This window comes from Sceloporus occidentalis, unplaced genomic scaffold, assembly GCF_023333645.1.
Source record: "Sceloporus occidentalis isolate IW3139 unplaced genomic scaffold, rSceOcc1.0.p SCAF_83, whole genome shotgun sequence".
Lineage (NCBI taxonomy): Eukaryota > Metazoa > Chordata > Lepidosauria > Squamata > Phrynosomatidae > Sceloporus > Sceloporus occidentalis.
In genome coordinates, this window is record NW_028317063.1 from 267,389 (window position 1) to 339,477 (window position 72,089).

A 72,089-nucleotide genomic window follows, 5' to 3' on the forward strand; every position below is an offset into this window, starting at 1 on the left:
TCAAGCGGAGCAATGGCCCGGACGCGGTTTTCTCTTCTCCTGATAGGCGCTTAGCATGTTATTTTGTTGATTCATGAAACAAAACGAGAAGGAAAGAATGAAAGGAAAAAAGTAAAATAAAGAAAGAAAAGAGGAAAGAAATAAAGGACGAAAGAAACAAGGAGTGAGAGGGAAGGAAGGAAAGGAAGAAAGAAAGAGATGAGAGAGGAAAGGAAGGAAGAAAGAAAGAAAGAAAGAAAGAGGGAGGGAAGGAAAGGAAAGAAAGAAAAAGAAACAATGAAGGAAAAGAAAGAAAGAAAGTATCTTGCTGAACCCAGGTTTTTCATTGACCTCATGAGGGTACCAGAAGCTTCAGATACCTCTTTCTGGATTTAAATCCACAACTGATCATATAGAAGCAGCATATCTCATGTGATAATTGTATATTCATTCATTCATTCATTCACCTTCATGTCCGCTCAGAAAGGAAGACTTTGAACTGAATAGAAAAAGGATCTTCTGGTTCTAGAACTCGGTTCCAAAATGCAGATCTTTTGAAGTCCTGAACTGCTGCGGGCCGTATTTGCCAGCCACGGGATCAATGGGAGATTGTGTTAACATACTCTGTATTAATATACACCCCCCAGGTCACTCCTGTCCATGTGGGATCACATTACAAAGGTAACCCGCGGGGACGTCAATGATCTACAAGTGGTGATTACCTCCCCGTGTCCGCAGGCGCTGTCTGTCCTCACGCCGGGAAATTCACTTCTTTTTTGTTTTTTAGCTTGGGTTCTACCACGTGGTTTTTGGGCAAGTAAATAGGAACTGATCCTTTTTACAAAACAAGTACAAAGTACACTGAAGGATACAGCTAACCTCTGCAAAGTATCCGGTGATGTCACATTAAAGAAACACTCCAGCTTTATTGTATTTCATTTTCCACGGACACCCGCTTGCTAATCAGGGCACGCAATTTTTTAATTAATGTGGTTTTTGAGAATTCTGTTGCATTAAGCCCCTCCCCCAGCTGCCTCTACTGAAAACAGGAAGTGTACTTAAGCACAATTAAATCAGTTGGGGCAGCGTCAGCCAATCGCAGTGTTCGGATGGCATATATATATACGATTGGTTGCTGCCAATGGAAGACTCTCTACCTAAGCAGGCCCGGACTGGGCTTTTGACACACTGGCCAAATGGCCCCTGGGCCGCTGGCCGAGAGTACCGCATGCTCGCTAGAGTGTCATATCCAGCCATGGGCCACTCTTACATCATCTGGTTTTAACTGCCGGGGCCACCTCTCCTGCATTGAGGTAGCCTTTGGGATTTCTTAAACGTGGCTTCCTTCACCTATTGATCAATACATTATCCAGGGGCTACCTTATATGTAACCGTATTGCCCTGTAGGGTAACTGGTCACATTCCGCCTGCCACGCTTCCCCGTTAGGACAAGACCAGTTCTATCACACTTATTGTGCGTCTGTCATCAGAAAGATATTATATGTTAACGGCCGTGACAAATACAAGTAACATGCGGGCTCGTGAATCAGCTCTATTATTCCTAACAATGCCATTCTTCTTCTAAAGGAACGCACTCACAATGTGTAATTAAGGGGAAAAACAAAAAGTTAGCGGGAGCCGCCCTCTGATTCTGCTACAAAACACGATTTCTGTCAAATTTATATATAGTTTTAAGTGTTATAAAGGATTTAAGACGCAGTTATCAATAATGTATTATTTATAGATACGGCTAATGACCCTGGGTGATCCATTTGGCCATTCTGAAGGTTGCCGGTAGAAATCGGCATTAATCATTTATCGACAGCCGTGGCCGTATTAGTAAAGTTAAAGTTTGGTCTCCAAAAAATCGCCAATTTTATATTAACAGAAAATTAGAAGCCTTTCCAAATCGTTGGAATTTACTAAGCTGATACGAGATCAGTGTCTACCCATAAACACAAATGTCATTGGGTTCCATCTCGTTGGCTTCGAGCGGGCAATCAATGGCAAGAATCGTCAGTCGATAGAGTAGAAGAGCAGCTGCAGCTGCAGGGCTGCAGCTTCAGGGCTGCAGCTTCTGCCGTAGGTTAGTGCTTTTTTTTTTTTTTTAGGTATTTAAAGTACTTTAATAAATAAAGAGTCACTCAGATGTGTCGATGCTTCCGATTGGTTCTGTTCTGCCGTCACTATGTATCCATATGTATCAGATGCAGTTTTTTTACAAACCGTCCAATGTTCTCAAATTGATGTAAAACGAAGTTGTGCGCGTCTTTGCTTTGGTATTTATGGGGTTAAACGTCCTGAAACGAACAGATGCTGTTGCAAGGGCTCTGTCCTTGCGTGGAAATCCTGCCCTGAGGTCAGAGGGATTGTGTCAGCGCCATCCTGCGCGGCTGCAGAGACCGCGGCGCGGGGAAGGAAAGATACGTTGGGCAACCTAAAAAAAAAATGGAAAGGGAAGGGAGGATCGGGGCATAAAAGGCAAAATGACAGCAGGGTTACGAGTAACGAAATGTGAAAAAAGATAAAAGATATCTATGCTAGAGTGTCATATCACCCAACTCTCCCTTCTTTGCCATAGCAGTCCCTCTTTGAGACCAAAGCCCCAATCCCTGCTTTAGAAGCTCAGGTTGTGCGGATGTCATACAATAAAAACTTGACAATAAAGTGCGTTTTAACAGCAAGAATTGCCCTAAATAACCACATTTCTATATAGTTATCAAGAGGTGATGAAAGTTCCATAAAGGTCCTGCCCCCCCGGGTGCTCTCTTATGCCCCCCGAATAGATTTGTTTGCCCCCCTGGCTGTTTGTGTGGTCGGAAGGGATGAGATTTCCATATATATCTCCCGTTTAATCTCATTACCCCGATGGAATAAAAGCGAGTGTCTGACAGCAGGACACGGGGGGCTCCGGATTATCACATTTGGTCTAATTGGATTCTCTGGTGAATGTGGCGAAGCGTCTGGCGACCCCCCCCCCCCCCCCCCCCGTGCGCATGGGTCCTGTGCGGAGATAATGACTTTATCCAGCTTTTTACGGTGCAGGCTGACCGTCCGTCACAAGACAGCTGAACGGTCTGGACAATAACCTGATTATTCCAGCCACGCTTCGCCGCTGTCTCAGGCCCAACGCGTTTGTTCAGCGCGAAGAACATCAAGATTCTAAAACAGAACCCTCCGGACTGTTTCAGGGGCAACATGTGTTACATCTCTTTGGAACGGAAGTGGGGGGGCTCTGTTAATGGGGTCCGTGATCCCCCCGCTACCTCCCAGATCATTAGTAGAAGGAAGCAGATCCTTTGACCTCCTTACCGGTTCTCTGTGACCTCTGAGTCCAGCAACCCACTGGGATGCCCTGACCAGCGGGGCACCAGTGCTCAGGTGTTACCCCCGCTGATGATGTCACCCGGTGCCGTCCGCACCCTGCCTAGTGATGCCATTGCGCATTCAGGCTCAGATACAGTGTAGCTGATGACATCATAGTGCGATTTAATGTTGCACTGTGAGATGGGCAGAATGAAGGTCTCCGGTGACCATGCTTTGGGCGCCGAGGTCTCTTCCTTGGGGATTCCTAATAGTTTGCTGCTAATAGGACATGATGCATTAGTCAGATGGTGGGGAGAGGTTCTACCCCACAGTAACAGGAGAGCGGTGCGAGAGACAATGGGGGCAGGTGCAGCCGAGCCGTACAGAGAGGCTTCTACAGATACTCTGATTTTATTAGGTGGCACATTAACCTCTGAATCCCCAGAGCCCTCCAGCCACATGTCTCCTAAGCCTGACTTCGACAAACGGATTATTTGTCTTACTATCTGCTGTCGGTATTTACAAACCTGAGGTCGAGGAATATTAACGCTGCCCATCGCCTAGAAATAATTCCAGATCCAAGATGTCTGAACGAGGGGCGTCTTACGGGTTATGTGTAACGACGAGCTAAAAAATTAAGACCTAGGAGATTTTGGGTATTCAGGAAACCTATCTAGATTGTAAGCTCCTTTGATCAGGGCCCTCCTCACCTGTTGCTTCTGTAAGTCAAATTGTTACAGCGCTACGGAATTTGATGGCGCTATATAAAACAATAAATCATCATAATAATAATAATAATAATATATAACTCCCTAAATATTAACACTCTGCGTTTTCGCTTCTAACAGATGAATTAGCAATTATCACGAGCCGCAAAGTTTCCAGCCGTCGTCACCAAGTACTGACCGGAGGCTAATTACAAGGTAGCCATGCGGCCCCTAACGGAGCGGTAAGAGTTAATGTTGCCATTTATCTGCTTGATGGTCGGTATAGTTGCCATAAGTTGATTTATCTATAGGTTCAGGACGCACCGGCCACATCTGCTTCTCTTAATAGCCAGGCGGTCCGTATCGCCTCTATTACAGCATGCGCGGTTTCAGAGATCAGAGGACGGGGATCCTGGAGACGGCAGATCCAGATTCCGCTAATCTCATTTCTCATTCTCACAAACATGGGAGCTTCAAAGCGAGTCCTGGGAGAGGAGACAAGACTCAGAAACACACTTAAACACTCGCTTCTAGCGCACCATCCCCCCCCCCAGCCTTTGTCAGCAGTTATGACATCACTCTCACTCATCATTAGGTAATTCTATCTCTCTGTGCAAATTTAATGAAGACTCTTTATTCTGGACGTCTAATAACAGCAGCTTCCGAGACAATAACAAACTCTCCCGTGCTTATAATCACTGCCCGAGACACTATCACTTTGGCTGGCTTAGAGTGATGGGTAATACACCCTAACCCCCTCTAGATTGTAAGCTCCTTTGAGCCTCCTCACCGGTTGTTTCTGTAACTCAAATTGTTATGTTATATACTACTTGTTTGTCTACACATTGTACATCGCTATGGAATATGATGGCGCTCTAGCAAACAATAAAGAACAATAATGAGAAACGTAGAGGAGTTGTGATGCACTTTTTTCTCATGATGTCATAGCTGTTTCAGAAGGGTCCTTGTTATCTTTTGTCTCTTTAAGTGCAAATTGTTTCCCATTGTACAGCTCTGTGGAATATGCTGGCGCTATATAAATCAATCAATAAAAATAACACCCGGATAATACGGTATATCGAGTATTCATGTCCCCGCGATGTTTGCCTTGGCCAGTAGCCCAACGCAGTGAAACGGTCTATACTTAAAATAACATTTTTAATGGCATGGCGTACCTCAGAAATAAATCATGCAGAGCGAGATATATATATATATATATACACCGGTATATGCTGTATATATATTAATTTGATGAGTGGCAGCATTGAATGGACGTGTCCTATATTTAAATCTGTATAATGGTTTAGATTGTAAGCTCACGAGCAGGCCCCTTGGACGCCCACCATTCTTGCTATGAAAGTATCATATATTAGCGCTTAATAAATAAAGCATAACAATAATAATAATTATTCATATATATATCTGCATACAGAAGTATTTGAACCCATGCTGAGTAAATGCTGCTGAAGAAAGCACAGAGTTGAGAATCCCAATGATATTGGGTCTACTCCCATCAGTCTCAGACAATCACCCCATGCAAAAAGAACCCCATAATTCTCTAGATTGTAAGCTCCTTTGAGCAGGGTCCGCTTTACCTGCTGTTTCTGTAAGCCAAATTGCTATGTCCTGTTTACCCATTGTACAGCGCTATGGACTATGATGACGCTATATAAATGAATAAAAAATAATACTATTATTATTATTATGTTGTTGTATTAAATAATAATAATAATAATTCCTTTGCGTACTTCTTGTTGCCTGAGCGTGATGGGAGTTTCTCTTTGTAATGTTACCAGGTTTAATGTTTGTTTGCCATTAGTAACAGTGATGGCATCCGTGGGATGGCTGCAGGTAGTGCTGGGATTACTCAGAGTTACAATGTATCAGCCGCCCGTCAGCTCGTGGCTCTGAGATGCTGCTGTCTGGAGGAGGAGCTGCTTCCTGCAGGCTTAGCCTCACTCTGGGAGGAGCAGTCCGGGAGCAGCTGAGTTCAGTTAAAATGTTGGTCAGCGCAGGATCATTGAGTCAGATGGAGATGTGAGTCTGGGGCAGGAGGACCTGAGCTTGAGGACTATGCTGATGCTGGACGCCGAGGACTGGCGCAGGTCTGGCTTATGGTTAGGAACCCCCTTAACCTTTGTATAAGAGAGAACAAAGAAAGATTGAGATCAGGAAGCGTTGGCTGTCTGCTCTCCTCCATGCTGCTTACCAGCCCAGCATCAGGAGAGATGGAGGCTCATTAACCCTTTACAGCGAAGGGCTCCAGACTTGTGTGTCTGACACAAGTCAGAAGGTCCTACCCAAGATCGGTAAGGACTACCAACCAAGCGTTGGATTTGTTGGATTTCTTTGACCTCTGGCACATCTTTTTTGCCACCCCTGACCTTATGCAATAAGGGTAGGGTGTAACCGGTAATTGGAAGAATTGATCACCCGGGGAGAATTGTTGCTAGCCGATTCTTCAAGACCGTTTCTGATATAGGATAATAGGTCGTCTTCTTGGGAGCCCTGGATTTCGCGTGAGGTGACCGAGTCATGGATGAATATTTTACGGAGGTAAGAGCAAAAATAACTTTGGTTTCATCAGACCCCGTGTGGCTATTGGGTGATGGGGAGGAGAGTGGTCTTCAGAGCACATGTTCTGCAGCACTTTGTATGATTGATTGGCGCGATCCATTAATTGATTCCTCAATATACTCCGCCATTTGTCTGAGAAACTATAAATATGCTATTTAATGGGGTAGCCACGTTTCCCGATTTGATGGCCGTGACGTAGGGACAGAAGGGCGATGTACAGCAGCTAGAAGCGCACCCAGAGGTCATGCTAATAACAAGGATTTGTAGATGGGTATCCATCACTTGCCCAAACTGACCACTTCGGTCTCATGTTGTACTGACACTCGGCTTACCCCTGTCTGAGGGTTATGGGAGTGCAGGTCAATAGGAGGTAACTGCCTTAATGAGACCTAATTGAATTTTCTCGAATTGGTCCCCCCCCAGTCCATTTTCAGAGTAATAAGCCAGCAGCTACCCTGGAGGTCGCAGGGTCAACGTTCTTGGGCAAAAGAGGTCTTGATGTTTTTTTCGGGTGTGACTGCACACTCGGTGTCCTCCTGCGGTTATTGGCCCGCGTTTATCGCAGAGGTGAATTAGTAATTTAGCAGCAATGGGAATATGTTAAGAAAAATGCTGACTCTGCCATCGCGGCTTCCTTACAGGGGCGGCTTATCCACCCTCCGCCCCGGGTGCGGGATAACCGAGTAACCTCATCATTTGGAACGAGGCTGTTCTGCTGGAACTTCCTCTCCTCTGCAAACTGGGATGACCCCAGGCTTGCGGCACGACCCAAGCGTTGGTGGGGTACGCTGTGACCTGGGGGTACGAGAACACATTGTACGTGTTGTGGCCACGATCCGTTCCTGTGCTATTGGCCCTCTTTATATAAAGCCACCAGAATAACACTTAATGCCAGACTCTATTGTTCTACGTGGCCGCTTCGGGGAAAGAGCTGACACTTGGCGAAATGAATGGTTACTCATACACCGGCGGATCAGAGACGTGATGTGAAGTCTCTGGAACTTAAGACCCATTTTAAACGGGCGTATGGTCTTGGCCAACATGGAGAAGGGACCTCCATCAGCCTCACCTGAAGGTGACAGAGACTCACAAAAGGTTCTGTCTGGATGATGCAGAAGATTCCATAAGGTCTTTGCTGTCCTCCTGCAGTGCAGCATTGTCTGTCCTGTCTATTAATTGCCAGGGCTAGGAAGAAGTCCTTTTATCTCCTTTCTTCGCCTGCTCTTGTCTCCTTTCCTCCCCCCCACTGACCGTGAAGAATAATGCTTTGTTCATCCTGTTATGTTCACCGGTCTCCTTTCTTGACATCCGACGTTATTCTCTTTCGATGGGGAAACAATTGAAATGTTCTCTCCTGGAGGCAATCATTCTGTTTCCCCGCGTGGCAGACGTGGCCGGCAGCGCAGGAAATCGAGTTTAACTTTAATCTTCGCCGGTTACTTTTGGGTTCCATCCTTTATTTTTGTCCATTAATGATCACGTCTGTTATCTTAGACCAACATCACGTAACACGACGGCCATAGAGCTTCCCGTACATCGCTGGGAAAGAACGTTTCTTTGATGAGTAGACAAAAGGAGCATAAAAGAGGAGTCTGAGCTGATTGCAGCAACTTTGGGGGGGAAATCTACTTTTTTAATCAGTGAAACTGCCTTGATTTGGTTCATTCCCTGAAACCCCTGTGCTAAGGGCAGCTTTAACCTCTCGAGTCCGAGAGAGGCTCTCACAGCCTACGGGTCATTGATCTTTTAAAGGTCGATACATGTTGCATGTCGTGGTATGTTTTATGGGATTAGCGAGTAAAACCCACCGAGTAAAAGGTTACTTAGAATTGTAGGGATTTGTTGAAATAAAACTAATCAAAACTTTAAATTATTTTCTGCCGGGAAATCCTTTACATTGGATGTTAAGATTTAATTCAAGGGCACCCAAGGAGCTGTCTAGATGGCTCCACGCTTGTGCGCCCTGTTTTTGGATCTAATGGTTGTGTCGTTGGGGTTACTTTGTGTCGCGTTATGGGCCAAATAAACCCAAAATGTTAATTTTTGTCAACTATAGCGCCCAAGTGTCCCAATTTAAAAGGGAAAGTCCCTTCTCTACGAGTGCGGAATGTTTGCCGCGTATCAGTTTTCTACAGCCATAAATTTCTTGTTCACCAAGAAGCTTTGCTTGCCCCCTAAATCCTGCCCCCCCCCAAACTATAGGGGCCCATGTCCATCAGCCATGGAGCCATCTTGGAATGCTTCTAGGTGTGTAAGGACGGAGAACAAGATTCTCTGGGATTATTCTTCATGCGTTACTTGGAAAGCAAGTTGCCTCTCGAAGGGTAATAAGGGCTTCCAGTATTCTATCCCTAATTTATAGAAATGCCCCATCCCCCGACTTATGAGCGGTAAAGACTCCCCGCGCATCTTCATCGCGTGCTTCGTGGATGGTGGCCTTCATCTGTGAAGCCGGAAGATGCAACAAATGTGTGGGAAACGCGCCGGGGATCCGAATGCAGAGTCTGAAGGCTGCTCTCATCACTACAACCGCCGGCGGGACGTTCTTGATGACCGGACCTTTCCGCTGTAACTATGGTGATAAGACCACTTTTAAAAATTGCCCCAGAACCCTTTTATACATACCCCCCGTTGTCTGGTCTTCCATAACCCCCTTAGATCCGACCTATTTCCTGTAAGTTTAAGGGCACGATGAACTAAACTCTTGTATCTTTGGGGGGGGGGTCCGGGGGTCTAACGATATACGAGGAACGGAGCTTCTCTATTTCTGACCGGCCATCTTTCTTTATTCGTATTTCACGTGATGACGAACGATGAGATCCCTCGCTGGACAAATATTTGGCCGCATTCCGGAAGCGACCAGATGTCCTTCCTGGTTTTTATTGGTAGCGACTCAACATTCTCGCTATACGTTACTTACGTACGTTCTAAATGAACTAATACTGGTTGTCGTGGAAACCTTGACTTGGTATTTATAGTGAGTCACCTGAATTCAAGCAGGTGACCGTCTTGGATTCAGGAGCCGTATGCAGATCCCCTGTATACTTAAATTCCCTCACTGTATTACCCTTTACCACCTCTGCTGGGAGGCTGTTCCACTTATCTACCACCCTTTCGATAAAGTAAGACTTCCTTACAATGTTTCCATCTGTTTTTAGCAGTGAGTTTGGGTCATTTGTTCCCATTTATAACTTAACATGCTAACTGTGCTTAATGAAGGACTTCTCGTTTGTTTATAGCGCCAGCAGATTCCGTAGCGCTGTCAGAATGGGGGAGGGGGGGTTATCAATCTGACAATAAGATGAACGCATGCTAAGCATACTGGTCAAGAAGCTTACAATCTTATTACTTTTTAATTAAAAGCTTACACTGGTCGGGTACACAAAGCTGTGCGTCGGCATACCTACCGAGTGTCCCATGTTTTTGGTGGCCAGGGGTAGTTTTTTGGTTTTGCAGGTGGTGGGGATCCTGGGCTGGGAGCAAGTTATTATTTATTATTTTCAGATGCTTTAAGGGGTTAAATAGCCGTTCGCTTTACAGGGGAAGTTGCCCGTTAGCCTTACGTTGGCAATCGTGCCCCGCCGCTCCCTCTCCATACAATCTATTTCTGGAACCAATGATTATGCATCCAGGCTGAACACGCTCACACTCACACTCACACTGGCCGAGAAATGGTTAATGAGATTACATTGCATTTGCCCCTGGAGAATACATCTCTCTTTGCAGTTCTGATTCCCCCAGGAAATTGCCCCCCCCTTCTTTTTTTTTTTTTTTTTTCTGCTCCCATCCCCCGGGCTCTCTGTTCCATTAGCTGAGTTCTGCTTCATATCGACTTCATATATAATTCATTCCGTGTTTAGATTCGGGAAACAGCATCTGGAGCGCTGTATCTGCCCCTGCCCCCCCCCCCCCGTATACGTACCTGCGGATCGCTGTATTCCCCCCCCCCCCCCCCGTGGCCCTTTCACTGGCTTTTTGGTTTCCAGTTGGTGTCCTTAATTGTCTTGGTTGGAGAGGAAAGGGTTATTTTGTATCAGACCTGCGGCTTTTGGTGGCAAATCTAGCATAAAAATGCCCTCTCAAAGCATTGGGGGGGGGTCATGTTGCCCCTTAAAATTGGGTCCATCTTGCACCCCCCCCCCCACCCACCCAGGACCTTCCAGCGTGGGGGGCAGTCAGCTCGTGTGTATGTATAATATATAATATAAATACGCTGCTATTCTTGTCCGGCTTCCTCGTTCTGTACCCAACGATCTGTACCAACTACAACAAAAGATTGCAATAACTGCCCCTCCTTGGCGCACGTTATTGCCCCCCCTGTCCATCCCACCCTCGTATTACGTCAGCTCTATTGTCTCCGTGTGAATGGCTTTTATTTGAGGTTATTCGTTCTGCCTCCTTTCCAGGAAGCCTCATCCTCCTCGTAAACTCCCATCACTCCGCGCCGCATGTTTCCTTCGCCTGCTGCCGATCTGGAATGCGGAGACGGGCACAGCAGGGGTAGTTGCTGAGTCAGTGGAAGGAAATGGGGGGGGGGGGGGTGATTATTGCCTAGAAAGACATGACTGGGGTCGGATCTCGGGGGAGGCGGTGCGTGTGGTCGGGCTCTACCCCTTTGTAAGGGCAGATTTTTCATGTCTCAGGAAGTGGTCAACAAGCTTTACATCTTTATCGTGGCCAAATCAGGACTGTCCTGAGCAATGTGGGACAGTAGGGAGTAATATTTTGTATATGTGATTATTTTATATCATGCCCCCCAAAACATTTCAGGGGTCCAACTTGGGGCGCTTGTGTTGGGGGGGGGGGGTGTTTGCCCAGGAATTAGTGGCCCCGTGGAGGCTACAAGAACTGGCCGGTCATTCGGGGAGGAATAAATCTTACCATCAGCGCTGGAGCTTTCCTGTCCTTGGGAGAAAAGATCAAGCGGGATGATGAGCGAGACCCCTGCGTCACATCAAAGGAGTTACGGGGGGGGGGGGTAGACGAGGCTGTTACAGGGGCGGGGGGCTGGTTCTGTGCTCTCCCCCCTCTCCAACAAAGCCTGAGAAGAACCCGGGCGTTCGGCTGAAAGATGTGAAGCTCTTGGGGTCGTCGCCCCGTTTGTTTAGGCGGACTCTGTCCCTTTTCCCATCTTTTAATGAACCCGCATAATGGGGGTTAACCTGTTTAGAGAGTGACTGCATAGCAGCTGCATGACGTGCCGTTAAAGGGTTAACGACTCTCGGGGTCGTCTCGTTAAGGATGTTCCCGGGATGTAAAGATCTGGCAACGAAATCGGGATTGTGGTCAACAAGCTCTACATCTTTATTGTGGCAAAATCAGGATTTGTAGTATAGATTGTAAGCTTTTGAGCCGAGTCCTCTTTACCCAACGGGAGCCGGAGACGCCAAGAAGCAGCTGAAGGACGCTGAGCGTCAGACTCGTTAATAATAAAAATAATGCTAACAATGCAGTAATATTTTATTTGTTTTTATTAGCATTAGTAGTATTTGTATTTTCTATTTTTCGTAGCATTCTTTTATTTATTAATAGCACCAACAATTCCCGCAGCGCTTCTTACAGTCCCTACATTCATAGAGCGTGACTAAGCTAGAGCTGACAGATTGAGACGATCCTTTGATAAAACACGCAACCCACCCCCCCCCCCCCCGTTCACTTCTTTCTGGCCCTGCTTGTAACCCTGTCTGTAGCATATCTTATAACCCCCTGCTGTTTGTGAGATGGGGTTATTTGTTCTGGTCCCCGTCCCCCCGGACCCCCTGCTGTCATGTCGTGTCATAGGGCGGTAACGAGCGCACCTTCAGTGCCGTCGGTCCCATTTACCAGGGCCCCGGAGGCTTAGATGACGATTGAGGGTAATTGGGGATTTTGTTTCCTTGCTCCGGCTGGGAGTGATGGGAATTGGTAAGAGTGAAAGTGCAGCCGACTAGCTCAGAGTGATAGGGGTGTTTGAGGACGCATAACGACTCAGAAAGAGAGATTTCTCTGCGAGAGCCGGGAGACGCCGTCACGCTTCTAAAGAGATTCCCAGAACTTCCGGGACCTCTGCGGTTGGCCCCGTGTGGGCCCCGAGCAGATCTGTCACACGGTACACGTGTGTGTTCAGGCCCCCGTCACCGTGTGACTGCTTTTGACCCGTAACCCGAATCTGTCTTCGGTTCTTAGGTGTGGAGGGGACGGGTGTCCGTTCTTTGGGGTGAAATAACGAGGAGCTGACAGTCCATTCACACATCTGACGGGCAGCCTTTACGTTTTGGCACCCGGGCCCCGCCGCCCGGGGTGACTTATTATGTTTTTGAGAATGTGGCGTGTATTGGGGGACTCTATTCACACCGCTCCGTGATGTCTGGGGCCCGAATTGGCCGCGTGCGCGCGTCCCGACGTGGGGGAGCGCTGGGGTGGAAACGATTAAATACATAAAGGGATTCAACAAACTACAAGGGGGGGGGGGTAAATTTCAAAGGCGAGGAAATGCTAGAGGACGTAGTCACATGTTATGGGCTTTGATGTACCCGGAGGGTGACGGAGGAGAGGAACAACCCCCCGAGGAGCTACACCATGGGGGTCTCAAACGCGTGGACTGTGCGTACGGCTCCTGAATCCCAAACCAGGAACTCATGAAGGTTTCAGGCTTTTTACAGAAAAATCGGGCAGACTGGACGGCCGAATGGCTCTTACCTGCCCTGAAATTCTTTGTTCTCGATTTAATTCGTGATTAATCACCATTTTTGTGTCTTTTTTTTTTTTTTTTTCTTTCTCTCTCTAGGGGAGCCGTGTGTGGATTGTAAGGAAAGGCGGTCTGCTTCCCGGAACCGTCACGTCCTGCAGCGATGTGGATGTTGTGTTCACGAGCGACTATGGACAGGTGAGTACTGGAGCAGGACTCTAATAGGTCAACCTGATACATACTTGTTGGTTATATTAATGAGCGTAAGCTCCTTTGACCAGTGCCCTCCTCTACTGTCAAGTTGTCTTACATACTACTTATGTCCTGTCTACCCATTGTACATCTCTACGGAATATGATGGCGCTATAGAAAGCAGTAAATAATAATAGCTTTAAATATGTAACCAGCGATACTTCTATTAATTAAAGTGACCGTGTGCTGCGAGACGGGGAGCTGATTGATCTAGCCAACCGCTCCCCCCCCCCCCTCCCCCGGTGCGGAGGTCACCCCAGTGCTAGGCGAGCCAGTGTTGCCCCTACTGGTGACACGGCCTGGACCTCCGGCTTGACAGATGGCATTCCGAGGCTAATGTATACCGAGCCAGCTGTATACAGATGTCTGCCGTGTTATTTTAAGGGATTCTTGGCATTCCGCGCGATGACCCGCCGCCCCGTCCCGTGTTAAGGCGGCACAGACTCCCACAGTGGGACTTTCAGCTTGTGGCCCCCGTCTCGGGATGCGTCTCTGCCCTGGGGTCTGCGGAAGATACAGGATTGCTCAATGATCCACGCGGTAACCACAGACTGAGATCATACATGGAGGAAACGCATACCTGAGGCGCTTTACATATTAACCCTTTAATAGCCCATCGTGAAGATTCTACGCAGTGACTCCCGAATGGCTCTAATCCCGGTCCTCATGGAAACCTTGACTTGCCGTTATTTAAAGATTGACTTATTTGAGTCACCTGTATTCAAGCAGGGACATCAACCATACTGGTAGCAAAAGACTTATACGTGATTGTCCAAGACTGTGTCACCCTGAGAAACATTAAATCCAGGAGAACCATTAAATATTATACAAAAATGCATAGACCCCAAATGAACGATTCTGACATCGGGTAATAAGCGTGACCTTTTACATTTTAATAGTTTTTTTCTAAACGGTGCCATCTGTTCCGCTTTGATTTGTTCAAAAAATTAGAAAAAATGTTTGTTTTAATATCAGACCAAATTAGTGGGACTTTGATTATGATTTTCGAATGTTCCCCGAACTCCCCTCGTTTCCACGGACTGTTGTATAGCACGGTTGTGATTGGACAATTGTGTTTTTTTTGTTCTAAAATATACATTGTTGTGTAGGATCTACCTGCCTATTGGAACCACAACCATGTATGTTTTAAGAACAAAAGTCTTAATTGTCTGTTCCTTGTTACTATCGGTAGAATGTTGGATCCTCGAAATGGGCTCTGAACCTCCGAATGTTGTCGTTCTTAATCGCCCCCATACCTGTTTTTTTGAGTGTTAGGGGACATCTCTTTTTGGGGTTACCCACCTTTTCAATGTCTCTTCTTTGTTGCAATCTTTTTTTTTTTTTTTATTTGTTATTATTTTTACAAAAAATATCCCGTCTTTTTGATGAAAATATGCAAAAATTTAACCCTTTTTCTTTTTTTTTTTTTTTTTGGGGGGTAAAAAAAACCAGAAGCTTGACCATAAATGAGTCGCTGAGTGATGTCGGCAGCTGACGTCCGGCAGACGTTGTAAATATATGTGTGTTTAGTCTTTATGTTCCAGTTTACTCTAAATAAAAACATCCTCAGGGAGCGGAATTTAATGGAATCTGTATGTAGAGTCGGTAAATTATTGGGCAAGCGTTTCCGTTTTTTAAGCCGTATTATTTATGGTCTTAAAAAGTTACATTTACTGAGTAATCAAGTTTAACTCTCCCACCCCGATTATTTTTAGAGGAAATGCATTTTTGTGGTTTGGTCGGGTTCGTGACATTAAGCGATGAAATAATGTAAATTTCTACAAAAAAAAAAGAGATTTCTATCTGGTTTGGGTGATAAAAAGCAGAGCCCGGCTTCCAGCCGAGGGAATTTAAACAAAACGACTTTACTATCTGGGGTTTAAATGGAAGTTCGGGATCTTTAGGAGGAAGGATTAACCGCTGTGTACACGCTACACGTCTGTGTAATGTCACACGGGGATTCCATGACACGAACACGCTTCTGACATGACGTAACGTGTAGCCGGCAGATCCTTATTCTTACGGCTGGATATGTAGAAATGACCAGAAAATGTTACGTTTCGTAGCTTGAGGTGACGATTCTGAACGTGTAAAAATAATTCCATAGTAAGAATTAATAATAATATCATAAACTTATTTCTAGAAGACTTAAGAAAACCGGTCGCTAAAACAAGGACTAAGGGCTTTGAGGACTAAGGGCTTTGAGGACTAAGGGCTTTGAGAGCCGTTCATGTTTTTCCCCCAAGTGCGTAATATTATTATTGTTAATAATAATAATATTGTTTGTTTTTTATTTTATAAGGCTGTCTTGTACAGCGGGCGATTCCTTTCAAGGGATCCGTGTATAAAGTGGCTATCGAGGCAAAAGGTGATCAGCGTTGACCTCTCTTGCATGCGCCTACCCAGAATCCCTTGCGCAATTTCTTACGACGTTCCTGCTTTGTAGAATTTGGTATTTTAGGGACTTTGTGGTACTTCTCCAAAATTTCCAGAAAAAAGGAACGAAGTCCTCTAATGTATTAACCATAGAAACCTCAGTAGGTTTGTTGTCTGTGTCTGACGGCTAAATACATCATTCATTTATTGTGTTCGTAAAGGCGGTGAAAGCTCGTTTAGGAACCCGAAAGTTAAATAAGCAATTATGAAAAAAGAAAGGAGAACAAAAGACTGAATAGATGAGAAACTTTCAGGCAAGGATAGAATTATTAAGTGAAACAAATGACTTCTGATACTTTGTTGCAATATTTTCCCACCGTAAGCAAACCTGCGCGTTCTTACGACAGACTGCGTCGCGGCCGGTGATCTAGAACAATCATCGGTGCTCACCTTGGCCAATAACCGATAAATCAAGTAGGTTTGAAACGCATGGATGGTTTACGAAACGCGGTTTCTTTTATCAACCATGTTTTATTTAAAATGCAAATTAAAATAGTACTTCTTACTATTATCGACAAATGGACCACGAGCGATGAAAATCGTCTATCGACGGGAATGGTGAACGCGGCAAGATTTATAGAAGTCACTGATTCCTGTATTAAAATATCTGCAATAAAGCCTTAAGTGATGGTTTGGCGAATATTGTAATCTTATTTTCTCATTGTCTATAAGTGGTCACCGTGTGTTCTGTGGCCTTCGAAAAATCTCTTTAATGTCTGCTTCTCATCGGATTTTTTATTTCTTTTTGTGGACCGCCTTGAAGGTGGTCTACGAGGCGTCCGCGAACGACCCAAGGCCTATAATGCGATTCTCTTCTGTCTTCAGGAGTTCGCTCACCCTCGCTCTTCCCTCTCCCGGGAGAATGTCCTCCCGATGCACCGGAGCAGCAGAGATGGCGTGGAGGACATGTCCCTGCTCTCCGACCTGCACGAGGCCGCCATAATGCTCAACCTGCACGTGCGATACCGGAAGGACCTGATCTATGTGAGTAACCGCTTGTTTCCTGCCGATACCGTGTGTGTGTGTGTGTGTGTGTGTGTGTGTGTGTATATATATAATAAACACGCGCACGCACTCCGTTAAGCCATTTAGAGAGTATTGTAAGCAGACGTAGAACAACGTAATCTTCCTGTAATAGGTTTTGTGCAGCTTTTGTTCTGAATTACGCTTCCTTGCGATACAGTAGCATATATTTGGGGGTATTAACACCCCCCACCTCCCAGCATCTTGGCAATGGTGACCCTTTGCTTTGACTGCAGCTTAAGCACGCTGGCTCTTGCGGTATAACAAGAAGGTGCAAAAGATCTCTGTGTGTTATTCCTAGTCTTGTATATATTCGTATGGCACAACAGAATACCCAATAGCTATACATGAGATACACAACTGTTCAAAAGTTTGGGGTCACTGAGCTGTTTTCATGGAAACGAAGTAAACTTCTGGCTGTAACAAATGATGAATTAGTTTTAAACTTGGATCAGCGAACACAACGTGCCATTGGAACACAAGAGAGATGGGAGTGATAAAGGGCCATTGGAACACAGGAGTGATGGGAGTGATAAAGGGCCATTGGAACACAGGAGTGATGGGAGTGATAAAGGGCCATTGGAACACAAGAGAGATGGGAGTGATAAAGGGCCATTGGAACACAGGAGTGATGGGAGTGATAAAGGGCCATTGGAACACAGGAGTGATGGGAGTGATAAAGGGCCATTGGAACACAAGAGAGATGGGAGTGATAAAGGGCCATTGGAACACAGGAGTGATGGGAGTGATAAAGGGCCATTGGAACACAGGAGTGATGGGAGTGATAAAGGGCCTCTGTACGCCTATGAAGAGATTCCATTAAAATCATCCCTTTCCAGCTACAATAGTCATTTACAACATTAACCCCGTCTGCGCTGGATTTCTAAGTGACCCCAAACTTTTGAACGGTGCTGTATGTGTTCTTCCTTGTTCACCAATCCATTAAAACGTTTATAATTTATAGAAGTTTCAATTCAGTTTAAAAGTAACAATTCTTTATCACAGCAACTTTACTTGTTACTTTTACGGGACTTTTCTTCCAGACAAACATAGGCTCCATCTTGGCGTCTGTTAACCCCTATAAGCCCATAGCGGGTTTGTACGACGAGGAAGCCGTGGATCTTTATAGCCGGCACCACTTGGGGGAGCTGCCGCCACATATATTCGCCATCGCCAATGAATGTTACCGCTGCCTATGGAAGAGACACGACAGCCAGTGTGTCCTCATTAGGTGAGACTCTATAACGCTGTCGCCCATGGGCATCCGTTTGTGGGACTACAACTCCCATCAACCTCATGCAGAGAGGTTTTTCCAACGATGGCTGAAGACCCACGCTTTTTAGCCCTATGTGTATGGCGTTAATGTGGTGTAAATGTAACCGTGCAGCCCCTGGACTATTAATTTACCTTTTTGTATTATGTTGTTAAAGGAAGTCTGAAAGGTTCACAATAAAGACTCCGCTTCCTGTGACTTCCGTGCGAATAATAAATCCCCAGGTGGCAGCGCAGCAACTCCACATATAAAACACGTGGCTTCTCTATCTTTACTTCATAAAAGATTCAACGCTTCTAGTTAGAATGCCTGTCACGAGGCGCCGGAGGTAGCCTATTAATGTGTTGCTCCCCTGGCTGGCATTGAAAGGGTTAACTACATACCGATTACCTGCGTTCGAATCTAAACATTTAAATATACACTACGGTTCAAAAGTTTGGGGTCACTAAGAAAAGCTGGCATTTTTGTCCCTTAAAACATGAAATGGATCAGAAATCCAGCGCAGACGGGGTTAATGCTGGAAGCGGCTGATTTTTAATGGAATCTCTTCATAGGCGTACAGAGGCCCTTTATCACTCCCATCACTCCTGCATTTCAATGGCCCTTTATCACTCCCATCACTCCTGGGTTCCAATGGCCCTTTATCACTCCCATCACTCCTGTGTTCCAATTTCTTTTTGTAATTATGTAACAGCCAGAAATTCCTTGTTTTCCATGAAAGCAGATGAGTGACCCCAAACTTTCGGACATATGTGTATTGTCTAGCGTTACTCTTGACGCACATGTAGCTCCTACTGCTTTGGGGGAAATGGGGCGTAAAAGGGCATTTTACTGTTTGTTTGTTTACAGCGGTGAAAGCGGAGCTGGAAAAACAGAAAGCACCAAACTGCTGCTTCAATTCCTGTCGTCGATGAGCCAGACCTCCTCAGAAGGTGGCGGCAAGGAGACCCACGTGGAGGAAGCCATCATGGAGAGCAGGTGAGGGATACGTAATATCTCCGCGGAACGTCCGCGCCTTCGCAGCACTCTTGCATTATCCGCGCACGCCCTGACGTTTCCCGGTTCCTGGGTGACCTTTTTGATTGAATTCTTATTCATGTTTTCTCCCCGCAGCCCGATCCTTGAAGCTTTTGGAAACGCCAAGACCGTGTATAACAATAACTCCAGCCGCTTCGGGAAATTTATCCAACTTCACTTTTCCCAGCAGGGACATATACAGGGAGGCCGAGTGGTGGATTGTATCCTTATCACCAAAACCACACCGGGATCTAGAACGTTAAGATTATTGTAGCTAACGATCTTTGTATTCATTTGTTTAAGAAAATTGTTGTGCAGATCATTTGTCCGTTCATTTAAGTCAACTTGGCCATAAATCTCATTGACCCAGCAATTGGACTACTTGGTGACCTAAGTCGGGGTTCCGGTTAAAATGTAAAATACAATAAAAAAGTATATCTATAGTGTTCTGCCTACAATGTTTCTACTGTCTGTAAGAAAAAGGACTTCATTAGCATATGGGGGACTTCATTAGCATATGGGGGACTTCATTAGCATTGCCTTAATATCTTTAAAGATATTGCACTGATCGGAAAACCAAAAAGCCGTCCAGCGTTCACACACCTGATGAAAGGACCTCTGAGGTCTTCAAAGCTCGAGTGACTTTTCATCTTGCTTTACGAACGTCGAAGGTTCCGCTCGGGGACCGACGCGGCTGCGCACGTTTGTGTTTAAAACCTAAAGCACCAGCCATGGGTCGCTTTGTTAAATGAATTTAATCCTGCCGACGCGTTGCGAAGGTGACGCTTCCCCTTTGAATTTGAGGAAGCTCTCGATATTTGTCCACAAACTAGGAACTAAATAAACTGAACGTACAGACGGATACTCCTCACCTCTGATAATCCGGAAACGCAAAGAGGAAGGGAAATTACTTAATGCATCTGTTACATATATTTTGTGTTTCAGATCACCTTTAAATAGACTGTAAGTTGCAGGAAATTTCTTTTTTTTTTTTTTTAAAAATAAAGGTTTTTCCTTAACTCGGTGACTCTCAGATTTGTTGGAAAAGGTGAGTTATCGTGTTGGGTCTTCCTTGGGGGGGGGGGACTTCTTGTAATATGCAGTTTATACCCATGAATAGGAACTTAATGTGTAAGATTCATCTTTATGTATCTTATTTTTTAATCGTTGGATTAACTAGATCACCCGTAACTTGTTCAGCATGCGCAGACTCTTCCTCACACCTCCCTTTTGTGTTCTAGACTCGCGTCACTCGTCAGAGCCCCGGGGAGAGGAATTATCACATATTCTACGCTCTGCTTTCCGGATCCAGCCAGGAAGACCGGGGTAAGGCGTTATTTTCTGCTGTCGTTTGGGGTAGACTACAACGGTTTCCAGCGTTGGATAACATATATATATATATATATATATATATATATATATATATATATATATATATATATATACTTTGGTAAATCCTAAAAATCTGATGGCTGGAGTTATGCCCTTTCTGGGTCCCATTGCCATCACCGGCCGGGGGGGGGCGTGTGCGGAACGCGCCGGGTGACGCCATCAGCGCAGAACTTGCTTTCCTCCTTCTGGGACTCTGTCCCAAAATCGGAGATTTACGCTCTCGCGGCGGCAGTGGGACCGGTCAGAGCGGACACGATGCAATGACGTCCGCGCGCTCTGTGTGGTCTGGCACCGGACGTGGTCCGCGGGGGTGAAGCCGTGAGTTACCGCGCTGGCGGACACCGACCCCAGTCATAGCACTTACAATGATTACAATGTTACGCTTGAGGAAGGCAAGCCTCGGAGCTTCTCGTGGATCAGATGTTACACCAAACCCGGGGAGTTTTAATACCAAGACTTCATGATTTCTTTATTTTTCTTCTAGAATCCCTTTGTCTTTCCGATACTCACGGATACCGGTATCTCAGCACCTCGGGCTGCGTGACCGCGGACGGACTCAACGACAAGGACATGTATCAGAAGGTCATGGTGAGTCCTGCCCCGATCTTTACCTCCGGCTGGTCGCTCTGTCTCTGATTCATTGCGGTACATTCTTTAACATGTTCACCCCTGGTAATGAAATGGATTTAGCCAAATTGGCCCAGGGGTGACGGAGTCGTCGGTTGAAGTCGATGCCAATGATTGGGCCAACTCAGAAAAACATGTTGAGTCGCATAAGCCTTCGGGACTTCAAAGGCTCCAAAAACCTTGTGACCCTACATCTTTTTATATGCTGGCCCAGGAAGACTTACTTTCAACTAAATTATTAATATTATTATTATTATTATATAGCGACCTCATATTCCGCAGCGCTGTACAATGGGTAAACGGGACATACCGAGTAATTAGTAGTTAACGAAATAGTTTGCGTAGTAGTTAAGTAGGGGTTCTGATGTCATTCTCTGCCTTTTTGCCCGCAGACCGCGCTCCACGTGATGGATTTTAACGAGGAGGAGATCCGGGAAGTGTGGAAACTTCTCTCTGGGATCCTGCAGCTGGGAAATCTTGAGTTTATGACGGCCGGCGGGGCGCAGATCACAACTAAAGCAGGTAACCCCGAACTCGGAAATCTTCAACAGAGCTCCCAGCTGGACTACGCCGCCCGGCACTGAAAGTGTTCACAGATATTAACTCTTTAAAGGTCGGAGGCATTACTCTCCCAACCTCCTCTGAGATGTCCTCAGGCTGCAGACTTCCCATAAATGCAAAGCATTAATTGCACCAGTCGTATGTTATTGCGCAACCACTGCCCCCTGCTGGTCTTCGGAGCAAACTACACCTTAATGTCATTCTTTTTTTGCTTTGAATCGTATTTATTATTTTCCATAAAACATATAACATAAACAACATAAACATACATAATGAGTCTTAGGCATACAGTCATAAATATAGCATTCAGCAAAACATACTGTCTGTTTTAATCATATTAATGATGTCATTCTATCGGGACTATTTCCCCACCTATAAGCAGCAGATTCTTCCATGTTTTAAGTAACTTATTATAAAATATCAGAAAAAAGATCAAAAGAGGGGATACAGCCTGATTTAAAAAAAAAAAAGGATCTTTAAGAATGCGTATAATTGTATAAAATATGTGTTGGTTTGTTGCTACACAATGGGATTTATTGTATCTGGTTTACGAGGTATATTCAGAGTGCATCCCTCGCTGGTAAAAGTTCTTTTTTTTTTTTAATTTTTTTTTTTTTTAAGACCCCCCCACAATCCAGTAGCACGAGTAATTTTCTTTCTTGAAATGATTTTAAATGTAACTGTTCCTTTTAACACACAAATTTGTATCATCCTATAAATGGTTATATAGCGTTACTATAAACACAAGTACGCTATTTGTTTGACCTCATGATTAATATAAAGTTTCTCTTTAAGATGTTGACATTTTATTTTAGTTTTTGTTTTATTTTGTTGGAGTAGGGAAATCAATTTCTCATTGACAAAAGTATTGGATGATCTAATTGCTGTAAAGTCTGAGTTTTTCCCAGTACTCGCGCTTCTCTCCAGTCTCGGTTTACATGTCTTTCTTCTTAAGTTCTCGGTGATGCCGCCGACCTATTGGGCTTGGATTCCTTCCAGCTTTCTGAGGTCCTGACCCAACGATCGATGATCCTACGAGGGGAAGAGATTAGTTCCCCTCTGACTGTGGAGCAGGTGAGGAAGCTTGGAAATTGGGCCATTAATGGTCACTTATTTAGTTTAAGATCAATTAATTGTTTCTAAGGCTACTGTAAAGTGCGAGGTCTGCATGATACAATGTATCGGGAAGAGATCGAATCCCTTGATCAATGTGGCGTTAGAGCGAATAAATGACAGAATTACTCTAATTAAAGGGGGCGTCCAAGGAAAAACCCCCAGCGCTGTACAGGGCCGGCCGAAGACTTAACGCCGCCTGGGGCGAAGTTTAAAATGCCGCCCCCCGCCGACGCCGGGGAGGGGCGGCATTATCTACCCCCCCCGGTACTTACCCTTAAACAGTCCTGCGGCGAGTCTCCCTGTGCTGCCACGGTGCCGGCTTGTAATGCTGAGCGCCGGAAATTCACGTCACTTCCGGCGCTCTGCATTACAAGCTGGCACCGAGACCGAACAGGTAAACTCGCCGCAGAGGAGAGAGAGAGGGGCGCCGAGCGGGTAAGCGAAAATCACTCGGTGCCCCTCTCTCTCTCCTCCGCTTCAAAAAAAACAAAAAAAACCCGCCCCTTCTGAAGTGCCGCCTGGGGCAATTGCCCCAGTCGGCCCATTGTAGGGCCGGCCCTGGCGCTGTATACCGTGATGTAGGTCAGCATTGACAAAAACCTGGTTCTCCCCCCCCCCCCCATAAACTCCCTTTTATGTATAGACCTGGAGGCTGTCGTTGTTGTCAGTCGCGTGATCTTTTCCGCGCTCAAACGCAACGCTGAGCTGAGCCGTTTGTGGCCGTATTTCAATCCCATGTATTTTCTGTACCAGGCTACAGACTCCAGAGACTCGCTTGCCATGGCTCTGTACGCCCAGTGCTTCTCCTGGCTCCTGGGGAAGATAAATTCTCGAATCAAAGGGAAAGACAACTTTAAGTCTGTTGGCATTCTGGATATTTTTGGCTTTGAGAACTTTCAGGTATTGTACATTCTGGCTTTTGTGTACCGGGGGGGGGGGGGGCGGCTTAAAAACCGATTATTGTTGGTGGGATCTTCATCGGAAGACCCCCAAAATGTTCTGATATTTTTTCTGTTGCTGCATTTAGGTGAATCGGTTTGAACAGTTTAACATTAACTATGCCAATGAGAAACTGCAGGAGTATTTCAACAAACACATATTTTCCTTGGAGCAGCTGGAATACAACAGGTGAGTGTTGGGGAGGAAGAACAAGCAAGCGGAACTGTCTGATTGTAGACGAGGCGGGTGATCTGGATGTCCAAAAAGGTCCAACTGATCTGCGATGTTTTATTACATCCACCTGCCATGAAGGATAAATGTACAGAATTGTTTCAATGACTTTGACAAAAGTAGGCCATACCTGGGAACATCCAGGCTCCGGCTACCGAGAGCCTTTCCTTTTTCGGCATATGTGTAGGTGGTCTTGTTGACGTTGGCCGGTGGTCCCATAGAAGCTACTGGTGCCCCGGAGTCTCCGGGTAAAACCCAGAGAGATCCCAGGTATGGCTATATTTTTGTCATGGTGCTCAGTCCTTCCACTCCTGAACTTCACTAAGAAACAAAACTAATCAAAAGTAAATAAAACTATACATTTGCCACCCATGTGCTATTACAGCAGTCCCATGTGATGTCATAATATATCTTTCTCATTCAGGGAGGGAATTCAATGGGAAGCTATTGACTGGATGGACAACGCAGAGTGCCTGGACCTTGTAGAGAAGGTAAAGTGTTTTGTTTTTTTGCTGATTTTTCAGGATGGATGGTTGAGTCGGGGTGAAGTTATATATATATAATATATTGATCTTCTGTTTCTACGTCCGTCTGTAGAAATTGGGGCTGTTGGCTCTGATCAACGAAGAAAGCCGTTTTCCAAAAGGCACAGACTTTACATTGCTTGAGAAGCTCCATGCCCAGCACGCCGTGAGTAACGTTATTTGATTAATATAGCTGTTTTTTAATGGAATCGCCCCATGGGTGTACAGAGGCCCCTTATCACTCCCATCACTCCTGTGTTCCAATGGCCCTTTATCACTCCCATCACTCCTGTGTTCCAATGGCCCTTTATCACTCCCATCACTCCTGTGTTCCAATGACACGTTGTGTTCGTTGATCCAAGTTTAAGTTTAAAAGGCTAATTGATCGTCAGAAACCCCTTGTTTTCCATAAAAACAGCTCAGTGACCCCAAACTTTTGAACCATAGTGTGTGTGTTTGGTAAGACACAGTTTAGGGTATACTACAGGCAGAACCATCTTAACTTTAGAGAAAACTGAATTTCCTAATTATTTTTTTATTTTTTTTTGTATCTGTGCTCCAGAATAACCCACATTATGTGAAGCCTCGCGTGACCGAGAACCAATTTGGAATCAAGCATTATGCCGGAGAGGTGAGTCCCGGATACACAGAACCCCCACCCTGTATCTTCTATAGCAGATGTTTTGTTCTCAGCCGCTGTGTTGAAATGAGCTCATGAGCTGGGCTACGACATATGTATTATTATCGGGGGACTCTAGATAATATAGTAATGGAAGACGGCTTATTAAGACAAGCTCACTGGCAGTTTAAAGAGACCGTTTCAGCCTCCGAGGACTGCGATGCTCATCATGCAGCGCCGCAATGATGCGTTATGTGAATATCCTTCGGCAGCTGGAAGACCGGCAGGCAGTAATTCTTGATTATAGGATTGTGTGACTTTCATTTGCTGAAATATTTGAGAGCGTTAAGCTTTTTACACGGTGACATTGGGATTTCTTTTTCGTGGCATGTGAGGTTTTGTGTAAGGAAGGAGTTTATTTCGGTTGCTACCGATAATATTCTGACTCTGGATCTCTATTTTCATTCTAGGTCACATATGATATACGGGGGTTTCTGGAAAAGAATCGAGACACATTCAGGGATGACATTCTCAACATGTTACGAGATAGCAGGTAATGCGGTTCTGTTACATTATAACAGTTTTGTGTTCTTTGGTCCCCAGCCGTGGTACGAGTTACCCCTCGTTTCTTCTATTTACCCTCGATTTGCAAAATTCCACCTAGCTTATTCTTATTTTTCTTCTTAATATTCTTTATTATTATTTATTTTCTAGACATTTTTGTTTTACAAACTCCCAAGCCGTAGCCAAAAAACAAATCTGAATATTTTGCTGCTGAAAGGTTGTTGTCCTTTTTACATTTAAGTGTTTTCGAGTTTAAAATGGCCTGACGTCAGGACTCCATAGGAGGACCTCGCGTGAGGTCGGCTACAAAGTATCCTGCAACCCAAAACCTTCTGATAACGTTACTGTGTAATGTGCGAATGTCACATCAAGCATTTAATCAATTTAACGTAAAATCTCCGTGTTTCAGGCTGGATTTTATCTACGATCTGTTTGAAAAAGTTTGCAGCAGAAGCAGCGAGGAAACTCTGAAAATGGGAACCCAACGAAAGAAGCCAACTGTCAGCTCCCAGTTCAGGGTACGTGTGACGTAAAAGAACCCCCCCCCCCCCCTCCAGCATTAACGACCTGTAAGACCCCCATATTCAAAGTTTAAAACTTTTCTTTATTGTTCTGAAATTATATCGAGCCCATCTCTCAGGTCCTTCAGGATTAAATGTGTAACCCGTTGGGTAGTTGATGTATTTTTTGGGTCAGTTCTGGGCCAAATAGGATGTTCCTACTTACTGCACCACAATGGCTCCTGGTACTTACTGCCCTAAGTGCCTAAATGTAAAGTCTCGCCAGACCGTTGCCTAATAATGCTCTTTTTCTTCTTTTTTTTTTTTGTCTAGGAGTCTCTGCACTCCCTCATGGCCATGCTCAGCACTTCCAACCCTTTCTTCATCCGCTGCATAAAACCCAACACCGACAAGGTGAGTACGAGCCGATGAGATGTCATCCTCTGCCCCCCCGGTCAGGAATCGTGTAAAGAAATAGAGACTGAGATTTTTATCTACATTTAGTACCAAAAACAACAACCCCCCCCCCCCAAAAGCGATACTAAAAATCTAGAACGCCTTTATTTTCTATAATTTCCGAGGTTCTCGAAATCTTTGTCCGTCCTTCACGTATCGCGTCTGAAGCCAGGTGCTGGAGTAAACGTAACCCTTTCATTCATCGACTATTTCTCTTTAAGCTCCCGAACACGTTTAGCCCGGACGTGGTTTTAAACCAGCTGCGATATTCGGGGATGCTGGAGACGGTGAAGATTCGCAGAGCGGGGTTCCCGGTACGCAGGCAGTACCAGGATTTTATGAGCAGGTGAGGTCCGCGGCGTGCCCCGTGTTTACATGGTTGGCGCGCGATCATACGTGTGAACTCCGCTGGGAACTCAAGAAACGAACATACGGGACAAACGCCCAACGTCTGAGTTCCGAACGGCTCACGGAATCCGCCTTTCCTGACTTCGGCTTCTCTGAACCTTTTAGTGAATATCCCGATGCGTGGGGCTGCTCTCAGATCTTAGTGAATAGACTCCCCGATACATAATAGCGAGCTGCATAATCCCCATAAATGATTCCCTAACCTTTTTTTCATAACAAAGTACAGTTTTCATTATTATTGACCGCGACGTGTTTGCAGGTATAAGATGCTTCTAAGGAGTATTAAAGGTGAAGGCGACCCTCGGGCGACGTGCGCTGCGTTCCTGCAGTCTTACGATGGCGGTAAGAAGGAGTGGCAGCTCGGAAAGACCAAGGTGAGGACGTAATCCTTCCTTACTATAATAACACCTTAGTATTTGTCGCTTTCATGCCCAGTTGGTGTTGTACAAGTGTTTAGTGTCAAACGTTCTGAGGGGCCCTGCAGCGATTGCTCCGCGGCCCCGGCATTCGGACGGGTCCACACCTCGTATCTGCCCCGCAAAGCAATCACCCTCCCTCACCGACGCTGCCTGGCAAGGAGTGATGTCATTTCCGGCACGTAGTACAGCGAGGGTGTGTGTGTGTGTGTGTGTATTGGTGAATATGTGGGTATATGTGTGTGTGTATTGGTGAATATGTGTGTGTGTATGTATGTGTGTGTGTGTATTGGTGAATATGTGTGTGTATTGGTGAATATGTGTGTATGTATTGGGGGGGGTCACAATAGAAGTTAGAAAGTGGATGAAAAATGTAAAAGGCAGGCAAGGAGAAAAAAAGTGAGGAAAAGATGTCAGCAAAGTAGGGGGGGGGGGGAAGGCAAAAAAAAGCTCAAGAATCCCGAGGGACGTTCTTTCTGTTGCTGGCTTCTTGGTAATGTTAGACCTCCGCGAGCGTGGCGCACTCCGCACGTCGGTATCTCTCGGTGGGCGAGATGGAGTGGTGGAATTCCATGGGTCACACGTGAGGAACGCGAGCGCCCGGCTTGGTGACATCAGATGGATATGGAGTGTGACGGGGAACAGAGCCGAGTCCCGCGGGTCTTCCCCCTCGCCGCCGGGGAATAATAGAGAAAGCACCCATGCTGTGTGTCACGGGGCTCGTGGATGGTGTCAAAAGCTAAGTGCCTCGGGGCAGAGACAGAGAAACAAAGTCCCTTTTGTTTTGTTCAAAGTTAGAGCCCCCCCCCCTCCGCTTTGTGAAAGGCTTCTCTGTAAGAACGGGCGCCGTTATCGCAGTTCATATTGATTTTAACGTGGATTGCGCTGTCGGCTCGTCAATTTACTAATTCCCATCGCTGTTAGACACAAGTCTGAGCGCCGTCCGATCTAATAACCTGAATCTAAAGCCAAAAACTGCACACCGCTCTCTTCTGTAATGGGTGCTGCGATCGCAGATCTGTCACGCCAGCGCTAATCTGCTCATTTCCCCCCCTCTTTCCTTTTCTCTTTATTCCCTTTATTTTTCTTTCTCTTTTTTCCTCCTTTTGCTTTTTTCCCCTTTTTCTCCCCCCCCCCTCTTTTTCCAGTGGCGGGCTGGGCCAGGGGGCAGGGGAGCAATTGCCCCCCAGGCCGCCCGAAATATAATCTAAACGGCCGCTGGGTGCTGATGCCGCTGGCCGGCGCTACTCTAATACTTTTTTTTAAAAAATGTAATATGGCAAGCCGGATCGGCTATTAAATAAAAAAATAGTATTAAAGCAGCGCCGGCCGGCGGCATCAGCACCCAGCAGCCGTGTGCGATGGCCGCCAAGTGATGGGAGCAGCGTGAGGGGTGAAAGCTCCGCCCCCTCGCACTCACCTTTCACCCCTCACGCTGCTCCCATCACTATGCGGCCATCAGATTGTTGGAAATCGAATCTAAACGGCCGCTGGGTGCTGATGCTGCCGGCCGGCGCTACTTTAATACTTTATTTATTTTTAATATGGCAAGCCGATCCGGCATATAAAATAAATTAAAAAAAGGATTAAAGTAGCTCCGGCCGGCGGCATCAGCACCCAGCGGCCGCTTAGATCAGTTTTCCAGCAGTCTGATGGCCGCATAGTGATGGGAGCAGCGTGAGGGGTGAAAGGTGAGTGCGAGGGGGCGGAGCCACTTCACTTTACTTGCCCCCCAGGCCTTAGGCTGCCAGCCCTCCCCTGTCTTTTTCCATTTTTCTTTGGTCTTCCTCTTGCCACCATTAGAGAGGAACTGGAATAGAATCTTTGAGATGGACGCTTAACAGCGTTAGTTAATATTTGGCGTCTCACCCCCAGCTGGTGAATTGTCCAGGCATAAATTTGTTAAATTAAGCATCATATATATTTACCCCCAAAAGAGCAAAACACTCCTACAGTGTACACTTCATTGAATATTGTCTACTCGCGCATTCTAAGAGTGTTCTGGCATCGTTCTTGCTGTCTAATAATACTCCGCTGCAGCCCTCGCTCGCCCAGCGCCTCCGGCGACACTGTAACTTGGCTGCGTGCGCTTTCTCTCCCGCTGATTGTTTGTAAACGGAAGGAACAGCTTCTGGAAGGAAGCCGGGGGGAGTCGGGGGATTCTTTATGTTTCTTTAGGAAATAAAACCGTTGCGTTCATTCTTACTGCCCAGGACGGCGAGCGGCAAGGGGGTAATGAGGGTGACGGGCAGAGCCCTCTGCGGGGTCTTTCTGTTCTTCCCCGTTTTGGTGTCCGTTTTTCTGTCCCGTCTGCCCATCCTCTTGGGTTCTTTTTATGTCGTGTTTGTAATTTTTATGTTTGTTGTTTTGTTTGTCCGTGGCTCCTCCGTAGAAGCCCCTGCATTAGATTCATGCAGGGGTTAAATTTATTTTGATATCTCCTTATTTTAGTGTTTAATAAGATATATATTTACTTTCTGTTTTCTCTCTGTGAATATTCTCTACCCCGTCTGTCCTCTCTTAGCATATTCTGTATCTGTTGTCCCGCGCACTCTGATTGTTGTTACATTGTATCTCGTGTGTTCGTTCTGAATTATGAAGGGCCGGTCTGGTGAGTTTACCCCGTGGGAAGGGCTAGCCCTGTATAATGCATAATGAAATCTGTATATTCTCCCCCCAGTTTCTGCAGTCTCTCGGGTTCCTCTCTGCTCTTGGCTCTCTCATTCTGGCTCTGACCGGTCTCTCTGTCCCTGCATTGTCTCTTTCTCTTGTGAGTGTCGGTGGTGTCTCGCTTCAGACTCCTCTGTGTGGGTCTCTCCCCCACGCCTCCTCTCCCCACTCTCCTCCCCGCGCCGAGCTCTCGGCTCTCTACGGCCGGGAGGCTGGTACTAGAGGGAGCGACAGATGCTCGATGCGTTCAAACATAACTACATTGTGCTTGTCCCGCAGTCAAGAAAGGGGCTCTGTCTGTCTCGTGCGCGGCGTGCCACCTGTCGCCGGGCTATCGCCACCTCCGTGAACGGACTTTATTCCTCGCCCGCAGGTGTTCCTCAAAGAAGCTTTGGAGCAGAAGCTCGAAAAAAGCCGTGACCAAGAACTCAAGAGAGCGGCTTTGGTGATCCAGGCGCACGTCCAAGGATACATCGCAAGGTAACCCTGATTTCTTACTCTGATGTTACATTTAATACATGTGGACTACAACTCCCATCATGTATAACCAGCAGCGGGCATGAGTACTGGCGTGAGTGTCTGCTCATCCCAGAATGCTCAGTCACAGTATGGCTGGTTGAGCGTAATGGGAATTATCTGCAAAGCAGCTTGTATGGCTTGGGGTTCTGTGTACAACTCTCACCCTATTCAGCTATGCATGATGGGAGTTGCAATTTACAGTAATCTGAGGACTAGAATAAACCTAATTATTGTTCTCGATTGGGTTTTTTGTTCTTGGAACACTATAACAAATTCTCTTGACACTCAAATAGAAGAGCACTGTTTAGCCGACATGGGCCTTAACGCCCCAAAGTGAAGAAGTGGTCTCCGTTAGGGGCAGCCGATAAAGACTGAGTTGTCGAGGGACGGAGCCGCATTGTTGCCCCGATCCTGACCGTAGTGGAGCGAGTCCCTGAATCCGGGAGGAGGATGTGCGAGAACAGAGACAGGAAAGCACTGTTTTTAATGTGTTATAGCATACAATAGTTTAACCCTATCCACGCTGGGGGGGGGGGTGTTTGGCACGCTGGTTAATTATCATTTAGCTCCAGATTATCTGCACCTGTTGCCGTCTGGTCTCTGGACTTCCCAGCAGATGCAGCCGGCGTTCGCCCTCGGACGGTCACAATGCGGGTTACTGTATGGGCCGCTCCTGTGACGGCAGCTGCCTTCCTGCTGGAAAACCTGCAACTCCTATCACACCCAACCAGTCATGGGATTTAGTACAGTGGACCCTAAAGTTACACGTTAACCCTTGAGTGGGCTGCAGATATGGTGGGCTAAGGGAGTTGCAGGTGGGTCCCATAGCTATACCCTTCTTCTAGATCTCATTTACCATCTCTGGCCCTTTAATGCCCTCCTCCTCTATATCCCTCGTGTCGCGCTTCTCTTCTAAACCTCCCGATACTTGCCTTTGATGGCGGCAGGTAATTTATCCCCTGTGGTGCTTTCTTGCGAGGCCGTCCCGAGACTGACGGCGGATAAAAACCTTCACCTGAGTTTAATTCCCTGTTAATTATAATCCAATATTCTGAGTCCCGAAATTCATTTTCCTTGCTAAAGCCATGTGATGGGGGTGTTTGGGTGGGGGGGGTCTATTTGGAAGGCATATGATGGGGGGTGTTTGGAGGGGATGTTTATTTGGAAGGGACGTGATGGGGGGGGGGGGTACGTCCAGCTACATTTTCTATTCTTAGTAGTGCTCTATATTTAGGTTGAGAGCGCAGGATGCCGGAGTAGTTTGAGGTATCGAGGAAGGAAAGATGTGCTTTTGTGTGCGGGGAGGAGCGTTGAGTATAAGAGAGTGCGAGAGTGCTGCGGGCACGCCGCCATTAGAATGCGCTGCTCTGTTGTAGGAACAAACTAGAATGTGCCGGGTACAGAAACAAACTAAATACAGCACCCATGTTACAACGTAGCTAAACTCAATAGAAGAGATTTTACTATTAGAATGCTGGAGTACAGAGTTAATTCTAGAGTAAGGATTGCGTTAGAATGCGGCAATGTGACTTCGTATGAAGCAAAATGCCCCGAACTGCCCTGGAAAAAAAATGGGCTCGCTGACAAATCCAGCTGAAGGCTGATACTAACACCGTACGTTCTTCTCTATAGGAAGCGCTATAAGCAGGTCTGCGGGTGGATAGTCACAATCCAGAAAAACTATAGAGCGCATTACTGGAGATCCGCGTTCCTTCGCCTCCGTAAATCCGCCGTCCACTTCCAGAAGCACTGGCGTGGCAGAGCCGCGCGGCTCCTTTTCCAGCAAATGCTGGAGGAAGAGCGGAAACGCCGGGAAGAGGAAGAGCGGAGAAGGAAAGAGGAGGAGGAGAGGAGAAGGCAGGAGCTGGAAGAACAGAGGAGGATTGAGGAGGAAAGAAAAAGACAAGAAGAAGCAGAGAGGAGGTAAAGAAAGATCAGATATATCTAGGGCTAGAATATAAAACCAATAATAATAATAATATAGAACTGCACGTATATACTAGAACAAGGATTACGTCTTAAAATATTTATCTACGTTTTCACAGCTATTTGTCTCCCCTTTGTCCTAGGGAACAAGAGAGACTGGAGGCCGAGCTTCGGGCTGCTCAGGTTAGTTTCCCAACTTCAATGAGAGTAATTTTGTATCACTCCGGATATTGTAGAATCGCAGCTTCCAATGGCTTGCGGATCATCGTAGGGATACTTTCTGCAGGTGGTGTACTGACCCCCTGAACCACAAAGACCTCGGAGCTGACAATTATATTTCAGTGTCTGAGACGCAAAGAGATAATGCAACTTGAGCAGGGTCAGAAGGGGTCGTTATATTTTCCTTGACAGACTTTGCATACATTAAAAGTTCTATAAGCAACCTAAAGAGGAACAGTTATTGGGAGTTTACTTTGAATGTTTTGTTTTAACTTAGGAGGAGCAAGAGAAAGCTAGGAACTTGGAAAACCTTCTTCAAGAAGAAGAGAGACGCCAAATGGAGGAGATCCTGCGGCTGGAGAAGGAGATTGAGAAGCTGAATCAACAACAAAAATTGGATGGTATCTCCATCACTTGCGTGGACACGCGCAACGCGGTGACCCGGCAGCGGGAGGAACAAATCCACAAGCTGGAGAAGGAAGCATCCCGGGTGGCTCAGGAATTCCTTGAGTTGCTGGACTTCGGGAATTTGGATGAAAGTACCCAAAGCTTGGAGAATGGAATTGACGGGACGCTCAACATGGGGGGCAGCGTGGTGGCGCCTTTGGCAGAAGATGAGGTGGATGAAGGGTTTCATGCAGACGATGAAGCCTTTCCACCTCCTCCTCCAATGTTGCTGGACGATGCTGACGTAATATCCAGCGAGAGTTCCGAGGAACAGACCTACGCAAAAATTCAACCAGAACTTCCTGATGAGCAGAGTAGGACCAGTGCGCCCGATTCCCCGGGTGAAGACGTTTACAGTGCTCTATCTCAGAAGTCGGAAAGCATATATCACTGCGTGTCGGATACGCTGAGCAACAGCGACGAGGCGCAGGAACCCATTTACAGCTACCCTCCCGACGTGGAGTCCGACTACGATCATGAAGAGTTTGAGGAAGGTCCACCGGGTTCTGTGGACACAACAAACCTAAGCGATGGTCATCTGACAGATGAGGAGGTTCTAAGGATCTCCAAGCCGGGCAGCTTTGGATCTCAGTGTGGGAGTTTGGATTCGGTGAGTCTACAGAAGTTTCTAGATATGATGAGTGCCTAGTGTATGCGCCGAGTCAAACCAGGAGAAGTCTTTTCTTTATTTTCCACCAGGAAATGATCTCATGCCCCTCTACCTCGCTTTTGATATAATATAGACACTGGGTTTAGTAGGTTTCTGGGCCTAAAGGATGAACGTTGTTTCGGACTCTTTGATCTTTAAAGACCGTTGTGTTGTTTTTTTTTATTGCAGTTTTTGGACAGCGACGATGAAGCAGACAGTCACATTGACACCGATGAAGAGTTAATGACCAGTCGAGTGACTCTGTTTAATGGAGGGGGTCCTCCATATTTCCACAGTTATCTCTACATGAAAGGTATGGCCCCTCTACCCCACAGGGTTCAAAATGTGCAGCCTCAAAACATATGTTTGAACCTTCTCAGTGCAACACTTTGTTCTACCTTCTGCCGGTGAAAGAGATAGTATCTGTCATAAGAAAATCTAAAATTAAATTAGTAAAAGAGATGGGTTTTAATTGTATCCCCTGACTCTACAATACTATATCCATTACACAATGGTTGAGTCACAATGTATTCGTTAAAAGACAAACCACATACATCGCACACAGCGCGTGTCTAACGCTCTTGTCCTTCCAGCCGGTGGCCTCATGAACCTCTGGAGACGCCGCTGGTGCGTGTTGAAGGACGAGACGTTCATGTGGTTCCGCACCAAGCAGGAGGCTCTGAAATCCGGTTGGCTTTATAAGAAAGGAGGGGGGATGTCGACCCTGTCGCGGCGCAACTGGAAACGCCGCTGGTTTGTGCTGCGCGAGTCCAAGCTCATGTACTTTGAGAATGATAGCGAGGAACGATTGAGAGGGACCATCGATATAAGGATGGCCAAGTAAGTAGTCAAAGCAAGGACTTCATTTTTAGTCTACCGCTACGAATGGTCACAGCGGTCAGGGCCCTCAGCTGTATCTTTTTGATAGTTGCTACGTTCCGTGTAGCCTTCCTTTTTATTTTGTCGTCTAATCGTTTCTGTTTTTCAGATCCATTATAGACATTCACGAGAAGGAAAACGCGTTGGACGTCGTGACGGAAGAACGAACGTATCACATTGTGGCTGAGACGCCAGAAGATGCGAGGTGCGGATAATTGTCTCCCCGATATGCCGAGCCGGTCGTGCATGATGTTGCTTACGAAGTCATCCGATTAGATCTACAACCGCTTGACATGATTCTTCATTGACGTGTTACGCTGACTCTTTGGTGCTTTATATAAAACCAGACCAAGAAGTTAATGTGCGATTTGACCTGCGTATACACGATGGTGATGAGATAAAACGATTAAAATTCTTTTCTCTCCTTTTTTTGTGTCAGCGGCTGGTTTAATGTCCTCAGCAGAGTCCACACCGCGACCGCCCAGCAGCTGCGAGAAATGAGGGATGAGCAAGCCAACCCCAAAAACGCCGTGGTGAGTCCGGAACGTTTCCTAAATGAAATACGGAACGTGGACTCTGAATTTATACTTTTCTCGTGGATCGGAGTGCCTTTCCCTTCCGGGGTTTATCCAACATTATTAGAATTCTTTTAAGATTAAATGATCGCCGACTTAAATATTCTCTTTTTTACTCCTGCAGGGGACTCTGGATGTGGGTCTCATAGACTCTGTCTGTGCCTCGGACTGTCCCGACAGGTACGACCTCGCTGGCTGTCTCATTTACCGTATTTATATATTCTTTCCGGAATCGGTCTGTTCCTTTACGTTCTTTTGCATGTTATATAGCTGTTCATTTCACTCCCAAATTAACTAAAAACAAAAAGATTTGCATTAGATTTTTTTTCTTTGGGTTTAGCAAACAATTTTAATGGTTTTTTTTTTTGTTGTTTTTTCTTCCAGGCCAAACTCGTTTGTGATAATCACGGCAAACAGAGTTATTCACTGTAACACGGATATCGCGGAGGAGATGCACCACTGGATCTCTCTGCTGCAGAAGCCTCGGGGAGAGACCAAGGTGGACGGCCAGGAGTTCCTCGTGAGAGGTAATGGATTTGCCGGGTGTTTAGAGGCTTGCGTTGGCCCCCAATACACAGATATAATAAGGTCAACTTCACCAGGCTGCAAAAACCACGCATGCCATGGATATCTCTGCCCCAGCTCAGGGTAGTTGGCATATAGTTCTGTGACTGTGACTGACCCTATAGTGTGAAACCTATTTTTTTGTAACACTGAGGCTCCAGTAACAAATAGCAACCCAATGGTGATGGAGATGACTGTTTCTATCGCTATTACTCTAATCCTATCTTGGTGGCACTCCACTCTACTTATAGGTTGGCTCCATAAGGAGGTTCACAACAGCAATAAAATGGCGTCCTTAAAACTGAAGCGGCGTTGGTTTGTGCTGACCCGAAACGCCCTAGATTACTACAAGTCGTCCGAACGCATGGCGTCCAAGCTCGGAACGCTTGTTCTCAACAGCCTTTGTTCGGTAGTGCAGCCGGATGAGAAGACCCACGCGGAAACAGGTAGACGGACGCGAATGAAATGTGCCGGTGCCTGATGCTTCTTCATCTGTATTCACCATTAATCCATGTCAATTCTTCCAGGTTATTGGAACATTATAGTCTGCGGTCGCAAACACTCTTACAGACTCTACACCAAGCTGCTCAACGAAGCCATGAGGTGGGCTAACGCCATCCAGGGGGTGATTGACAGCAAAGCTCCCATACAGACCCCGACTCAACAGCTTATCAGAGACATAAAGGTAATTGCAAGCGTTGCTTTGTTCCGAATGATTGGCGCCTACCAGTTAGAGGTGCTGCGGAACGTGCTATACACGCAAGTACTCTTACCCTGTAGCACCTTGTTTTGAAATGTTGGAGTATCTGCCTTTAATTTTTTTTTTGTAAATTCATAGGAAAACAGTTTGAACGGAGAAGCCGTGGAACAGACATACAGAAGAAATCCTATACTGCGATACACGCATCACCCTCTCCATTCACCTCTCCTACCCCTGCCTTACGGGGACGTCAACCTCAACCGTACGTACGGTCTTCTGGGCCATGTGACACTCCGTAGGGTTTCATTAGCTTACATCTCACATGGTGTAAGAAAACAATGCCAGCCCTGAGCCACCAATGTAGAGTTTGCCAGTCGAGGTGGATGAGTTTATATGTTTGTTTATTTTGAAGAGTTTTCCTTTTATATACATGTAAAGATGTATTCCATGCTAGAATGTTCAGATGCCGTGCAGTAACTGTATCTTTCTTTGCAGTGCAAAAGGAGAAGGGTTACACGACTCTCCAGGACGAGGCTGTAAGGATCTTTAACTCGCTCCAGGAGATTGAGACTGTTCCTGATCCGGTTCCTATAATCCAGGGCATCCTTCAGACCTGCCAGGACTTGAAGCCGCTGCGAGATGAAGTATACTGTCAGCTGATCAAACAGACGAATCACGTGCCTCAGCCAAACAGCGCCGGAAACCTGCGTCACTGGCAACTCCTCTCCTCCATGGGCTGCACGTTCCTGCCCGGCCGAGATATCCTGCGCTATCTCAAGTTCCACCTTAAACGGTGAGGGACCACGTCAATGGACGATACATAACTAGTGGCGTTTGGTTTCAGTAAAGAATATTGGTTGTCTTCGCTATGCGGAGTAGAACCAGGCATGCGGTGCGTAACATGATTCTTTATCTTCGCAGGATCCGCGAGATCTCCTCGGGCACGGAGGTCGAACACTTTGCGCACTTTGTAGCCGACGCTCTTAAGAAAACCAAATGCCGTGAGATGGTCCCGTCCCAGGAGGAGATTTCCGCGCTGCTCACGCGCAGCAACATGACCACGACCGTGTACTGCCACGGAGGGGGGTCGTGTCAGATAAGCATCAACTCTCATACCACGGCTGGAGAGGTGAGTCCTCGGTCCAATGGAACCAAGCACCGCCGGTCTATACCAAGACCATGTAAATGTACCCCTAGCACACAGATTGCAATTAGGAAAGAACTAGTCGCTAAGGGGATGCGGGGAACGAAGAAACATTCGTATGGAATACCCTGACCATTCCTCGTCATAATATCCTGCCCGTTACATTACTGAATTCTGCCGTTACAGGTGGTGGAGAAGTTAATCCGTGGTCTGTCTATGGACAACAGCCGTAACATGTTTGCTCTCTTTGAGCACAATAACCACGTGGACCGGGCGGTGGAGAGCCGTGTGATTGTGGCTGATGTCTTGGCCAAGTTTGAGAGGTAGGACTTGTTAGTGGACAAGACTTCTGCATCTTATATGTTGATCCATCTTAAAATCATCCACATGGGCTGAATTTATTAAACTCGATGCTGCCATTTTATAAGCCTCGGGCTTAACCACGCGTGGGCTTTCAGTCGATCACCTATATGATCCCCTATTTAGTATCAGCTGGAGAGGTCTTTTGCAGCCTATGATTGTGGAACCTGTGGTACCAATCGGTCTTCTCTCATCTTAAAGATGGCGGGTTTAGAGGACATGGTGACGCTTTTCATGCAAATATTCTTATAATTCACAATTTGTAACATACGGCTCCTCATTTCCAAACTTACGCAATCTCTTCTTCTCTAGTTTTGTTTCTTTGCTTTTTTGTAACACGTATCTTTGAACGTATGTTCTAGGCTTTCTAGTACAGTTGAAGAACACGAAGAAGAGGGGCAGTGGAGTCTATATTTCAAACTCTATTGCTTCTTGGATGTACAGAGTGTTCCTAAAGAGGGCGTTGAGTTTGCTTTTATGTTTGAACAGGTATGCCTTGGGCAAAATAAAATGTATTTACCATCGTTTGTGATAATGGTGAATTAAGGCTCCAATCTGCTTTTTTACGGGTAAATTGAATATTAAAGGGTTTTTTTTTTTTTCTTTCTGGGTTTTTAGGCTCATGAAAGTCTCACCAGTGGTCACTTTCCAGCCCCCGAGGAGACTCTACAGCACTTGGCTGCTCTGAGACTACAGTATCACCACGGGGATTTCTCCAAAGTTACTTGGTCTCTGGAAACGGTCTATCCCGTTCAACGACTTAGGACCAAAATCATGCAGGCCACCAAGAGCAGCAGCACCACGTCTGGACAAACCCTGGAGAGGAGAAGGACCAGCTTTCTGGAAGGCACTCTGAAGCGCAGCTTCAAAGTGGGTTCCATGAAGAAGCAGAAGATGGAAGAAGAGCAGATGCTGGAGATGTGGCTGAAGGAGGAACTCTCCGCGGCTCGTACGAGTATCGCAGAGAAATGGAAGAGGCTTCAAGGGATGTCCCAACACCAAGCGATGGTCAATTACATGGCCATTGTGAGCGAGTGGCCGGGATATGGATCAACCCTTTTTGACGTTGAGGTATAAACCAAACAAATGAGTGCTTTTAATCCCAAACACTTCAAATTGTTACCTGTAATCATGTCGTGCTAATTGTATCATACAAAGTACTTTTTAGGATCTTAAGCGATGAGATGTAACGCTTTACTCCGATCTCTCCCATGCAGTATAAGGAAGGTGGCTTTCCCAACGACTTGTGGCTTGGAGTGAGCGCAGAGAATGTTTCTGTTTACAAGAGAGGAGACGCCAGGCCTTTGGAGACCTTCCAGTACGAGCACATTATCTTCTTCGGAGCGCCTCAACCCAACACCTTCAAGATTACTGTGGATGACCGAGAGATGTTTTTTGAAACTACCCAGGTAGGTCTCTGTTCCAGGCTGTATATAATGTATGTGTGTATGTATATGTAAAATATATATATATAATTTCTTTTATGTTTTTGTAGAACATTCCATATTCTAATCTTTGAAATGTCTCCTGTTGCCCTTTGCTTTTTATTATTGATGATAGAACTGTTGCCATTATGGTGACTTCCTGATAAATATTGACTGTGTATTTTTTTACTCTGTCGGATTGGTTTTTATTTTATGTTTTTGCAGATGAGAGTCTTTAATGTTTTATTTAGAGTATAATGTATGTACCTAGAGTAAGCTCCTTTTTCTTGTAACAGTTTAATGTTTGATAATATAAACTGTGTGTGCCGTAGAACCCCCGTTTGTATTTCTTGCAATTTATTGTGTGGATTTCTACTGATCGATGTTACTTTGCCCCCCTTTGGCTCAGGTTGGAGAGATCACCAAGATTATGAGGGCTTACATCAACATGATCGTGAAGAAGCGGTGCAGCGTCAAGTCCGTGGTCAGTCGCGACAGTCAGTTTAGTACCTGGGCGAGGTGACCGTGAAGATACAGACTCTCATAAGTGCTCTAAATGCGAGAAAGTGAAGAATTTTATGTTCCTGATCACATAAGGCTGTACGTTGTTCAAAACCTTTCAAGATTCAATCAAAGAGAAGAAACTGTATACGCATAGAAGACCCCGGCAAAAGAAAGAACTCTCTACTTTCAATCTTTTTTTCTTTTTTTCCCATACTTTTTGGGGATAATGAGCTGAAAACCATTTTTTACTGATACACACAACCTATAAATACTGCACAGCACGTGCCGAGTGCCCCGGGTCTCCGGCTGAATGTGTGATTTATAAAAAGGTACTTCTTTTCCGCTTGGCACTAAAGAAACAGCCCAGACAATTCCTGCTTTCGCCATTTTTTTTCACCCTGGTCTTCCCAATGAAGCTGTCGCATTATGAAAAATAGACTTGAGTATTTTGTGCTATTAATCTGTCTCAGGGCTTTTAAAGATTACTGGGAATAGATTTCGTACTGACTGCACGACGAGTGTTGGGATCTTGGGGGGGGGGTCGAGGCTTCGCTCACGTGGGGCCACCTCACTTACCCCACCGGCAGCGAACAGTATTATCCTATTGTGTTTTATCCCAAGTATTAAACAATGGTTTTCTAGATAAAGTATTCTGTTCCAAAATAGGACTTTCAGTACAAAAAGTAATGTTAATTTATCTTTGTTTAATGTTGCACTAATTTGATCGTTCACCACGGAAATTATTTTTTTTGTTCCCTTTTTTTTTCCCCAGCAGTTAATATATTTTCTACCCTGTTGTGTAAATACATGAATACGTGGTTTGGTCCTCTCTCTGCTGCAGAATCTATGAAGCCAATACTTGAGATAAAGGCATGAAAGGTTAAACGGATACTCTGTTACTAATTGGTAGTTACAGTTTTCACCGGCTGGATTTTAAACCTGATCCCGGCCACCGGTAGCCTCTGCTGCTGCCGCCACTTTCCAACGCCTTAAAACGGTGACATTTTAGCAACTACGATTCTCGTGTCCATCACATCGGCTTAGAATTATAAAAATGTAGTAAGAACCCCAAAAAACTATAATATGGTGTCCCCCCCCCCCCCATATGTTTAGAGATCTGGAATCAGAATTCCGGTGCATGCTGAGAAATGAGATAAAAGTAATAGAAGTCCAAAAGTGTTACGAATACTCTTTATAATAATCTTTAGAATGGCTGGACTGCTCTAAAAATGTTCACACGTGTAGATTTTTTATGCCCTATTAGTGACTGGTCTAATTCATAGAATTTGGCATGGAGAGGCTTTCATCGCTTCATACATCTGGATCGGTAGTTGGCCAATTCTGGGCTTGATGGCCAACTACCACCAGGTTTGGCCAGCAAGATATTATAAATCATGACGCGACGTTCTCTGGTCGTTGTAAACTCCATGGTCCTAGGGCTTGCTGATGGCCTCGGGGCATGTAATCCAACAGCTGAGAACGATGTTGTCCGGAGGGGTGATGGAAGTCGTTGAACAAGGTCAGGTTGTCTACTTCTGGTCCAGCCCGCGATGTTTTGTTCTTACCTACCTCTATAGTCTCACTCCAATCCCATACTGTCCTCCCGGGCGGCTGCAGGCAGCAGAGACTCGGGAACGAATGTATTTCACTCTTTATGCTTATCGTCAGTATTGACTATTACATTATATTGCTAATAAATTATTGAATAAAATCACCCCGAGTCGGCTCCGTTCTCTGGCAAGAAACGTGGATTGTATGAGCTGCCGAATGCATATGATTATGACAGAACCTGTCGGGGTCCAGCTACAGATTCTGGACCCCCCCCCAGCAAGAATGGCGGCCAAAACCACAATAATCAACTCATTTAATTTCTATATACACTTAGAATAATAGATAAAAATATAGGTAAGTGCGTCAAATATCCAGCTTGTCCAATACAATCGCTAAATATGTTCCAGGTATTAAAAATCCCAAAACAGACCATGGCTGAAGAGGATTCAATCCGGATTTACCAAATATATATACTATATAATAATTTATACCAGTTTAAATATTTTGTAGCCATAACGTATGTATTTTAGATGTCTCCCTGCTTTTTTCCTTGGCCTTGTGAATCTGATTCCTGCGTCTGCTCGTCTTGGGAAACGTTCATAGACCTGGGGCGGTTCAGATGTTTCTGTTGTTCTAGCAAACATGAAGATACTTGTGATGTTGAGGACAAACTTTGCCTGTTGGGTTTCCCAAAGAGCAAGCGTGTGAAGCGGGAGAAAATCAGAAAACCTTACATTTTCTAGTTCTATACATTTTATATAAACCAACATGACTGTGATAACCATTAAAATCACCTGCAAAGCACAGGGAAAGCCATCATCTCTTCTTCTTTCTCGATATTGGGACAATTGCCCGTTCTCCTATTGTTATTGGACACGCAGCGACAGGAATGACCTAATTATATAGAAAAGTTCATCTTCCTGAGCTAGATAATGACCGCCCCCTCGATGGGACAGATACAATGTATAGACAGACAGATTTTAACCCTTGTTGAAATTTGTTGATCGCATGTAGTAGTTGATGTCCGACCGGATAATGTGGTAATATGCATCAAAGCCGCAAAAATCCATCGCTGGAGCCGCTTTCTTGGGAGCGATTCCAACCATGTTTTTTTTTTATTCTAAGAAATTAATTCATAAGGTGTTGTAATGTATGCACATAATGAAAGCAGAATAATACAAGTAGTATATATGTCACACAGCAATGGATTTACCCCTGCCCTGCCTTACGCCTGACGCCAGCTTCCCACCCTTACAGTGCCAGGACACGATTTCATATGCCAGCACTCTGTCTCTTTTTGACACACGGCGTCCATAACACGGTGTCCCGTTTAGGCTCAGTGGCCTAATGCTTATATGGGCTGGATGGGGAGTTCATACATCTTAGACCTTAACCCTTGCTGGCCCATTAGGCAGCTGCACACCTGAAGGCCTAATTTGCCCATTGGGTGATCTGCCCCCATTTTTCAGTGTATATATATATATATATATATATATATATAATATATACCCACCAGCAGAGAGGAGTCTCTCGTCTCTCTACTATGGATATTTCTTGATTAATCCAGTGCAGAGCTGGCTCTTCTCTTCCAGAAGGGCGGGGTCACAAATTGTGCTCTGATTGGCTGTTCCGGCTCCTCCATCTTCTCACACGCTGCACAGAAGCTGCTGCCCCCTACTCGTCCCCGGTTCATCTGCTCTGACTCGACCCTTTTTACAAGATCTCTAAATCAATGCCAGTTCACCAAACAACTTTTATTTAATCCTCTGGTCTTGGCTTTTCAGATCTCACTGGCGCAATGCTTATCTCATTTAACCCTCTGCGTCTGTCGCTCTGTTCCCTCGCTGTATTAACCTCTACCACTTCTGCTTGGAGGCTGTTCCACGTATCTACCACCCTCTCAGTAAAGTAAAATCCACGGACATTACACCTAATCCTATGATCCTCTAGTTTTAGAATATGGAAAATACAGAGCCATAGAATACCCGTTGACCCCAATCACCTATAAGGGGGGGGTGATTATCCCTTTCATGCATAACAGGTGCTGCAGGACCACGATCTCAATCATACATTGCTGGGGAACAAAAACACATCGTCTCTGTGAAAGTCACCTATAATAAAAGGTGCGTTTCAGTGCGAGGACATGCTAATGAATTGCTTTATTTAATCTTCATAACTGCCCAAGGTTAAGTATTCGCTGTGTTTGATTGGAGGAGGCAGGGGTGGGAGCTGGAGGAACCCGAAATAAAAGAAAAAAAGTGCAACAGTAGCTTACAAGACGAGAGAATTAAAGAAGAGACCAGCAAAGAAACCATTTACCTGAAAACTCTACCAAGGTATTATCTATCTATCATCTATTACACTATCTATCTATCTATCTATCTATCTATCTATCTATCTATCTATCTATCCATCACTCTATCTATCTATCTATCTATCTATCTATCTATCTATCTATCTATCTATCTATCTATCATCTATCTATCTATCATTGATCTATAGATTACAATCAGTGTAAGAGCTGTGTCTCCTATTGATTTACTTTTAGCATTTTATACATAGTTTTATTACAGATATAACACCATCAATGTGTCCCTTACAGCCATAAAGAGTAAATTCATTTAAAAATGTTACATGTTTCATTGCCTTGTCCAGTTTAATGTATTAGTACATTGGGGTGGTGGCATTACGAATTACCATCCCTATGTTATCATACATAGTGTGGCTGACGGGGCCCCATGAAAACCTATTTATTTTTTACTAAAACCCTCCAAAATATGGTAAATGAAGCAGATGGAAGGGGTCCCTGGGCAACCACCTGCAGAGGTAACCTATAACTGCTGGATTGTCCCAGTTTTGATTTCCGGTCCCCTCCATGAAGCAGGTTTATCCCAATTCACCAAGTTCCTTTTTTAAACTTACCAAAATGTAACTGTGAAGGGGTTGCTGCGGCAAATGCAGTCATGTTTTCAGGAGCACGGGAATCTGCCTGGCACTTTAACCCCATAATGACGGGCTCAAAATGCATTGTTTTCAATGGGTTTAGGGACAGCCCATTGTCCTTAAGGGGTTAAGGCCGGCAGCTGATAAATGGGGTACGCGTGCCCGCCGGCTGCATACAAGGGGCTGCACGCAATACTCTTGCAGCATGCGGCCGCATGTTTCCAGGGGCTGCACACTAGGAGACCAGATCTGCCGCCCAAGGAAAGTGACGGCCGCCACCTGGCACGAGCCCACCAGACACATTTATCGTAAAGTATTATCATTTATTTTGCAGAATTGAAGCCATGGTTGGGATTGTTCCCAGGAAAGAGGCCCCCGGGGTGGATATTTGCTGCATTGACGACTATTTTTACATTGTCCGATCTGACCTCAACAGCTACATGCGTTCAGCGAACCTCCACCAAGGTAGCGATCTAAAGGTCTTTAGCCTACATCCTTCCTGTAGAGGTGGAGATCATTACATGGGCAGCACCACCGGCCATTTCTACATTATTAAAGGCCATACGTGTCGTCGCGTGTTAGATTTGCACACTGATTCAGATGCCGTCGTCTACGCATTACATCCAAACTGCCGAGGAGGTGATCACTATTTGTCCGTTTTAGAGCATGTCTTCATCGTATTTCAGAGTAGAGGTGTTTACCGTGTAACCAAAGACTTGCACAGTGACGAAGAGGGTAAAGAATATGAAATGCATCCGGAATGCCTAAATGGGCTCTATTATTTTGGTTCCAAAAGAAGGTTCTATATGGTGAAGTCGACTGATCAGTGGGGTGTTCAGTATCATAAGTGTGACAGCTTCATAAGTAACGACGGGGCTCAGACATATTCATTCCACACCAATGTCCTCAGCTTCCTACCCGGTGGCTTAGCAGTGACCCAAGGGTCCTCACAAGCTGCTTGGGTGTGCATCAAAACCATTGCCAACGATTCGGAGACCCCAGTCACGTGGATGAAAAGAGTCAACAAGAAGACTGGATACGAGAAAGAGAAAATGTCATCTTTGGAAAGTAGCTGGAAGGTGTCTGCGGAAGCCGGTGGTTTGACAGCTTTGGCCGCTATAGCACAATTCTCACTCAGTACTGAGTACGGCGGCTGTGCTGTCAACACAAATCGGGAGAACTGGAGTGAGGCCACTGAAACCGAGGAAATAGTCTCTATTACCTTGCAACCAAAGCAGAATATGTATATTTGGCAGTACCAGATGTATCTGGGCAAAGAGGTTATATTATTTTGCCGTGATATAAGGATGACTAATGATTCAACACCCCCAACTGAAAACCCTCTGCCCCCAACTGCTTAAAGATTCCAGGCTTAATATCGAGAAACCTCTTTACTGCAGTAAAATACTACGGAACAATAAATAATAATAATTATAATAATAATAATAATGAAAAACTATTGTGAGTAAAATGTGTATGTTGACAATAGAACCAAAGCAGTTCCTGCTCAAACATGCTGATTCTTTAATAAATGGGTTAATCCACTCAGCGGTCCCATGGTCAATTGAGTTAAGGGTTAACTCAACCGAGCAGACTTGACTACAGTCACATACAGTTACACGCTAACATTAGAAAAACAACTAGTAGATATAAGACACAAAGCTGCTGGGGCTTGTGAGTGCCTTCGACGTTACAGGGGAGGGAATGTGAGTTCAATGTGAATTTGCATGTCCTCGTCTGTAATTTGCAACGTTCCCACACACTTACTACAATACAAAAAAGTACAAATAAGTAATTTAAAAAACAAAACTGCTGTCCCAAGGTGCCCCATTTAACCTGGGGGTCCCCTCCTGCCCTCCAACACATGTGTACTGGGGTAAGAGGTAATGGAAAAATCCTCGGGATGGTACCTTTGTATCCCCCCTCTCCTTCATCCCCTGCTAATGGCGATGGGGGTTATATAATATAAAAATGTGAGGCAATATCTACCTCTATAAATGCTGAGATTGGTTCCATTGCTTTAATAATTATTATAGTAATTATCTGCTCAGATACATGGAAAGTTTCTCTCCCATTATAAGCAGATCATTTATAGGAATAGATTTTTCCACAGAACACTTTTAGTTTTGGACACTAGAATACATCTATAGAAATGACGGCTTAGCTCGCTAACATCAGACAGACTGTTATAGAATGATTGGCGCCAGGGGCGTACCTAGAGTATTTGGCACCTGGGGCAGATCCTGTATGTGGCACCCCCCCACACACACACTTTAAAACTGCATAGCTTCTACCGTTATATACCGGCGCAAACACTGAAGGTGGTACAACATAACACTTACTGTTATCATTATATACTGAGGCAGACATTGACGGTTGTACAGCATAACACCTATCACTATATACTGAGGCACACATTGACGTGGTACAGCGTAATCCCTATCACTATACATGGAGCCAGACATTGACAATAGTGCAGCATAACTCCTATCACTATATACTAAGCCAAACATTGATGTGGTGTAGGCCTACCACTTCATTAGTAGTAGGGATGCACCGAAATGAATTCTGGACTGAAACCGAAAATGCAGCATTTACCTGGCCGAAACCGAAAATGCCCCCCCCCACACCATAAAAAAAAATCTAACACTTTTATTTAAAGTAAGTAACACACCAAAATAACAAAACACAACAAAACACTTAAATAACAATATTAATATATATATATATATATATGATTGTTAACAGCAATCACATTCCTATCATGCCCAGGCATACCCAGATTCCAGGATGTACTCGCAGACTTTGCATGATAGGAGTATGATTGCCCTATCTACCCCTTCTCACTCCCTTTTGTCCTACCTACCCCTTCTCACTCCCTTATCCCTATCTACCCCCTATCCCCCCGTCTCACTCTCTTCTCCCTATCTACCCCCTCCTAACTATCTACCCTCTCCCTCTTTAAAGTTCACTTACCTTTCAGGAGTCCTGCGTTGGGGGTGCAAGGCCTCTGTCTCCTAGCTCTGCCACTGTATGGAACAGTATAGAGTGATGGGAGTTATGATGTACTAGAGCATAATTATATAATGAAAAATACATTGCAAATGGTACAGCATAACACCCATCACTCTCACACACTTACCAATCCGCACATATACCAATCCGCACATATACCAATCCGCACACATACCAATCCACACACGTACCAATCCACACATATACTAATCCACACACATACCAATCCACACACATACCAATCCACACACATACCAATCCACACATACACCAATCCAGACATATACCAATCCACACATATACCAATCCACACATACCAATTCACACATATACCAATCCACACACATACCAATCCACACATACACCAATCCAGACATATACCAATCCACACATATACTAATCCACACATACACCAATCCAGACATATACCAATCCACACATATACTAATCCACACATACCAATTCACACATATACCAATCTACACACATACCAATCCACACATATACCAATCCACACATACCAATCCACACATATACTAATCCACACATACCAATCCACATATATACCAATCCACACATACCAATCCACACATATACCAATCCACACATACACCAATCCACACATACACCAATCCACACATACACCAATCCACACATATATACCAATCCACACAAATACCAATCCACACTCACTGAATGCTTTCCTACCTTTCCTCTTTTCTCCTTACAGCTTCTTTTCCTCCTCTTCGCTCCTCTTCTTCAGTTCTTCTGTCTTCAGTGTTGTGCGCCGGGATCTGACAACAAATCCCGGCGCACAGCAGCTGTTGCCGCACGGATCGCAAGGGAGCGATATCGGAGGTCTTTAACAGACCTCCGGCTCCCTTGAGTGATTTAAAGCCGGGTTCAAGGGTTGAACCCAGCTTAAAATCACTCAAGGGAGCCGGAGGTCTGTTAAAGACCTCCGATACCGCTCCCCTGCGAGCCTGCTCCTCCAGCGGCGGACATTACTGCCCGTCTCTGAAGGGGTGCCGGGTGCCGGCAAGTTGGCACCTCCCTGATGAGCGGCACCCGGTGCGGAACGCCCCCCCGCCCCCCGCTAGGTACGCTACTGATTGGCGCAGCACAACCTCAGCGCATGGGGTTTATTTATTTATCTAGCACCGCTGCATTAGTCTGACGGTGATAAATGCAATGTGTTTTTACCTGAATCCTTTCTTCTGACGCACTGCTTTTCACCCTCCCCATACCTCACAAAGGTAAACGTTCGGGGCAGATGGCGCGGCCCTGGAAAGCCGGCAAGGCATACTGAAGAAACGGAAACGGAAAATTGGACATTACATTTCTACACATTACTTACTATCAGAGGGAAAGTTCTGGTCCTGCGCAGCGAGATTCTCCACGTGCTCCAGTACGTGGCTCAGGCACGGCCCCTGCTGGCCGCAGTCAGTCGAGCCGTCACCAGCAGGGCCGGCCTTAGGGGTGTGCGACCTGTGCGGCACAGGGCGCCATGGCAACAGGGTCGCCTGCCCGGGACTTAAATTAAAACATCAGGTTTTTTTTGTGTTTTTTTTTTAACTTTATTTAAATCCTCCATGTTAAATAAAGTTTTTTTAAACTTTATTTAACATGGAGGATGTTTAAAGTTAAAACAACAAAAAAACCCACAATGCTTTAATAGTTGGTAGTTACAGTTTTCACCGGCTGGATTTTAAACCTGATCCCGGCCACCGGTAGCCTCTGCTGCTGCCGCCGCTTTCCAACGCCTTAAAACGGTGACATTTTAGCAACTACGATTCTCGTGTCCATCACATCGGCTTAGAATTATAAAAATGTAGTAAGAACCCCAAAAAACTATAATATGGTGGTTTTTTTCCATATGTTTAGAGATCTGGAATCAGAATTCCGGTGCATGCTGAGAAATGAGATAAAAGTAATAGAAGTCCAAAAGTCTTATGAATACTCTTTATAATAATCTTTAGAATGGCTGGACTGCTCTAAAAATGTTCACACGTGTAGATTTTTTATGCCCTATTAGTGACTGGTCTAATTCATAGAATTTGGCATGGAGAGGCTTTCATCGCTTCATACATCTGGAACGGTAGTTGGCCAATTCTGGGCTTGATGGCCAACTACCACCCGGTTTGGCCAGCAAGATATTATAAATCATGACGCGACGTTCTCTGGTCGTTGTAAACTCCATGGTCCTAGGGCTTGCTGATGGCCTCGGGGCATGTAATCCAACAGCTGAGAACGATGTTGTCCGGAGGGGTGATGGAAGTCGTTGAACAAGGTCAGGTTGTCTACTTCTGGTCCAGCCCGCGATGTTTTGTTCTTACCTACCTCTATAGTCTCACTCCAATCCCATACTGTCCTCCCGGGCGGCTGCAGGCAGCAGAGACTCGGGAACGAATGTATTTCACTCTTTATGCTTATCGTCAGTATTGACTATTACATTATATTGCTAATAAATTATTGAATAAAATCACCCCGAGTCGGCTCCGTTCTCTGGCAAGAAACGTGGATTATATGAGCTGCCGATTGCATATGATTATGACAGAACCTGTCGGGGTCCAGCTACAGATTCTGGACCCCCCCCCCCCCCAGCAAGAATGGCGGCCAAAACCACAATAATCAACTAATTTAATTTCTATATACACTTAGAATAATAGATAAAAATATAGGTAAGTGCGTCAAATATCCAGCTTGTCCAATACAATCGCTAAATATGTTCCAGGTATTAAAAATCCCAAAACAGACCATGGCTGAAGAGGATTCAATCCGCATTTACCAAATATATATACTACATAATAATTTATACCAGTTTAAATATTTTGTAGCCATAACGTGTGTATTTTAGATGTCTCCCTGCTTTTTTCCTTGGCCTCGTGAATCTGATTCCTGCGTCTGCTCGTCTTGGGAAACGTTCATAGACCTGGGGCGGTTCAGAGGTTTCTGTTGTTCTAGCAAACATGAAGATACTTGTGATGTTGAGGACAAACTTTGCCTGTTGGGTTTCCCAAAGAGCAAGCGTGTGAAGCGGGAGAAAATCAGAAAACCTTACATTTTCTAGTTCTATACATTTTATATAAACCAACATGACTGTGATAACCATTAAAATCACCTGCAAAGCACAGGGAAAGCCATCATCTCTTCTTCTTTCTCGATATTGGGACAATTGCCCGTTCTCCTATTGTTATTGGACACGCAGCGACAGGAATGACCTTTAATTATATAGAAAAGTTCATCTTCCTGAGCTAGATAATGACCGCCCCCTCGATGGGACAGATACAATGTATAGACAGACAGATGTATAATATATACCCACCAGCAGAGAGGAGTCCCTCGTCTCTCTACTATGGATATTTCTTGATTAATCCAGTGCAGAGCTGGCTCTTCTCTTCCAGAAGGGCGGGGTCACAAATTGTGCTCTGATTGGCTGTTCCGGCTCCTCCATCTTCTCACACGCTGCACAGAAGCTTCTGCCCCCTACTCGTCCCCGGTTCATCTGCTCTGACTCGACCCTTTTTACAAGATCTCTAAATCTTATTTAATCCTCTGGTCTTGGCTTTTCAGATCTCACTAGCGCAATGCTTATCTCATTTAACCCTCTGCGTCTGTCGCTCTGTTCCCTTGCTGTATTAACCTCTACCACTTCTGCTTGGAGGCTGTTCCACGTATCTACCACCCTCTCAGTAAAGTAAAATCCACGGACATTACACCTAATCCTATGATCCTCTAGTTTTAGAATATGGAAAATACAGAGCCATAGAATACCCGTTGACCCCAATCACCTATAAGGGGGGGGTGATTATCCCTTTCATGCATAACAGGTGCTGCAGGACCACGATCTCAATCATACATTGCTGGGGAACAAAAACACATCGTCTCTGTGAAAGTCACCTATAATAAAAGGTGCGTTTCAGTGTGAGGACATGCTAATGAATTGCTTTATTTAATCTTCATAACTGCCCAAGGTTAAGTATTCGCTGTGTTTGATTGGAGGAGGCAGGGGTGGGAGCTGGAGGAACCCGAAATAAAAGAAAAAAAGTGCAACAGTAGCTTACAAGACGAGAGAATTAAAGAAGAGACCAGCAAAGAAACCATTTACCTGAAAACTCTACCAAGGTATTATCTATCTATCATCTATTACACTATCTATCTATCTATCCATCACTCTATCTATCTATCTATCATCTATCTATCTATCATTGATCTATAGATTACAATCAGTGTAAGAGCTGTGTCTCCTATTGATTTACTTTTAGCATTTTATACATAGTTTTATTACAGATATAACACCATCAATGTGTCCCTTACAGCCATAAAGAGTAAATTCATTTAAAAATGTTACATGTTTCATTGCCTTGTCCAGTTTAATGTATTAGTACATTGGGGTGGTGGCATTACGAATTACCATCCCTATGTTATCATACATAGTGTGGCTGAGGGGGCCCCATGAAAACCTATTTATTTTTTACTAAAACCCTCCAAAATATGGTAAATGAAGCAGATGGAAGGGGTCCCTGGGCAACCACCTGCAGAGGTAACCTATAACTGCTGGATTGTCCCAGTTTTGATTTCCGGTCCCCTCCATGAAGCAGGTTTATCCCAATTCACCAAGTTCCTTTTTTAAACTTACCAAAATGTAACTGTGAAGGGGTTGCTGCGGCAAATGCAGTCATGTTTTCAGGAGCACGGGAATCTGCCTGGCACTTTAACCCCATAATGACGGGCTCAAAATGCATTGTTTTCAATGGGTTTAGGGACAGCCCATTGTCCTTAAGGGGTTAAGGCCGGCAGCTGATAAATGGGGTACGCGTGCCCGCCAGCTGCATACAAGGGGCTGCACGCAATACTCTTGCAGCATGCGGCCGCATGTTTCCAGGGGCTGCACACTAGGAGACCAGATCTGCCGCCCAAGGAAAGTGACGGCCGCCACCTGGCACGAGCCCACCAGACACATTTATCGTAAAGTATTATCATTTATTTTGCAGAATTGAAGCCATGGTTGGGATTGTTCCCAGGAAAGAGGCCCCCGGGGTGGATATTTGCTGCATTGACGACTATTTTTACATTGTCCGATCTGACCTCAACAGCTACATGCGTTCAGCGAACCTCAACCAAGGTAGCGATCTAAAGGTCTTTAGCCTACATCCTTCCTGTAGAGGTGGAGATCATTACATGGGCAGCGCCACCGGCCATTTCTACATTATTAAAGGCCATACGTGTCGTCGCGTGTTAGATTTGCACACTGATTCAGATGCCGTCGTCTACGCATTACATCCAAACTGCCGAGGAGGTGATCACTATTTGTCCGTTTTAGAGCATGTCTTCATCGTATTTCAGAGTAGAGGTGTTTACCGTGTAACCAAAGACTTGCACAGTGACGAAGAGGGTAAAGAATATGAAATGCATCCAGAATGCCTAAATGGGCTCTATTATTTTGGTTCCAAAACAAGGTTCTATATGGTGAAGTCGACTGATCAGTGGGGTGTTCAGTATCACAAGTGTGACAGCTTCATAAGTAACAACGGGGCTCAGACATATTCATTCCACACCAATGTCCTCAGCTTCCTACCCGGTGGCTTAGCAGTGACCCAAGGGTCCTCACAAGCTGCTTGGGTGTGCATCAAAACCATTGCCAACGATTCGGAAACCCCAGTCACGTGGATGAAAAGAATCAAAAAGAAGACTGGATACGAGAAAGAGAAAATGTCATCTTTGGAAAGTAGCTGGAACGTGTCTGCGGAAGCCGGTGGTTTGACAGCTTTGGCCGCTATAGCACAATTCTCACTCGGTACTGAGTACGGCGGCTGTGCTGTCAACACAAATCGGGAGAACTGGAGTGAGGCCACTGAAACCGAGGAAAAAGTCTCTATTACCTTGCAACCAAAGCAGAATATGTATATTTGGCAGTACCAGATGTATCTGGGCAAAGAGGTTATATTATTTTGCCCTGAAATAAGGATGACTAATGATTCAACACCCCCAACTGAAAACCCTCTGCCCCCAACTGCTTAAAGATTCCAGGCTTAATATCGAGAAACCTCTTTACTGCAGTAAAATACTACGGAACAATAAATAATAATAATTATAATAATAATAATAATGAAAAACTATTGTGAGTAAAATGTGTATGTTGACAATAGACCCAAAGCAGTTCCTGCTCAAACATGCTGATTCTTTAATAAATGGGTTAATCCACTCAGCGGTCCCATGGTCAATTGAGTTAAGGGTTAACTCAACCGAGCAGACTTGACTACAGTCACATACCATTACACGCTAACACTCGCAAAACAACTAGTAGATATAAGACACAAAGCTGCGGGGGCTTGTGAGTGCCTTCGACGTTACAGGGGAGGGAATGTGAGTTCAATGTGAATTTGCATGTCCTCGTCTGTAATTTGCAACGTTCCCACACACTTACTACAATACAAAAAAGTACAAATAAGTAATTTAAAAAACAAAACTGCTGTCCCAAGGTGCCCCATTTAACCTGGGGGTCCCCTCCTGCCCTCCAACACAAGTGTACTGGGGTAGGAGGTAATGGAAAAATCCTCGGGATGGTACCTTTGTATCCCCCCTCTCCTTCATCCCCTGCTAATGGGGATGGGGGTTATATAAAATAAAAAATGTGAGGCAATATCTACCTCTATAAATGCTGAGATTGGTTCCATTGCTTTAATAATTATTATAGTAATTATCTGCTCAGATACATGGAAAGTTTCTCTCCCATTATAAGCAGATCATTTATAGGAATAGATTTTTCCACAGAACACTTTTAGTTTTGGACACTAGAATACATCTATAGAAATGACGGCTTAGCTCGCTAACATCAGACAGACTGTTATAGAATGATTGGCGCCAGGGGCGTACCTAGAGTATTTGGCACCTGGGGCAGATCCTGTATGTGGCACCCCCCCACACACACACTTTAAAACTGCATAGCTTCTACCGTTATATACCGGCGCAAACACTGAAGGTGGTACAACATAACACTTACTGTTATCATTATATACTGAGGCAGACATTGACGGTTGTACAGCATAACACCTATCACTATATACTGAGGCACACATTGACGTGGTACAGCGTAATCCCTATCACTATACATGGAGCCAGACATTGACAATAGTGCAGCATAACTCCTATCACTATGTACTAAGCCAAACATTGATGTGGTGTAGGCCTACCACTTCATTAGTAGTAGGGATGCAACGAAATGAATTCTGGACTGAAACCGAAAATGCAGCATTTACCTGGCCGAAACCGAAAATGCCCCCCCCACACCATAAAAAAAAATCTAACACTTTTATTTAAAGTAAGTAACACACCAAAATAACAAAACACAACAAAACACTTAAATAACAATATTAATATATATATATATATATATGATTGTTAACAGCAATCACATTCCTATCATGCCCAGGCATACCCAGATTCCAGGATGTACTCGCAGACTTTGCATGATAGGAGTATGATTGCCCTATCTACCCCTTCTCACTCCCTTTTGTCCTACCTACCCCTTCTCACTCCCTTATCCCTATCTACCCCCTATCCCCCCGTCTCACTCTCTTCTCCCTATCTACCCCCTCCTAACTATCTACCCTCTCCCTCTTTAAAGTTCACTTACCTTTCAGGAGTCCTGCGTTGGGGGTGCAAGGCCTCTGTCTCCCAGCTCTGCCACTGTATGGAACAGTATAGAGTGATGGGAGTTATGATGTACTAGAGCATAATTATATAATGAAAAATACATTGCAAATGGTACAGCATAGCACCCATCACTCTCACACACTTACCAATCCGCACATATACTAATCCGCACATATACCAATCCGCACATATACCAATCCGCACACATACCAATCCACACACATACCAATCCACACATATACTAATCCACACACATACCAATCCACACACATACCAATCCACACATATACCAATCCACACACATACCAATCCACACATACACCAATCCAGACATATACCAATCCACACATATACTAATCCACACATACCAATTCACACATATACCAATCTACACACATACCAATCCACACATATACCAATCCACACATACCAATCCACACATATACTAATCCACACATACCAATCCACATATATACCAATCCACACATACCAATCCACACATATACCAATCCACACATACACCAATCCACACATACACCAATCCACACATACACCAATCCACACATATACCAATCCACACAAATACCAATCCACACTCACTGAATGCTTTCCTACCTTTCCTCTTTTCTCCTTACAGCTTCTTTTCCTCCTCTTCGCTCCTCTTCTTCAGTTCTTCTGTCTTCAGTGTTGTGCGCCGGGATCTGACAACAAATCCCGGCGCACAGCAGCTGTTGCCGCGCGGATCGCAAGGGAGCGATATCGGAGGTCTTTAACAGACCTCCGGCTCCCTTGAGTGATTTAAAGCCGGGTTCAAGGGTTGAACCCAGCTTAAAATCACTCAAGGGAGCCGGAGGTCTGTTAAAGACCTCCGATACCGCTCCCCTGCGAGCCTGCTCCTCCAGCGGCGGACATTACTGCCCGTCTCTGAAGGGGTGCCGGGTGCCGGCAAGTTGGCACCTCCCTGATGAGCGGCACCCGGTGCGGAACGCCCCCCCGCCCCCCGCTAGGTACGCTACTGATTGGCGCAGCACAACCTCAGCGCATGGGGTTTATTTATTTATCTAGCACCGCTGCATTAGTCTGACGGTGATAAATGCAATGTGTTTTTACCTGAATCCTTTCTTCTGACGCACTGCTTTTCACCCTCCCCATACCTCACAAAGGTAAACGTTCGGGGCAGATGGCGCGGCCCTGGAAAGCCGGCAAGGCATACTGAAGAAACGGAAACGGAAAATTGGACATTACATTTCTACACATTACTTACTATCAGAGGGAAAGTTCTGGTCCTGCGCAGCGAGATTCTCCACGTGCTCCAGTACGTGGCTCAGGCACGGCCCCTGCTGGCCGCAGTCAGTCGAGCCGTCACCAGCAGGGCCGGCCTTAGGGGTGTGCGACCTGTGCGGCCGCACAGGGCGCCATGGCAACAGGGTCGCCTGCCCGGGACTTAAATTAAAACATCAGGTTTTTTTTGTGTTTTTTTTTTAACTTTATTTAAATCCTCCATGTTAAATAAAGTTTTTTTAAACTTTATTTAACATGGAGGATGTTTAAAGTTAAAACAACAAAAAAACCCACAATGCTTTAATAGTTGGTAGTTACAGTTTTCACCGGCTGGATTTTAAACCTGATCCCGGCCACCGGTAGCCTCTGCTGCTGCCGCCGCTTTCCAACGCCTTAAAACGGTGACATTTTAGCAACTACGATTCTCGTGTCCATCACATCGGCTTAGAATTATAAAAATGTAGTAAGAACCCCAAAAAACTATAATATGGTGGTTTTTTTCCATATGTTTAGAGATCTGGAATCAGAATTCCGGTGCATGCTGAGAAATGAGATAAAAGTAATAGAAGTCCAAAAGTCTTATGAATACTCTTTATAATAATCTTTAGAATGGCTGGACTGCTCTAAAAATGTTCACACGTGTAGATTTTTTATGCCCTATTAGTGACTGGTCTAATTCATAGAATTTGGCATGGAGAGGCTTTCATCGCTTCATACATCTGGAACGGTAGTTGGCCAATTCTGGGCTTGATGGCCAACTACCACCCGGTTTGGCCAGCAAGATATTATAAATCATGACGCGACGTTCTCTGGTTGTTGTAAACTCCATGGTCCTAGGGCTTGCTGATGGCCTCGGGGCATGTAATCCAACAGCTGAGAACGATGTTGTCCGGAGGGGTGATGGAAGTCGTTGAACAAGGTCAGGTTGTCTACTTCTGGTCCAGCCCGCGATGTTTTGTTCTTACCTACCTCTATAGTCTCACTCCAATCCCATACTGTCCTCCCGGGCGGCTGCAGGCAGCAGAGACTCGGGAACGAATGTATTTCACTCTTTATGCTTATCGTCAGTATTGACTATTACATTATATTGCTAATAAATTATTGAATAAAATCACCCCGAGTCGGCTCCGTTCTCTGGCAAGAAACGTGGATTATATGAGCTGCCGATTGCATATGATTATGACAGAACCTGTCGGGGTCCAGCTACAGATTCTGGACCCCCCCCCCCCCCCAGCAAGAATGGCGGCCAAAACCACAATAATCAACTAATTTAATTTCTATATACACTTAGAATAATAGATAAAAATATAGGTAAGTGCGTCAAATATCCAGCTTGTCCAATACAATCGCTAAATATGTTCCAGGTATTAAAAATCCCAAAACAGACCATGGCTGAAGAGGATTCAATCCGCATTTACCAAATATATATACTACATAATAATTTATACCAGTTTAAATATTTTGTAGCCATAACGTGTGTATTTTAGATGTCTCCCTGCTTTTTTCCTTGGCCTCGTGAATCTGATTCCTGCGTCTGCTCGTCTTGGGAAACGTTCATAGACCTGGGGCGGTTCAGAGGTTTCTGTTGTTCTAGCAAACATGAAGATACTTGTGATGTTGAGGACAAACTTTGCCTGTTGGGTTTCCCAAAGAGCAAGCGTGTGAAGCGGGAGAAAATCAGAAAACCTTACATTTTCTAGTTCTATACATTTTATATAAACCAACATGACTGTGATAACCATTAAAATCACCTGCAAAGCACAGGGAAAGCCATCATCTCTTCTTCTTTCTCGATATTGGGACAATTGCCCGTTCTCCTATTGTTATTGGACACGCAGCGACAGGAATGACCTTTAATTATATAGAAAAGTTCATCTTCCTGAGCTAGATAATGACCGCCCCCTCGATGGGACAGATACAATGTATAGACAGACAGATGTATAATATATACCCACCAGCAGAGAGGAGTCCCTCGTCTCTCTACTATGGATATTTCTTGATTAATCCAGTGCAGAGCTGGCTCTTCTCTTCCAGAAGGGCGGGGTCACAAATTGTGCTCTGATTGGCTGTTCCGGCTCCTCCATCTTCTCACACGCTGCACAGAAGCTTCTGCCCCCTACTCGTCCCCGGTTCATCTGCTCTGACTCGACCCTTTTTACAAGATCTCTAAATCTTATTTAATCCTCTGGTCTTGGCTTTTCAGATCTCACTAGCGCAATGCTTATCTCATTTAACCCTCTGCGTCTGTCGCTCTGTTCCCTTGCTGTATTAACCTCTACCACTTCTGCTTGGAGGCTGTTCCACGTATCTACCACCCTCTCAGTAAAGTAAAATCCACGGACATTACACCTAATCCTATGATCCTCTAGTTTTAGAATATGGAAAATACAGAGCCATAGAATACCCGTTGACCCCAATCACCTATAAGGGGGGGGTGATTATCCCTTTCATGCATAACAGGTGCTGCAGGACCACGATCTCAATCATACATTGCTGGGGAACAAAAACACATCGTCTCTGTGAAAGTCACCTATAATAAAAGGTGCGTTTCAGTGTGAGGACATGCTAATGAATTGCTTTATTTAATCTTCATAACTGCCCAAGGTTAAGTATTCGCTGTGTTTGATTGGAGGAGGCAGGGGTGGGAGCTGGAGGAACCCGAAATAAAAGAAAAAAAGTGCAACAGTAGCTTACAAGACGAGAGAATTAAAGAAGAGACCAGCAAAGAAACCATTTACCTGAAAACTCTACCAAGGTATTATCTATCTATCATCTATTACACTATCTATCTATCTATCCATCACTCTATCTATCTATCTATCATCTATCTATCTATCATTGATCTATAGATTACAATCAGTGTAAGAGCTGTGTCTCCTATTGATTTACTTTTAGCATTTTATACATAGTTTTATTACAGATATAACACCATCAATGTGTCCCTTACAGCCATAAAGAGTAAATTCATTTAAAAATGTTACATGTTTCATTGCCTTGTCCAGTTTAATGTATTAGTACATTGGGGTGGTGGCATTACGAATTACCATCCCTATGTTATCATACATAGTGTGGCTGAGGGGGCCCCATGAAAACCTATTTATTTTTTACTAAAACCCTCCAAAATATGGTAAATGAAGCAGATGGAAGGGGTCCCTGGGCAACCACCTGCAGAGGTAACCTATAACTGCTGGATTGTCCCAGTTTTGATTTCCGGTCCCCTCCATGAAGCAGGTTTATCCCAATTCACCAAGTTCCTTTTTTAAACTTACCAAAATGTAACTGTGAAGGGGTTGCTGCGGCAAATGCAGTCATGTTTTCAGGAGCACGGGAATCTGCCTGGCACTTTAACCCCATAATGACGGGCTCAAAATGCATTGTTTTCAATGGGTTTAGGGACAGCCCATTGTCCTTAAGGGGTTAAGGCCGGCAGCTGATAAATGGGGTACGCGTGCCCGCCAGCTGCATACAAGGGGCTGCACGCAATACTCTTGCAGCATGCGGCCGCATGTTTCCAGGGGCTGCACACTAGGAGACCAGATCTGCCGCCCAAGGAAAGTGACGGCCGCCACCTGGCACGAGCCCACCAGACACATTTATCGTAAAGTATTATCATTTATTTTGCAGAATTGAAGCCATGGTTGGGATTGTTCCCAGGAAAGAGGCCCCCGGGGTGGATATTTGCTGCATTGACGACTATTTTTACATTGTCCGATCTGACCTCAACAGCTACATGCGTTCAGCGAACCTCAACCAAGGTAGCGATCTAAAGGTCTTTAGCCTACATCCTTCCTGTAGAGGTGGAGATCATTACATGGGCAGCGCCACCGGCCATTTCTACATTATTAAAGGCCATACGTGTCGTCGCGTGTTAGATTTGCACACTGATTCAGATGCCGTCGTCTACGCATTACATCCAAACTGCCGAGGAGGTGATCACTATTTGTCCGTTTTAGAGCATGTCTTCATCGTATTTCAGAGTAGAGGTGTTTACCGTGTAACCAAAGACTTGCACAGTGACGAAGAGGGTAAAGAATATGAAATGCATCCAGAATGCCTAAATGGGCTCTATTATTTTGGTTCCAAAACAAGGTTCTATATGGTGAAGTCGACTGATCAGTGGGGTGTTCAGTATCACAAGTGTGACAGCTTCATAAGTAACAACGGGGCTCAGACATATTCATTCCACACCAATGTCCTCAGCTTCCTACCCGGTGGCTTAGCAGTGACCCAAGGGTCCTCACAAGCTGCTTGGGTGTGCATCAAAACCATTGCCAACGATTCGGAAACCCCAGTCACGTGGATGAAAAGAATCAAAAAGAAGACTGGATACGAGAAAGAGAAAATGTCATCTTTGGAAAGTAGCTGGAACGTGTCTGCGGAAGCCGGTGGTTTGACAGCTTTGGCCGCTATAGCACAATTCTCACTCGGTACTGAGTACGGCGGCTGTGCTGTCAACACAAATCGGGAGAACTGGAGTGAGGCCACTGAAACCGAGGAAAAAGTCTCTATTACCTTGCAACCAAAGCAGAATATGTATATTTGGCAGTACCAGATGTATCTGGGCAAAGAGGTTATATTATTTTGCCCTGAAATAAGGATGACTAATGATTCAACACCCCCAACTGAAAACCCTCTGCCCCCAACTGCTTAAAGATTCCAGGCTTAATATCGAGAAACCTCTTTACTGCAGTAAAATACTACGGAACAATAAATAATAATAATTATAATAATAATAATAATGAAAAACTATTGTGAGTAAAATGTGTATGTTGACAATAGACCCAAAGCAGTTCCTGCTCAAACATGCTGATTCTTTAATAAATGGGTTAATCCACTCAGCGGTCCCATGGTCAATTGAGTTAAGGGTTAACTCAACCGAGCAGACTTGACTACAGTCACATACCATTACACGCTAACACTCGCAAAACAACTAGTAGATATAAGACACAAAGCTGCGGGGGCTTGTGAGTGCCTTCGACGTTACAGGGGAGGGAATGTGAGTTCAATGTGAATTTGCATGTCCTCGTCTGTAATTTGCAACGTTCCCACACACTTACTACAATACAAAAAAGTACAAATAAGTAATTTAAAAAACAAAACTGCTGTCCCAAGGTGCCCCATTTAACCTGGGGGTCCCCTCCTGCCCTCCAACACAAGTGTACTGGGGTAGGAGGTAATGGAAAAATCCTCGGGATGGTACCTTTGTATCCCCCCTCTCCTTCATCCCCTGCTAATGGGGATGGGGGTTATATAAAATAAAAAATGTGAGGCAATATCTACCTCTATAAATGCTGAGATTGGTTCCATTGCTTTAATAATTATTATAGTAATTATCTGCTCAGATACATGGAAAGTTTCTCTCCCATTATAAGCAGATCATTTATAGGAATAGATTTTTCCACAGAACACTTTTAGTTTTGGACACTAGAATACATCTATAGAAATGACGGCTTAGCTCGCTAACATCAGACAGACTGTTATAGAATGATTGGCGCCAGGGGCGTACCTAGAGTATTTGGCACCTGGGGCAGATCCTGTATGTGGCACCCCCCCACACACACACTTTAAAACTGCATAGCTTCTACCGTTATATACCGGCGCAAACACTGAAGGTGGTACAACATAACACTTACTGTTATCATTATATACTGAGGCAGACATTGACGGTTGTACAGCATAACACCTATCACTATATACTGAGGCACACATTGACGTGGTACAGCGTAATCCCTATCACTATACATGGAGCCAGACATTGACAATAGTGCAGCATAACTCCTATCACTATGTACTAAGCCAAACATTGATGTGGTGTAGGCCTACCACTTCATTAGTAGTAGGGATGCAACGAAATGAATTCTGGACTGAAACCGAAAATGCAGCATTTACCTGGCCGAAACCGAAAATGCCCCCCCCACACCATAAAAAAAAATCTAACACTTTTATTTAAAGTAAGTAACACACCAAAATAACAAAACACAACAAAACACTTAAATAACAATATTAATATATATATATATATATATGATTGTTAACAGCAATCACATTCCTATCATGCCCAGGCATACCCAGATTCCAGGATGTACTCGCAGACTTTGCATGATAGGAGTATGATTGCCCTATCTACCCCTTCTCACTCCCTTTTGTCCTACCTACCCCTTCTCACTCCCTTATCCCTATCTACCCCCTATCCCCCCGTCTCACTCTCTTCTCCCTATCTACCCCCTCCTAACTATCTACCCTCTCCCTCTTTAAAGTTCACTTACCTTTCAGGAGTCCTGCGTTGGGGGTGCAAGGCCTCTGTCTCCCAGCTCTGCCACTGTATGGAACAGTATAGAGTGATGGGAGTTATGATGTACTAGAGCATAATTATATAATGAAAAATACATTGCAAATGGTACAGCATAGCACCCATCACTCTCACACACTTACCAATCCGCACATATACTAATCCGCACATATACCAATCCGCACATATACCAATCCGCACACATACCAATCCACACACATACCAATCCACACATATACTAATCCACACACATACCAATCCACACACATACCAATCCACACATATACCAATCCACACACATACCAATCCACACATACACCAATCCAGACATATACCAATCCACACATATACTAATCCACACATACCAATTCACACATATACCAATCTACACACATACCAATCCACACATATACCAATCCACACATACCAATCCACACATATACTAATCCACACATACCAATCCACATATATACCAATCCACACATACCAATCCACACATATACCAATCCACACATACACCAATCCACACATACACCAATCCACACATACACCAATCCACACATATACCAATCCACACAAATACCAATCCACACTCACTGAATGCTTTCCTACCTTTCCTCTTTTCTCCTTACAGCTTCTTTTCCTCCTCTTCGCTCCTCTTCTTCAGTTCTTCTGTCTTCAGTGTTGTGCGCCGGGATCTGACAACAAATCCCGGCGCACAGCAGCTGTTGCCGCGCGGATCGCAAGGGAGCGATATCGGAGGTCTTTAACAGACCTCCGGCTCCCTTGAGTGATTTAAAGCCGGGTTCAAGGGTTGAACCCAGCTTAAAATCACTCAAGGGAGCCGGAGGTCTGTTAAAGACCTCCGATACCGCTCCCCTGCGAGCCTGCTCCTCCAGCGGCGGACATTACTGCCCGTCTCTGAAGGGGTGCCGGGTGCCGGCAAGTTGGCACCTCCCTGATGAGCGGCACCCGGTGCGGAACGCCCCCCCGCCCCCCGCTAGGTACGCTACTGATTGGCGCAGCACAACCTCAGCGCATGGGGTTTATTTATTTATCTAGCACCGCTGCATTAGTCTGACGGTGATAAATGCAATGTGTTTTTACCTGAATCCTTTCTTCTGACGCACTGCTTTTCACCCTCCCCATACCTCACAAAGGTAAACGTTCGGGGCAGATGGCGCGGCCCTGGAAAGCCGGCAAGGCATACTGAAGAAACGGAAACGGAAAATTGGACATTACATTTCTACACATTACTTACTATCAGAGGGAAAGTTCTGGTCCTGCGCAGCGAGATTCTCCACGTGCTCCAGTACGTGGCTCAGGCACGGCCCCTGCTGGCCGCAGTCAGTCGAGCCGTCACCAGCAGGGCCGGCCTTAGGGGTGTGCGACCTGTGCGGCCGCACAGGGCGCCATGGCAACAGGGTCGCCTGCCCGGGACTTAAATTAAAACATCAGGTTTTTTTTGTGTTTTTTTTTTAACTTTATTTAAATCCTCCATGTTAAATAAAGTTTTTTTAAACTTTATTTAACATGGAGGATGTTTAAAGTTAAAACAACAAAAAAACCCACAATGCTTTAATAGTTGGTAGTTACAGTTTTCACCGGCTGGATTTTAAACCTGATCCCGGCCACCGGTAGCCTCTGCTGCTGCCGCCGCTTTCCAACGCCTTAAAACGGTGACATTTTAGCAACTACGATTCTCGTGTCCATCACATCGGCTTAGAATTATAAAAATGTAGTAAGAACCCCAAAAAACTATAATATGGTGGTTTTTTTCCATATGTTTAGAGATCTGGAATCAGAATTCCGGTGCATGCTGAGAAATGAGATAAAAGTAATAGAAGTCCAAAAGTCTTATGAATACTCTTTATAATAATCTTTAGAATGGCTGGACTGCTCTAAAAATGTTCACACGTGTAGATTTTTTATGCCCTATTAGTGACTGGTCTAATTCATAGAATTTGGCATGGAGAGGCTTTCATCGCTTCATACATCTGGAACGGTAGTTGGCCAATTCTGGGCTTGATGGCCAACTACCACCCGGTTTGGCCAGCAAGATATTATAAATCATGACGCGACGTTCTCTGGTTGTTGTAAACTCCATGGTCCTAGGGCTTGCTGATGGCCTCGGGGCATGTAATCCAACAGCTGAGAACGATGTTGTCCGGAGGGGTGATGGAAGTCGTTGAACAAGGTCAGGTTGTCTACTTCTGGTCCAGCCCGCGATGTTTTGTTCTTACCTACCTCTATAGTCTCACTCCAATCCCATACTGTCCTCCCGGGCGGCTGCAGGCAGCAGAGACTCGGGAACGAATGTATTTCACTCTTTATGCTTATCGTCAGTATTGACTATTACATTATATTGCTAATAAATTATTGAATAAAATCACCCCGAGTCGGCTCCGTTCTCTGGCAAGAAACGTGGATTATATGAGCTGCCGATTGCATATGATTATGACAGAACCTGTCGGGGTCCAGCTACAGATTCTGGACCCCCCCCCCCCCAGCAAGAATGGCGGCCAAAACCACAATAATCAACTAATTTAATTTCTATATACACTTAGAATAATAGATAAAAATATAGGTAAGTGCGTCAAATATCCAGCTTGTCCAATACAATCGCTAAATATGTTCCAGGTATTAAAAATCCCAAAACAGACCATGGCTGAAGAGGATTCAATCCGCATTTACCAAATATATATACTACATAATAATTTATACCAGTTTAAATATTTTGTAGCCATAACGTATGTATTTTAGATGTCTCCCTGCTTTTTTCCTTGGCCTTGTGAATCTGATTCCTGCGTCTGCTCGTCTTGGGAAACGTTCATAGACCTGGGGCGGTTCAGAGGTTTCTGTTGTTCTAGCAAACATGAAGATACTTGTGATGTTGAGGACAAACTTTGCCTGTTGGGTTTCCCAAAGAGCAAGCGTGTGAAGCGGGAGAAAATCAGAAAACCTTACATTTTCTAGTTCTATACATTTTATATAAACCAACATGACTGTGATAACCATTAAAATCACCTGCAAAGCACAGGGAAAGCCATCATCTCTTCTTCTTTCTCGATATTGGGACAATTGCCCGTTCTCCTATTGTTATTGGACACGCAGCGACAGGAATGACCTAATTATATAGAAAAGTTCATCTTCCTGAGCTAGATAATGACCGCCCCCTCGATGGGACAGATACAATGTATAGACAGACAGATGTATAATATATACCCACCAGCAGAGAGGAGTCCCTCGTCTCTCTACTATGGATATTTCTTGATTAATCCAGTGCAGAGCTGGCTCTTCTCTTCCAGAAGGGCGGGGTCACAAATTGTGCTCTGATTGGCTGTTCCGGCTCCTCCATCTTCTCACACGCTGCACAGAAGCTTCTGCCCCCTACTCGTCCCCGGTTCATCTGCTCTGACTCGACCCTTTTTACAAGATCTCTAAATCTTATTTAATCCTCTGGTCTTGGCTTTTCAGATCTCACTAGCGCAATGCTTATCTCATTTAACCCTCTGCGTCTGTCGCTCTGTTCCCTTGCTGTATTAACCTCTACCACTTCTGCTTGGAGGCTGTTCCACGTATCTACCACCCTCTCAGTAAAGTAAAATCCACGGACATTACACCTAATCCTATGATCCTCTAGTTTTAGAATATGGAAAATACAGAGCCATAGAATACCCGTTGACCCCAATCACCTATAAGGGGGGGGTGATTATCCCTTTCATGCATAACAGGTGCTGCAGGACCACGATCTCAATCATACATTGCTGGGGAACAAAAACACATCGTCTCTGTGAAAGTCACCTATAATAAAAGGTGCGTTTCAGTGCGAGGACATGCTAATGAATTGCTTTATTTAATCTTCATAACTGCCCAAGGTTAAGTATTCGCTGTGTTTGATTGGAGGAGGCAGGGGTGGGAGCTGGAGGAACCCGAAATAAAAGAAAAAAAGTGCAACAGTAGCTTACAAGACGAGAGAATTAAAGAAGAGACCAGCAAAGAAACCATTTACCTGAAAACTCTACCAAGGTATTATCTATCTATCATCTATTACACTATCTATCTATCTATCCATCACTCTATCTATCTATCTATCTATCTATCTATCCATCACTCTATCTATCTATCTATCTATCTATCTATCTATCCATCACTCTATCTATCTATCTATCTATCTATCTATCTATCTATCTATCTATCTATCATTGATCTATAGATTACAATCAGTGTAAGAGCTGTGTCTCCTATTGATTTACTTTTAGCATTTTATACATAGTTTTATTACAGATATAACACCATCAATGTGTCCCTTACAGCCATAAAGAGTAAATTCATTTAAAAATGTTACATGTTTCATTGCCTTGTCCAGTTTAATGTATTAGTACGTTGGGGTGGTGGCATTACGAATTACCATCCCTATGTTATCATACATAGTGTGGCTGAGGGGGCCCCATGAAAACCTATTTATTTTTTACTAAAACCCTCCAAAATATGGTAAATGAAGCAGATGGAAGGGGTCCCTGGGCAACCACCTGCAGAGGTAACCTATAACTGCTGGATTGTCCCAGTTTTGATTTCCGGTCCCCTCCATGAAGCAGGTTTATCCCAATTCACCAAGTTCCTTTTTTAAACTTACCAAAATGTAACTGTGAAGGGGTTGCTGCGGCAAATGCAGTCATGTTTTCAGGAGCACGGGAATCTGCCTGGCACTTTAACCCCATAATGACGGGCTCAAAATGCATTGTTTTCAATGGGTTTAGGGACAGCCCATTGTCCTTAAGGGGTTAAGGCCGGCAGCTGATAAATGGGGTACGCGTGCCCGCCGGCTGCATACAAGGGGCTGCACGCAATACTCTTGCAGCATGCGGCCGCATGTTTCCAGGGGCTGCACACTAGGAGACCAGATCTGCCGCCCAAGGAAAGTGACGGCCGCCACCTGGCACGAGCCCACCAGACACATTTATCGTAAAGTATTATCATTTATTTTGCAGAATTGAAGCCATGGTTGGGATTGTTCCCAGGAAAGAGGCCCCCGGGGTGGATATTTGCTGCATTGACGACTATTTTTACATTGTCCGATCTGACCTCAACAGCTACATGCGTTCAGCGAACCTCCACCAAGGTAGCGATCTAAATGTCTTTAGCCTACATCCTTCCTGTAGAGGTGGAGATCATTACATGGGCAGCACCACCGGCCATTTCTACATTATTAAAGGCCATTCGTGTCGTCGCGTGTTAGATTTGCACACTGATTCAGATGCCGTCGTCTACGCATTACATCCAAACTGCCGAGGAGGTGATCACTATTTGTCCGTTTTAGAGCATGTCTTCATCGTATTTCAGAGTAGAGGTGTTTACCGTGTAACCAAAGACTTGCACAGTGACGAAGAGGGTAAAGAATATGAAATGCATCCGGAATGCCTAAATGGGCTCTATTATTTTGGTTCCAAAAGAAGGTTCTATATGGTGAAGTCGACTGATCAGTGGGGTGTTCAGTATCATAAGTGTGACAGCTTCATAAGTAACGACGGGGCTCAGACATATTCATTCCACACCAATGTCCTCAGCTTCCTACCCGGTGGCTTAGCAGTGACCCAAGGGTCCTCACAAGCTGCTTGGGTGTGCATCAAAACCATTGCCAACGATTCGGAAACCCCAGTCACGTGGATGAAAAGAGTCAACAAGAAGACTGGATACGAGAAAGAGAAAATGTCATCTTTGGAAAGTAGCTGGAAGGTGTCTGCGGAAGCCGGTGGTTTGACAGCTTTGGCCGCTATAGCACAATTCTCACTCAGTACTGAGTACGGCGGCTGTGCTGTCAACACAAATCGGGAGAACTGGAGTGAGGCCACTGAAACCGAGGAAATAGTCTCTATTACCTTGCAACCAAAGCAGAATATGTATATTTGGCAGTACCAGATGTATCTGGGCAAAGAGGTTATATTATTTTGCCGTGATATAAGGATGACTAATGATTCAACACCCCCAACTGAAAACCCTCTGCCCCCAACTGCTTAAAGATTCCAGGCTTAATATCGAGAAACCTCTTTACTGCAGTAAAATACTACGGAACAATAAATAATAATAATTATAATAATAATAATAATGAAAAAATATTGTGAGTAAAATGTGTATGTTGACAATAGACCCAAAGCAGTTCCTGCTCAAACATGCTGATTCTTTAATAAATGGGTTAATCCACTCAGCGGTCCCATGGTCAATTGAGTTAAGGGTTAACTCAACCGAGCAGACTTGACTACAGTCACATACAGTTACACGCTAACATTAGAAAAACAACTAGTAGATATAAGACACAAAGCTGCGGGGGCTTGTGAGTGCCTTCGACGTTACAGGGGAGGGAATGTGAGTTCAATGTGAATTTGCATGTCCTCGTCTGTAATTTGCAACGTTCCCACACACTTACTACAATACAAAAAAGTACAAATAAGTAATTTAAAAAACAAAACTGCTGTCCCAAGGTGCCCCATTTAACCTGGGGGTCCCCTCCTGCCCTCCAACACATGTGTACTGGGGTAAGAGGTAATGGAAAAATCCTCGGGATGGTACCTTTGTATCCCCCCTCTCCTTCATCCCCTGCTAATGGCGATGGGGGTTATATAATATAAAAATGTGAGGCAATATCTACCTCTATAAATGCTGAGATTGGTTCCATTGCTTTAATAATTATTATAGTAATTATCTGCTCAGATACATGGAAAGTTTCTCTCCCATTATAAGCAGATCATTTATAGGAATAGATTTTTCCACAGAACACTTTTAGTTTTGGACACTAGAATACATCTATAGAAATGACGGCTTAGCTCGCTAACATCAGACAGACTGTTATAGAATGATTGGCGCCAGGGGCGTACCTAGAGTATTTGGCACCTGGGGCAGATCCTGTATGTGGCACCCCCCCACACACACACTTTAAAACTGCATAGCTTCTACCGTTATATACCGGCGCAAACACTGAAGGTGGTACAACATAACACTTACTGTTATCATTATATACTGAGGCAGACATTGACGGTTGTACAGCATAACACCTATCACTATATACTGAGGCACACATTGACGTGGTACAGCGTAATCCCTATCACTATACATGGAGCCAGACATTGACAATAGTGCAGCATAACTCCTATCACTATATACTAAGCCAAACATTGATGTGGTGTAGGCCTACCACTTCATTAGTAGTAGGGATGCACCGAAATGTATTCTGGACTGAAACCGAAAATGCAGCATTTACCTGGCCGAAACCGAAAATGCCCCCCCCACACCATAAAAAAAAATCTAACACTTTTATTTAAAGTAAGTAACACACCAAAATAACAAAACACAACAAAACACTTAAATAACAATATTAATATATATATATATATATATGATTGTTAACAGCAATCACATTCCTATCATGCCCAGGCATACCCAGATTCCAGGATGTACTCGCAGACTTTGCATGATAGGAGTATGATTGCCCTATCTACCCCTTCTCACTCCCTTTTGTCCTACCTACCCCTTCTCACTCCCTTATCCCTATCTACCCCCTATCCCCCCGTCTCACTCTCTTCTCCCTATCTACCCCCTCCTAACTATCTACCCTCTCCCTCTTTAAAGTTCACTTACCTTTCAGGAGTCCTGCGTTGGGGGTGCAAGGCCTCTGTCTCCTAGCTCTGCCACTGTATGGAACAGTATAGAGTGATGGGAGTTATGATGTACTAGAGCATAATTATATAATGAAAAATACATTGCAAATGGTACAGCATAACACCCATCACTCTCACACACTTACCAATCCGCACATATACCAATCCGCACATATACCAATCCGCACACATACCAATCCACACACATACCAATCCACACATATACTAATCCACACACATACCAATCCACACACATACCAATCCACACATATACCAATCCACACACATACCAATCCACACATACACCAATCCAGACATATACCAATCCACACATATACCAATCCACACATACACCAATCCACACATACACCAATCCACACATACACCAATCCACACATATACCAATCCACACAAATACCAATCCACACTCACTGAATGCTTTCCTACCTTTCCTCTTTTCTCCTTACAGCTTCTTTTCCTCCTCTTCGCTCCTCTTCTTCAGTTCTTCTGTCTTCAGTGTTGTGCGCCGGGATCTGACAACAAATCCCGGCGCACAGCAGCTGTTGCCGCGCGGATCGCAAGGGAGCGATATCGGAGGTCTTTAACAGACCTCCGGCTCCCTTGAGTGATTTAAAGCCGGGTTCAAGGGTTGAACCCAGCTTAAAATCACTCAAGGGAGCCGGAGGTCTGTTAAAGACCTCCGATACCGCTCCCCTGCGAGCCTGCTCCTCCAGCGGCGGACATTACTGCCCGTCTCTGAAGGGGTGCCGGGTGCCGGCAAGTTGGCACCTCCCTGATGAGCGGCACCCGGTGCGGAACGCCCCCCCGCCCGCCGCTAGGTACGCTACTGATTGGCGCAGCACAACCTCAGCGCATGGGGTTTATTTATTTATCTAGCACCGCTGCATTAGTCTGACGGTGATAAATGCAATGTGTTTTTACCTGAATCCTTTCTTCTGACGCACTGCTTTTCACCCTCCCCATACCTCACAAAGGTAAACGTTCGGGGCAGATGGCGCGGCCCTGGAAAGCCGGCAAGGCATACTGAAGAAACGGAAACGGAAAATTGGACATTACATTTCTACACATTACTTACTATCAGAGGGAAAGTTCTGGTCCTGCGCAGCGAGATTCTCCACGTGCTCCAGTACGTGGCTCAGGCACGGCCCCTGCTGGCCGCAGTCAGTCGAGCCGTCACCAGCAGGGCCGGCCTTAGGGGTGTGCGACCTGTGCGGCCGCACAGGGCGCCATGGCAACAGGGTCGCCTGCCCGGGACTTAAATTAAAACATCAGGTTTTTTTTGTGTTTTTTTTTTAACTTTATTTAAATCCTCCATGTTAAATAAAGTTTTTTTAAACTTTATTTAACATGGAGGATGTTTAAAGTTAAAACAACAAAAAAACCCACAATGCTTTAATAGTTGGTAGTTACAGTTTTCACCGGCTGGATTTTAAACCTGATCCCGGCCACCGGTAGCCTCTGCTGCTGCCGCCACTTTCCAGCGCCTTAAAACGGTGACATTTTAGCAACTA

The 72,089-nt window shown here is 45.0% G+C and overlaps 1 protein-coding gene across 2 annotated transcripts; it reads left to right on the forward strand.

Moving 5' to 3' along the window:
* Positions 1–6,527: 6,527 nt before the first annotated feature.
* Positions 6,528–40,189, forward strand: LOC149285157 (unconventional myosin-X-like). Of its 2 annotated transcripts, XM_089495744.1 has the most exons (41): positions 6,528–6,548; positions 13,336–13,434; positions 16,750–16,908; positions 17,991–18,178; positions 19,070–19,198; positions 19,334–19,458; positions 20,272–20,285; positions 20,479–20,563; positions 21,114–21,217; positions 21,649–21,778; positions 22,773–22,891; positions 23,687–23,833; positions 23,961–24,061; positions 24,528–24,594; positions 24,701–24,793; positions 25,190–25,258; positions 25,717–25,799; positions 26,220–26,328; positions 26,644–26,724; positions 26,988–27,112; positions 27,434–27,548; positions 30,634–30,740; positions 32,412–32,702; positions 32,849–32,888; positions 33,202–33,981; positions 34,210–34,333; positions 34,614–34,860; positions 35,009–35,104; positions 35,339–35,432; positions 35,599–35,654; positions 35,859–36,001; positions 36,290–36,484; positions 36,566–36,723; positions 36,877–37,000; positions 37,234–37,531; positions 37,660–37,867; positions 38,069–38,205; positions 38,605–38,731; positions 38,861–39,313; positions 39,460–39,651; positions 40,076–40,189. In XM_089495744.1, exons 1-41 carry the CDS (start codon positions 6,528–6,530, stop codon positions 40,187–40,189), a joined length of 6,147 nt encoding a protein of 2,048 aa, XP_089351870.1. The 2 variants fall into 2 exon arrangements, with proteins under 2 accessions (XP_089351870.1, XP_089351871.1); XM_089495745.1 differs by lacking the exons at positions 6,528–6,548; positions 13,336–13,434; positions 16,750–16,908; ... (5 more) ...; positions 21,114–21,217; positions 23,687–23,833 and having other exon boundaries at positions 21,655–21,778.
* The last annotated feature ends 31,900 nt before the right edge of the window (positions 40,190–72,089 follow it).

Excerpts from the sequence above, each read along its gene's own strand:
- LOC149285157 (XM_089495744.1), top strand. The coding sequence starts at position 6,528 with ATGGATGAATATTTTACGGAG. Across the intron at positions 18,179-19,069 it reads AGCCAGTGTGTCCTCATTAG|CGGTGAAAGCGGAGCTGGAA; the intron begins GTGAGACTCTAT and ends GTTTGTTTACAG. Across the intron at positions 36,485-36,565 it reads GAAGACCCACGCGGAAACAG|GTTATTGGAACATTATAGTC; the intron begins GTAGACGGACGC and ends CAATTCTTCCAG.